The following is a 72,089-nucleotide window of genomic DNA, read 5'->3' on the forward strand; positions in this document are numbered from 1 at the left end:
ACTTTTATTTTGAAATTAAAAAAAACCAAAACATTATTTGTAAAGCACTTTAAAACAACCGCAGTGGACCAAAGTGCTGTACAGAATAATAGATACAAGACATAAAAGCTCACACGAGGCAATAAAATACATCTAAAACGGGAATAAAAATGGAATAACATTTTAAACTCATATTGCCCACCCTTACGTAACACTGACTTCTTTTTTCACTTAGTTAAACCAGTGTGGTTAAATGACCATAGAAAGTTGCACTGGACATATAATTTGAATAAAGCAGAAAAGCATGTCCTTTTTTCACTGTGATGTGTTAGTTTCCACCTGTGTTAAATGTATGTACTCGAGGATATATCTTTGTAATATATCAAAATCTCCTATTTCCAACAACTTAATCATATTTTCTTTTTTTTATTATCATATATTGTAATATATGTAACCAGAGCACTCGTGTCGCTATGAGCCCACAATGACTTTCTCTACAGCTAATAATATTATATTATACCGAGATATGAGAGTGCAAATAAGTATAAATAAATAAAGTCACAAGTATCTTTTATTACAGTATTTAATTCTCTTGTTTTCCACAGAAACAACTGTTAAAAAAAAAGGAAGATTCGAGGATGCCCTCTGGATGAAGTTGGCACTTGCCCTTTTCCCACCTCCAGTTCCGGATCAAGGTTACCAACAGCAGAGGGTGACATGGGAAGAGCTCAGCTCCCAGAATGTGTCCATTATCCTGCCGCACCAATCAAACTGTTGTGTCAGTGCGTTGCCATTGTATAGTCCTGGCTCAGGTTGCCACTGAGAATGGCTGCCGTACTGATGACTAAGTCAGTTTGGGGCTCTGAGGACAATAGTGTTGTGGAGCCTCCACAAAGCACGAGGCTAATGCTCCCCTTTCAGCTGGGCCGCTCAGCTGCTGAGTGTGCAAGGCTGCCGGGCAAATGGAGTGTGGCGCAGGGTCCAGGGGGGGCTCGGCCCTATAAAAACGCACCAGAGGGTCTCTCCCGCGACATTGATTATACTGGATCTGTCCCACCTCAGTACTGTCTGTGAGTATGCGAACACACCGCTTGAGAACAGAAAGCAATGCAATCAGGAGACAGCTCTGTGTACTGGGGTGGAGTCCGACTGCCACCAACATGCTGCTCAGAGACTCTCTGGTTGATTGGTAGACTTGTGTGCATGCAGTTTGATTTAAAGGAGGTTTGATTTGCAACGAGTAAAAAAAGAAAAAGAAAAACACGGAAGCAACTATAGGGTGAACTGGTGTTTGCTTGTGGAAACACTGTTCATTTCAAAGAGAGGGATAGTCCGAATGCTTCGATGGCTGTGTAACTGTTCATTTACAGGCTTGTTTTCTTCTTGATAGAATCTCCTGCAATATAGCAGAGACAAATCTGTGCTGTGGAGAAATGGAAAACAATGATGAATGCATGTTTTTCCACTAGTGACACATGAGGAGGGAACCCTTTGAAGAGTTAATATAGAATAACATAGTATTAACAGACAGGTGTCAGTCGTATTAACTCCTACCTTTAGCTTCTTGAGGCTTCTTGTGTTGGAAAGATAATTAAGGTACTAATTTCTGGTCTTAATATTTTTTTAACCTTCTCGTAGATAAAAGCAGCAGCCATGAACACTCAGCAGATGGAGCAGATGGGCCAGTTCAGGATCACGGTCTGGGAGGAGGAGAACTTCCAGGGAAAGCGCTGTGAGTTCATGCTGGAGTGCCAGAACATCATGGAGAGGGGATTCCACAAGATTCGCTCCATCAAGGTCGAGAATGGACCGTAAGTCGACATTTGCAGGCCGCCTTCTGAATGTCATGTTCCACTTCCCTCTCTGATCTGCCCACGTATCTATACTTTGTGTTTATTTCATCTTTGACTGTTTCTGAATTTATTCTTTTTTTTTTTTTAGGGAAAAATAATAATAATCTAACATTGGGAGTCAGATTATTATTTTATTTTAATTCATCTGCTTGATTAAAGAAAACACTACTCAAACAACAAGTCTAATCAACACAAAAAAAGACCCAAAATCATAAATTACAGCCGACAGTGATATCACATTGCCGTTTGGCAAGTGTGGTTCGCATGTGCATGTGCATGTGCATGTGCCTGCACCCAAGTGTGACCCTGTTGTGATATGAGTTTGCTGTGTGCAGCTGCTGGCTGTGAGCCCCAGTGTCTGACTGACTGATGATCAGATAAAAGGCCCTGGGTGCAGCAGCAGCAGCAGCAGCAGCAGTGGAGGGAGGAGCGGCACTATCTAATGTTTGTTTTGTGCTCACGGGGACAAAGGAAGCTGCATGTGGCTTTCACTTGTGGCCATTCTGTGGCTGTTGGACTCTATTGTTGAATGAAAATGATATATATTTTTTAGCTTTTCACTAAAAGTACTTGTGTATTTGAGTTTTATTTTTGTTTTTCCTTCTAGTATTTTTACTTAATCCTGGCACAAATAAACATGAAACCTCCTCTCATCTCTATCCACCAGTTGGGTGGGTTATGAGTACCCAGAGTTCCAGGGACAGCAGTTTATCCTGGAGAAGGGAGACTATCCTCGCTACGAGGCCTGGAGCGGAAACAGCAGCTACAGAACCGAGCACCTGCTTTCCTTCAGACCCATCAAGTGTGCTGTAAGACCCACCATCCTTCTATTAGGATAATAATAATAATAACCTTTTTTTTCCCTCATGACTCATAAAAGCTGCTCTATGGTTAGAACCATAATTGAGGCCCCCTTGAGGTTTTTGACAGCCCCTTTCCTCTGCCTCCTCTCCTGCAGAACCACAGTGACAGCAAGGTGACCCTGTACGAGTGTGAGGACTTCCAGGGACGCAAGTTTGAAATGTGCGACGACTACCCCTCCCTACAGGCCATGGGTTGGTGCAGCAAGGAGGTGCCCTCTATCAAAATCAACTCAGGAGCGTAAGCGATACACGTTTGTCTGTTTGTTTTATTAGTATGATTTATTTTAGTCTTCAAATATTCTGCAAGAAAACATTCAGTTAGTCTAAGGTGGTATATTAGAGTTCAGCAAGCGTGCATGCAACTGAAACCTCTTGAGGAAACCGGTTGCCTTGAATCCTTTTAGGTTTCTTTACTTAGACTAAATTCAACATGAGAGAATAGTCAAATACAGTTAATTAAAATAGCTCCTTTTTTTTTTTTAGAAAGGTTGACATGGTTAAATACTAGTCTTCACTCACTCGCTCCCTCATCCTCACTCACCCCTCTCTCTCTGTCTGCAGCTGGGTGGCCTACCAGTTCCCTGGTTACCGTGGCTACCAGTACATCATGGAGAGAGACAGACACCAAGGCGAGTACAGAAACTACAACGAGTACAGCACCCAGGCTCACACCAACCAGGTGCAGTCCATTCGTAGGATCCAGCAATAAGCCTCCACCCTGCCTCCTCCTGCCTGATCTGACCTAAAGAGAAAAAAAAAAACAACACATACTCATCCTGAAGCATTTTCTCCACTGGAGCCTTGGACAGACTGCTGTCACAGAACAGTATGGATGGACAAACTCTTTCTATCGCTATGTGGCTCTGCGTGTATGGATATTTAAGCACCTACTTCTACTGGCATGCCAAAGCATGTGTTTGAAATAGGAAATAAAGGCTTTTCTTCAAAACTAGACTGTTTGTCTGTATTTATTTGAATCCCCCACCACCCCCACCCACCTCAATGAACTCAATCAACCCCAGTTGCATAAAGTGTAAAGAAAGTGGCTCCAACAATTGGCTAAAACTAAACTGTTGATCGATTTGTCTCTTTGGTTTTGATGGCAAGTCGTATTGTTTGAGCCTAAGTCTCGACTAGTTCTTTGAACTATTTAGTGTCAGACTTTGCTTTTGTATTTAAGGGAAATATTTAGAGAAACATGGAGTGAGCAGATTCTGTTAGACTGTTAGGTTGTTCTTGTCAGACTGTATTCTTATTTCCAAATAAACAAGAACATGATATCACGTTTGTTTCTATTGTTTGTTCTTCATCTCACAAAATGGCTAAAAGAGTGAAGCTGTCGCAGAAGCACCATGTTGGCTTTGGCTGGTCCATTATTTGTCAGCGCACAAATATTCCGCAGCCGCAAACCATTAAAACAAAGCCAGGAACACTTTTGTTACACATTTATCTTTGATAGTTTTCTTGTGTGCTGCGGTGTCGGCACACATGCGGCTGGAGGCCAGCAGAGGTCCTCTGAGAGACGCAGCGCAATCCCATTGAACTCATTTCAGTTATTATTGATGAAAGGCAGGAAAACATGCACCGAGATCCTGAAACGTGTTTGAAGAAGCAACCTGTCAGACGACTCACTTTAAAGGCAGTAACCCAAATGCTCACAAAACAGCCTTAGCAAACATCGACCTGGACAATTCATGTCCACAGGCCTGCTGATCATGCTCTTCTTCTTTTATTTTCGTCATTAACATGTGAAAGACATTTAACTTAACTAAATTTGTCAAAGCAATAAAGACACATGGGATTAAATGTGCTACTTTTATACAGCTCACTAGCCTGCATGAAAACCGTGAATCTTAATGACGTGTTTGCAAATTGCAAGGCTGTAAATGCTGATGTTTAACTGCAACCAGTCAACACGACACCAGAAAACATCATAAAGACTTATGTCATCTATGAAAAAAAGCGGTGTCCATATCATTTTGGACCATTTCCTTCAGCAGCTCAACCTGCGTGGCACATAAGCCTTTCACATGAAGTCTAACAGCCAAGCAGTTGTTTGTTTATTCTAATGCCTTACTGTCATTATGTTTATCTTACAGCCGCATGCCGGGATCCTGGAGTGTGTTTACCTCCTGTTGGTCCAGGACGTGGGATTCCGTGTTACACACCCAGGAGCCTGCTCCGACTCACAGTCCCACACCCAAATAACCAGGATCTTTTAATAAACGTGTAACCATTGCACACACACCTTTCTCAAATATACATTCCTCTGCAGACTGATTAAAGGCTGGGGCTGCACCAGGGCTTGCAGAGGAGTGTGACTCTTCACTGGCGAAGGAAGTTGCAAGCTGGGGCTCTTTGGTCTGCAGAGCACCAAGGTAGGTTTTTAAGAAGGAATTTCAGTATGATTCTTCATGATAGCTTATTTAACCATGTTGTTTGTATTGGTTAAAACTAATTTATGTATTCTAGTAGACTTTACAAATGAAGAAATGTGTTAAAATTATGACATTTGATCATTTCCTGTTATGTAACAATAAGACAGAGGCAATTTAGGCTTTCATTTTGCTAACTTTTTCCAAGATATTTGAATAGTTAGATTTTACGCATACATGCAAGACTAACATGCTTTTAAGACTTAACACTTTAACACTAGCATTGTAATTGGTGTTGAAAACATGTATTTGTTTTGTTTTTTCTCTTTCTCTCTATGAATATCTGGACTCAATGCTCATAAATAACTGTATACCTGTATATTCATATTTATCTTTCCTGCGGCATCAATGATTTCAGTCTTGCTTTCGAGGCTTGTTTTAAGTTGCCTGCGACTTTTACTTGGACACAGGCAGCTAAAGCAAGTCTGGAACGCCAAAGACACACCTACAAAAAAAGCCCAGAGGAGTTGTTGCTATGTGAAGAATGGAAAATCCTGTTTTTAGTTCAATACTATACCTTCTTCTTCTTCTTCTTCTTCTTCTCTTTACTTCTCTTCCTCTCGGTTCATAGTGTTGCCTTATATGAGAGCAGCTAAAACGAGTATAACCTTGTACTCATTCACCTTTTGCGTCATGCAATGTGTGTCTGTGTGTGTTTGAGGTCAATCAGCTGACACGTCATAGATTAATTAACGACTGGTTTTTACTTTACTTTTCTATTCAGCCGATTTTTAATGTCCTTTTTCCACATTTTTTTTTGATTAAAATAATGTAGTGATTGCTATTTTTTTCTCCACACTTTTTTCCAAGGTTTAGAAAAGTTTACAAAATTAATTGTAGATAGAATTACAGATTATTGTTTGGGCCGTGCAGTGCTACTGTTTACTCAGAGTCTCTTTTGTCACATGCATAGAAACCAAAAGTGCATTTCCGCAGGTGTTTAGGTACCAGTGACCTTTTTTAACTACTGAACTATTGTTTTTATAAACTGAACGCCTTGTACTTCATATACTTGCTGATAAATAAAGTTGTGAGCCAAATATGTGTACAATAGCACTTCTTCCAAATGCTTATTATCATATAATATTGAGTGGTGTTACCAAAGAGAAAAAAAAACCCACAATAATCACTTATTGTGATTATTGTGAGTTGACAAGTTTTTCAAAAACAAATGAGTACTTTAGTCTTGTGTGTGTGTTGCAGCTTAGCAAGAGTATGGTTGTTCCTCTTTAATTAATTGGTGTTTTGTCACAGCAGAAGAAACCAAAGGTGCATTTCAACCGGATATAGTGCCAAGAACCTTAAGGGAGAGAAGATGTATGTTTCCATCTAAGGATTTAAGCAGTAAATGGACCTAAATAAATGTCCCTGCTCATGGTGTGGGTACCAGGAACCATCCAGGTGGAACATGCCCTGCTACATTTGTGATTGGTTGGAGCACTTTGTATTCTACTTAACCCCCCGCCTTTTTTTACTTCATGCTGAGAATGGACGCTGCAAAGATAACATTTGACGGATGATATGACATAAATGTCCAGAGCCTTCAGAGCAGCAGCAACAACAACTTTCAGAGATAGTGACAGTGACTAGAAATAAGAAGGTTTCAAAGTCAGGATATCAGGTCTGTGTCCTCCACACTGGAAAAAAAAAAGAGTGCCAGGAAAAGCAAAAAAACAAAGTGAACTCTTAAAATATAAAACAAATAAATAAAATGACAACAAAAGCAGCACAGACCGCTGCACCATGTAAATGGTATCATCACCTGGACGCTTTGTTTGGACTCAGTAATGCAACAGTGAAAGGCTCATTCATAGCGTTGAGTCAACAGATGATGTGGTGTAAGTATAAGTATAATTAGAAATGTCAATAATATCAATTGTGGCCATCTTTCTTTGCACATTAAAGGTGCAGTGCGTCAAATGTGGTGAGCGACGCATGCAGTGTCACCACCGCGTTGCAGTCATCATACGTCCATCGATACCAAAAACATCCTCAAACCATCACAGGATGCCAATCCACGCGAGATCTCTGCTCACATACATGTCTTTATTGTTTTGAAGGACTTAAAATAAAAGAACAACATTAGCATTGGCGTTTTAATTGATTATATTGCATTAAATGGACGCCCAAGCAAAGAAGGGAATTACAAACAAGTGATTTATATCATGCCTTTTTAATATGATCATTAACTACATCTATTTCCTTTCTTTCTCTTTTTTTTTTGGCATTACAGCACTTATTTGTCCAATCTGCAATTTTCAAAATAAAGGTCTTAAAAGCATATCACCACATGTGCCTGATTGATAAACATTATGCAAGAGAATTGGTGTTGACATGATATTAAAACAAAAACAATGTGATCAATGTTTGCAGCTGAATAAAAGTAGACTTGTGTTAAATGATGAAAAGTAATGCACATTAATATGTTTTATCTGGCATTAATGGGTGACATACTGTTGTTCTTATGATAATAATAATAATAATAATAATGATGCTGTACATCACATTGGCCTTTATACGCTTCATACAGTCCCATTCTTCAAAAAGAAAATAGAATTAGAGGAATAATACATGATTGGACATCAGGAGCCATGGTTTTAAAGTTACAACCTCATTACCCCTCATATTGAGGCTGTATAACCTTAAACCCACAAACAGAAGGTTGGGCTGGGATGAAATGTTCTTGTTTTCCCATGTGCACTGAGGCGTGATTTTCAAGGTAAATGTTCTTTTTCCAACATGGAATAGGTCTTTGTTGTTTGCCAAGAGGTAAAGAGGCGGAAAAGTGAGGAGGATCTGAACTGGTTTCCATGTCAAACACTTCAATTCACCATAGAAACCCAGATCTTAACGTGGAAACTTTATTAAACTGTGATGGTGGATTGATAAGGGCCGAATTTCTATCGGCCTCTTTTTATTGTGGGCACCAGGCGGGCTGACAGAGGTAAATTGCTCTTTTAATTAAAGCAATGCACCAGGGGAAATTGCTGTCTGAATATTGTCTCAGAGATGGGGGCCAGTGACAGTTGCCTGGAAACTTCAATCTGTCCCCCGCATTTATTCCAGATCACAGTTATGAGATAAACTTTAATAAAAATCGTTTCCTCCGCCGCCAACGAAATGAAATCCAACCCTTTCTGAACAAGGGAACACAATGAGGCAGGACTGCGGAGGAAACCTCATGTTCAGCATGTATCTCTCAGGTTCGTCGTTTTGTCAAGTAAAAGTCACAGAAACGGCTCGCTTTTGCGTAATTGTGGCGTTTCTGCAACTCGGTGTCGTGGAGGGACGGCGACGCTGCTGCCTCCGTGTGCTGGACGCAGCTTTTTGTTCAGCCTTTTTCAATCTGAAAGCCCCGTCTGCTCTTTTGTCGGAAATCGGAAATCCTTTTTCCTGGACGCGTTTCCTGGCTCCTCGCAGAGGAGAGACCGCACACACGACACGCGTAATGCGTTACACCGAGACTGGACCGGGACACAATTATAGGATTTTTTTAAATGATCATTATTTAATATTTAATAGATCCATTTTTTACTTTGATTTATTTTTTTATTTTTGAATCTGCACTGGTTAATAATAGGTCACAGCCACGTATAGGATATTTTACAAGAGCAGCCTTTCATTGCACGTTATACAGATTTAAAAAAAAGGTGTAAATATTTACATTATATTCACCTTCGTACCTCGACGCTGATTATTACAGTGGAATAATTCTCTTTATTCATTTTTATTTATGTTTTGAAGCATTTGTTGTATTGAAAAGAGTTAAAATAATGTCCTGCACTTAATTTTGTAATCATTTGAAAACATAATGAACTGACGATGATGATGATGATGATGGTGATGATGATGGAATTGAACCTGCTTTGATTTCAGATCCAACAGAAAATCTGTTGAAAGAAAGCAAAGGGACATCATGGGGTCCTATAAATACAGGAGTACAAAAAGGTAAGGGAAAGTCCTTTTAAGTGAATTTTATTTATATTTTGTAACATATTTTCTAACTTTTCTGTATCAGAAAAATATTAATAACGAAATATTAAAACAAGAGTTATGGTTTTATTTTGGTCATACATTTGGTATGACCAACGTCAGTGTAAAATAGGCCTTAATAATGTAATGAATCAATAATGTTTGCTATAAAGAAAAAACATCATTGATTATTAATCACGACTGAATGAAAAAACACTATATTTGCAGCCGCCTCGCGTTTGCTGGACAGATTATAAAATATAAATCCTAATTAAATATACATTTAATATTAATCTCTAATTCAATAAAACATTGAAAAATTCACGTCCATTGAAAAACCCGTAATGTTAACGCCTCGCAAACCAGTTGTAAAGCAAGCAAAATACATACAAAATGAAAAGAATATGAATGTGACAACAATATTATATTAAACAAAGATATAAGACTCATAATTGAATGCAGTTGTTTTCAATGTGATCATATAATATACTTAATTCGTAAAAAAAATGACACACGCAACAATTTTATAAATGAAAAAAGAAAGAAATATAATTTTTCTAAATGTATTATTCTCTCAATAGCAGTTTTTAAAATCGTATTTTAACACACACACACACACACACACACACACACACACACACACATATATATATATATATATATATATTGCTTTTGCTATTTTCTCATCATATCACTCATTCAGTATCATTTGTCTTCATGGTTTGCGTTTTATAAACTGTGACCGTGTTTGTCCACGCAGGCAGCGGACAGATCCAGCTGTGGCAGTTCCTGCTGGAGCTGCTCTCTGACAGCTCCAACATGTCGTGCATCGCCTGGGAAGGAACCAACGGTGAGTTCAAGCTCATCGACCCGGACGAGGTGGCCCGGCGCTGGGGGGAACGCAAGAGTAAACCCAACATGAACTACGACAAGCTGAGCCGGGCGCTGCGCTACTACTACGACAAGAACATCATGACCAAAGTCCACGGCAAGAGATACGCGTATAAGTTCGATTTCCACGGCTTGGCGCAGGTGTGCCAGCCGTCCACGACGGAACAGGCCATCTATAAGTTTCAGGGTAACTTCTCCCCGATTCCGTTCTCCGGGATTTCAAAACTGAACCTCATGGCTCCCGGCGTGGGGCCGTCGGGTTTCTCCTACTGGCCCGGATCCCCAACCACGGCTCTGTACCACAGCCACAACCTGCAGCCTCCGGGGGCCTTCGGCACCGTGTCCCCGTCCCACATCAGCTGCGTCAACAACATCAACAGCCTGAGCAACGTCAGCAGCCACTACAACTGACTCTTAACGCACTGTTTTACCCGTGGAATTGAAGCGCCGACGTGCGCCACGCACGAGAGGAGAGGTGACACACGCGGGTGGAGGAACACCGAAGGGGAAAATACGGTCCACACGCAAACCCACCCAAATTTTCTTATAAATAAATAAATAACATACAAATAACGGATGTTGCTCTTAATGTATAATTGGCCCCTGAGGCTAAAACGACACACGTGTGTGTACCTAGATAGTTTTAACCTGCGGGCCAAGCTTGGCCACCACATTTTAACTGGGAGATTATGAGTGCATTATTATTATTCTAATAATAATAATGTAGATTAAGACTGATTTACGTAATCCCAGGGGCCGCTGTATTACGTACGCTTCATCAATCGGTTAAAATTACAGCTCAGAATTCCACCTGCAAATTGCGTAAATGAATAAATAATACGGGCATTGTTTTTTCCTCAAATGAGCAAATTACAGATTATTATGTTTAATAGGTATAGTATTGGACACAACTAGTACGTTTTCACTGACCTATCAACTCTCATCCTTTGGTTCTCATCACTTCGTTCTTCCAGAGTTTTAGTTTCTGTGTTTGCTCCAATAACCAGCGATTACTGGACTACAGGCGCCATCTCGTGGTAGTTTGCACTCAATGCCTACCAGACTTTCATAAACTAGGGACAGCACTCAAGAGAGCGTAAACCTGTCAGTATATACTCTAAAATAATCCAATCATCACTTTCTTGGTTCCAACATTCCCAGAAAACATCACTCTTCTTTATGAGTTATTATTGTTGTTCTCAGGCAAAGGAAAATCATACATCACCTTAAAAGATGAGTTAACTTTGTCATAAAATAAAGCAAATTCACTTGCAATAAAATAATCAAATCAAATAAACTATTTGAGATAATAGGTAGAGGTGAAATGTGTGTGTCATATAGCTCTGACGTTTCAGAAAATGTGAATACTCTGTAAATACTGTAGGGCACATGATAAGCTCAGGCTGTTGCTTGTTTTTTGTGTGTGAGTTTGGAGTGAATTATATAGTGCATTCACTCACAAGAGATCATAAACTGACTGTACCAATGGAAAAATTAAGTAAATAAAAACATGTAAAAAAAAAATAGAGTGTTATGATCAAGCAAATGTGTCAGTCACATCTTTACATTTTGTGTTTTTACTTAACTGTATCATTCAAACCCCACAGTTTATGTTGTTAAAGTACAGTGACAGTCTGATTCCTGTTGTTCTTGAGGTGTTTTCCCAAGGTGAGTATTATTTATTTGATTTGTTATTCACGATTGTGAATAAAGTTGTTATAATGAGGGGAGGAGTTAGTGGCAAATTGACTGATGCCACAGAAATGTATGACAGTGTGTTAGCGTGGGACTCTAACACAAGCATTTACCTTATATAAATTGACCCTATGTAAAATACAAAAGCTTCCTCTCCTGACTTCATGAGAAACATTATAGTTCATCTGCAGACAAAAAAAATGTAGTAATGAGCCCACATCCATTCTGCATTCAACAGTTGTCATATGAAATTGGAATTGAAACAATCTGAACTAATAATAATGATAATAATAATAACAATACTACTACTACTATTATATAAATAATAATAATAATTCATTTTATTTATAGGCGTCTATTTATCTCAACACTCAAGGTCACCTTACAAAATCAACAGTAAAAACACTCAGCCCATCAATCAAGCAGTCACAAAAGCAGGCAATAAAACGACATAATAATACTAATGAGACTACATAAAAATACTGATAATACTAAAAAACAAGAGAAAGGTTTCAACTCAAAGGTTTAAACATATTATGGTAAATAATAATTGCTTTCAGTAATTATAACGTGGTAAGTTAGGTCTTAACGTCACATGGGGGCGCCATATCTCCACCAACACCAGACGCCCTCTTTACATAACTGTGATAGCGGAACTGCTTCTAAAATAGAACATAAAAAAAACACAACATGCAAATCGTCCATTAACCTCAAACCTCATTTCATGACAGTGAGATTACAGAGATGCGGGTCTTTTACTGTCTGGACGTGGAATGGACAGACTGTATAGTTTTGTATTTGTTATCCATATAGGTCCACATGGAGACCAAAACCTGGTCCATATGAGGTACAATCTCATGTCTATGGGAACTGGCTAAATTAAATTAAGGTATTAACTGGCGATGGTTAAGGTTAGGCATACTGTTACTCTTTGCATTTGAATATGTGTGTGTGTGTGTGTGGGTGTGTGTGAGAGAGGGGTGGGAGGGGGTTGATGGTGTTGGTCACTCATTCACAACAGTGTGCATGTGCCTTGCATTTCAATAGGTTCACTATTGACAAATGAATCTTTCTCTTTCACTCTCTCAACTACACACACACACACACACACACACACGTTTGTGCAGCATTCATAGTGAGGACACTCTTAGACACAATAGTCCATTACAAATAAATCCCAAATCTAAACCCAATTCTAACCCTAACCCTAAAACCAAGTCTTAGCTCCCAAAAAGCCCCTTTAAGGAGTGACAGGATGTGAGGAGCAGCCAAAATGACCTCACTCGCTATGGTTTATTTGTTGTTGTTTTTTAGTCCTCGCAAAGACACCGATACAAGAACACACACAAACACACACACACACAGGTCTCAATGACTTCAGAGGACATTGCATTGACTTATAGTCATTTCCTGGAGACGTTACTCTAACCTTAACCTAATCCTGACCTCAGCCTAACTTTTATGTAATGGGGTCTTGATTTTTGTCCCCATCAGGAAGACAAGTCCCCATAATGTGAACAGATTTATGTCCCCACAACATAAGGAATACCAGGTACACACACACACACACACACTCACGCACAAACAACACTTGTTCCACCATTTACAGCAAATGTGATCACGTCATTGTCGTACAGATACAAACTCTCAGGAGCCATATGTGGGTCTGCTGAGTTCATGGGGTCACGGAGGGGAAATGAGGATTTGGCTTTGAACACATGTTGACTAGAGAGAGAGAGAGAGAGAGATAGAGAGAGAGAGAGAGAAAGAGAGAGAGACTCTGTATACTTTTCACTCAGACTGAGTCAAATCCAAAACATATTATTCGACGTTGTCTTCTCCGCCTGCCGCTAATCTGCTGTGCCTATTGTTGCCAGTGTAAGCCTCACTCATCCTCTCTTCTTCTTACATAACACACTAGGTGGGTGTTTTTTTCCCCCCCACAAGCCACAGGATTAACAGTTGTGTCAAATGCAGAGCACAGGACACGGGTGGCGCTATAGAACTAAATATGAGGAGGACGTGGAGCAGAAGCAGAGAAAAATAATTCCTATTTTTCTTCTTATGTAACTCGTATGTTTCGTTATGTAACTCGTATGGGGTTCGTCTTTGTGCAACCCTGTTTTAAGGAGCTCGGCGGTGCGTTCAGGTGACGGTGGGGAGACGTTCACGTGTGTAGTGGTTGGAGAGAACTGGCACGTCAGACAGCACTGAATAAGAATGAATGAAAGAAAAAAAATGAATGGGCGACTATGATACTTTTTGGGATTTACACAGTTACCGCACACTGGCTTTTCAAAAAAAATGAATCATGTTTTCTGTGGGAAAGGGTCCCACTCTGTCTCATCAGTACACATTGTTATAATAAGGACACAGAGAGTGAGGCAGCCAGTGGGCTTGAGTGTGAAAGTGTTACAGTCGGTGGTGAGTCATTCCTCATGCAGGAGAGCGAGCGAGAGTGATAATGAAAGCTCGGCTAAATTAGACGACTACACCTACATGGTGCTGAAATAGACGCGCAAATGACAGACAGAGAGAAAGAAAGAGACGAGAGGAGATGAGAGAGAGGCACAGAAGGGTGTGAAGATGCAGTTTAACCTTTTATCACACACAGGTCTGGACATACAGTGCACGTGCACGAGAAATACATAAACAAGTCCAAGTCATGGTCCTCCGAATATCTGTAATGGAAAGAAATATGCCCCTAATGGTCAGGTAAAGGTGGTTAAATGAATATAATGCTTGTACACATTTGTATGTAGTAATAAAAAACAACAGGATTTTGTCTGTTACATAAAATGGATGAATAATCATGCAGATTCATGCAGTGTAAAATGACTCACTGGCAAATAACAATGGATTTTAAACACACCGTGAATAGAACTGTTCATAAATATGTTGTTTTTCCCAAGTAAACCTGCTTCCATTCTGAGCAACAACCAGCCTCCCACTTCAACTGGACACTGAAGTAATCTAGTTAAAGGGATTAACGGAGTGGTTATGTGGAAGGAGGACAGCAAAATAGACATAATCCCTGCAAGGTGTCGTTAGTCGAATATAGCACATAAATATTAGGTCAAGTAACAAGGGGTAGGAATTATTCTTTATTTGCAATTGGAATTCCTCTACCTGCCAATATCAATATCTCACTGACATGTTGCTACATTATTAGCCGTGTTTAGCCCACAATTCAAAGTTCACTTGGCTATCTATTTTGTGACTTCTGACTGCTAAAAATGTAGTACAAAATGAATCATGACTTTGACTCAACAATGAAAAAAACCTGCATTTTTTTAAAGCCTGAATATGTAACCTATAAACACAGGATGTCCATATAAGGAATTGTGTATTATTCTCCTGGCAAATTACCATGGGTGCTCCTGCAGCACAGATCCGTGCAGCGTGCATGAGCACTAAGGGTTAAACTATGTACACTCTGCATACCTTGGTTGTAACAAGTGGTTACTGTTGCCTTTCTATAACCTCAAACCAGCCTGTCCATTCTCCTCCAAGTAGAAAATCCCAGTTTCTGAAATACTTCGCAACATCCTTCCATATTCTATAGCACTTTATCCTCCACATGAGGGTTGCGGTGACAGCTGACAGAGCTGACAGAGAGCAAAAGGCAGGGTACACGCTGGAAAGATCGCCAGTCCATCACAGGGCCACATAGACACAAACAACCATCCACTCTCACACTCACGCCTACGGTCAATTTAGAGTGTCCAATCCCCCAATCTGCATGTTTTTGGACTGTGGGAGGAAACTGGCAGCAACATTCACAGCACCCAAATCAAGTCACTTAACTCCCCTTTCTTCCCCAGTTTGAACTCCAGCAGCTCATCTTGACCGTGAATAAATTCTGCCACACGACTGGCGGATTAGATATTCCTGACCTGTGACCTGGTGACCTGTAATCACAACATGATGGTCTGGTTGTTAGTTGGTTTCTGTAACCTGAGTGTTTATAGGTCAACTTTAATGGCAGGATCCAGCAGCAACATTATGTAACAGACTCCCAGTGCAGTGTTACCAGTCCTCTCTTCATTATTAAGATTCAACCCAGGTTTCCTGAATATCTGTCTGCCAGCCTGCTTTCTGCATTCTTGTCGACTGTGTCTCTATAGTAACGGGAAGATAAGTGAATGAGAGCTGGACAAGCTGTGTGTGGCTGAGTGTGGGCTGAAACACAGCAGAAAACACACATTAACACGAAAGACGTGCACACGGTGTTTGTGAAAATTCTCCCTCGTGTTCAAGTTTCTTGATGTCAAGTCAATCACTGAATGTCACACAAAAGTACACATATCCATCTGTCTAATCAGAAAACACAGAAATTATTTATTTATTATTTTCTTTCTATCTATCTATCTATCTATCTATCTATCTATCTATCTATCTATCTATCTATCTATCTACCTATCTATCTATCTATCTGTCTGTCTGTCTGTCTAGCTATCTATCTATCTATCTATCTATCTATCTATCTATCACCCAAAATGATTGTACATAACATATCGCAAATATCAAATCAGTATAAAAGAAAAGTAGTCGCTCTCCAACCATCCGTGTCCTCATTTGTCTTGTTGTGCTTTATTTCTCTCTCTTTCTCTCTCTATCTCTCTCTCTCTCCGTATTCACTTCTCAAACTGTTCCTCTTCTGTTCCCTGTCTTTCCTATTTTTTTGTTTAATTTTACCAAATTGTGTCCACTTCCCTTTATTTTAGCTCTCTAAATAGATGTATGTCCCTCTTAGACCACAACACACACACACACGCAGAGCTGGAGAGAGAGCGAGAGAGAGAGAGAGACAGAGATTCACAGACAATTCTGAGACTGCAGCAGATTCTAGCCAATCACATGAAGGAACCGTCCAGCCCATGTGGCTTATTCATAAAACCAGTAGGAAAGCCTTATCAATGCAGCGCCATCCTGTTATTCAGCAGAGCATCAACATAGCCATCCTCTGAACCAGGGTAACTTCTGAAACTTCATAATGTGTCCTTTAAGAACATAATTCAAGTGCAATGTATAATGTTGTCCATATTTCTTTAAATACAGAAAAGAAGATCAATACCTACTAAGTTTTTTTTTTCTGTGTGAGTCTGTGTTCCCATTTCAGTGTGTGGCCTCAATTAGAACACGCAGGGCACACGGTTGATACCAAAAATATCCCTTTAAATGTGTCAGCAGGCCTCACTGTCCTAAATGCACAGCACGGCTAATTCAGCCCGCAGCTTATTAGTAGTTGTTTATCTATTCGTTAAGCTCGAGTACTTTGCTTCGGTACACTTTTCCGTTCCGTTTCGCGGCAACCAAAGAAATCTCAGGAGTTTCCGTCTCATGGTAACATCATGGCAAACATATTTCTCATGGACTTATACCCACCGCACAAATGTGTCTCAAGGGCTCCCTTCAAAACGGATTAGTGGGCGGATAAGGAGCTGTTGGTAATTATTGAGCGGGTCTGAATGGTTGGTACAAACACATTAAGTGACATGAGGTAGTGTTTGATTATTAAAACAATACAAAAGAGACTCGGCGTTCTACATAAGTTTGGATTTATTTCATCATCGTCACCATAAACAATCACTACATTGGCCTTTGATAAACATCTGGAGAGCATGAATGCAACTGTGGTGCAATGCCACACACAACACAATCATCTTAACATTATTTTCCATAGAGAAAAAAAGAAAAAGAAAACAAATGAACTGTACAAAAGAGCTATAATTCACAGATGATCGTCCTAATGATAGCTACTGCAGATTTAATGGCAAACACTCCTGCACCTGAAAGAAAACATTGATACATGGCCAAACAGGTTTAGACCAATGTGCAAAACATCAAAGGTTTGTTCACAGCTGTGCAAAAAATAGCAGCGTTTATATTCCACTGTCCAAACAACAAGTTTACAACACAACATCACAAATGATCACTCAGAAATGACCATAATACTGAATACTAACTGTCATCATGTTTGGTTTCAGAGTCTGAGTCGAATCATGTTTAGCTTACAGGAACCCCCCCCCACCCATGACACACTTGTCACTTGTGTCAGTGAGTTCACATTCATTATTTACATTCCGTCCCGAAACTGATGATGGATTAAATCCAGCAAACAGGTTCTCGCACAGCGCACATTTACAGAATTGGGATCGGTCCACTGAAGCTCAGTTTTTGTAATGCTCTACAGAACATCATGTGCAGCCACCTTCAAAGCAGGCAAAGGACAAACAATAACGAGCAAATTCAACGTGAGATACTTATATGTAAACCATACATAGTCTGAGGCCAAGGACATTTCATAGTTGGCACGCATGAGATTAAAAACAATCACTTAAAAAAAAGAAAGAAAAGAATATATATATATTCTGTTCAATGACCTTTGCAACATTTTTCAAAGCAAATACACAGAGGCCTCTTGTTGGTAACGGTGCTGTATGGCCACCTACGGTCACATTTAGTGCTGTTTATCACATTCTATTGGGGGAAGGGATTGACTCATTTTTTTTACATTTCTGCTCATCCTGTACCAGGTAGTATCAGATTTGTAGGCAAAAGCGAGCTACTTTCGTTCAGAATCGTGTCTCTCTCTATGGAGACTTTTCATTGTCACACATGTAGGGGGGTCTAATTAAAAATACACAACATAGCCAGGGTGTTGTTTCTGCTGGAGGGACCTTGATATAGTCACGCAGAGGGTTTGCAAGTAAAACCACAGAGAAAATATCTACAATGATACAAGCAGTGTGTGTGTGTGTGTGTTTTGTCCCCTTGACGAATCATGCATGTGATATTTGCTGCATGTGTATCAGCTGACTTTTAAAAAAGAAAGAAAGAAAAAAGTCATGTATACTTCATCTGCAGGGGGTTCGAGTCTCGTCCTCTGAAGCCACGTTGCCGCTGTGTTGTGGAAAAAAATGACCCAAATAGCAGAAGGGGAGGGGAGGGGAGGGGAGGGGGCGGGGGAGACAGGGCTGCACAGGTCAGCACCTCGGACAGCGCCGCCTCTCCACACTCCTCACCAACACGGATCTATTCTGGTCGTGCGTGGAACCTGTGCCTCACTGCGACATCCACTCATCAAACCAGAAAGTGGGCTAATCGTGAATGAAACGGGGGGACGACGACGATGTCAATCATACAGAGGACAAGGCAAGGGGCAGTGTGTATTGGCATGCATTTGATGAAATCTCCTACATTGTAACCTAAACTGATGTTGATCATGAGATTATCAGCCCACACATGAGAACCCTTCTACACTGGCCCGTTCTTTCAAAACCACCTTCACGGTGGTTTTTTGCAAATCATTTACGTTTTGGTTTTTTTTCCCCTGAAGAAAAAAAAAAATCACCAATCAGTTGTTCGTTTCCATGTCAACGATCCAGGTTTGTCTCGGTGGTGTCTCGTTGGTTTTTAAGGTCCTGGAAGACCTGGGTGAAAAAGTGCGGGTCCGCATTGAGCTGCAGCATTTTGGCACTCATCTTGTTGATGATCCGGAGCGACGTCTCCCAGAAAACGTCCTTGTTCGACTCGTTCATGAACGGCTTGAGTGGGTAGGAGATCTCGTTGCCCATGTAGGAGTAGGCGAGGTAGAGGCAAGTCTGAAATGTTCCCTGCAGCTCGGCCGGGCTGTCCACGCTGTCCGCTATCGTGTCCTCGCACAACAGGTACACGAACACCACGTTGGCCGGCGTGATGAAACCCTGGTCCTGCCAGCCCTGCAGCAAAAGAGTCCGGTCTATGTTCCGGAACCAGAGGATCACCTCCCCGCAGTTTAACTCTTTCAGTTTGTAACACCTGCGGCACATGAAGTCCCCCAGACAGCGCAGCAGCTCTCCCGTCGAAGCCTGGATGACTATCCTCCGCGGTGACAGCAGAGACAGGCTGCTCGGCTGCTTCTGCACCGAGGAGAGCCTTCCGTTTTGGGCGACAGCCTCATTTCTTTGCGTGGGTACCGTGGGCACCGGGACTGGGATGGGCGCTTTGGGTTTTTTCTCCTCGTTTTGGTGCGTTTTCCTGATGTTCTCGCTGTTGAGCTGCGCCACCTGGCTGGACGGCAGTTCACGGATGGTCGGCGGGTTCGGCGTCACCTTCTTGGCATTCTTCTTGGCCGAATTGGCCACCAGCTTCTTCCAGGACAGCGAGACGAACATCGAGTGCCGCTTGAGACTCTTGTCGTTTTTGAGTCCATCCCTCGCGACCTCGGCGTCCATTATAGACGCCTTCTTTGTCGCAGGAGATATAGAGAGTACGGTTCCCATGTCTGCAGAGGAGAGAGTGTGTGGATGCTGCGGCAACTTCAGCGCAGGATCTTCTTCTGCTGGGTGAGAGGAGGTGGAGAACAGTCACGACAACGATTGAAACTCCATTTACGCGTTCATTTAGTCCGTGTGATCGCTCCTTGGCGGTGATGCGCGAGGCTGGAGACGGTTTTCAAGGTGAAGTTGTCTTCCCACAGATGCTCTGTGTCTGTCTGTCAGCGCCTCGGGGGACGTCCGCTGCGACACAATCCTCCGACTGCAGACTAAACCGAGATTAGTCGCGCTGCGTAATTCTGGGGTTCAAACGAACCAGCAAGTGCAGCGCGCGACTGACAGCCGACCCAGCCAATGAAAACGCCAATCAATGATCCAATCATCAGGGGCGTTTTTTTAAAGGGCTGCGTTTCCATGAATGCCTTTTTATAGGTAACACGCAGAGGAGTTTAAAAACAAAAGGCGCGACAGATCTTCCTTCCTTCCTTCCTTTTATAGAAAGAGGATTATGACCTTCTGACCTTTTTTCTTAGAATTAAGGCTGTTTTATTTGTTTTATTTTTTAATATGTGCCCCTAATCATCTTCCATGCTTTCATTACTTTAGATTTCATTTATTATGTCAGCCATTCAGTGTTGTAATGTAAGTACAAACACTTAAGTACAACATTCATGTATCTGTACTTTGTTATTTGTATTTCTAGCAAATTTTCCACTACATTTCCTCTTAATATCTTTGTTACTCGTTATTACCAAATACAATCAGAAGAAGATTTGGCCTGTAAAGAGCCAGTAATTCAACCCACAACCTTCCAGCTGAAAAACAACTTGCCCTATCACTGGGCTACCATGGCTTTACCAGTTCTCCTCATTTTATATAAGAAAATTACTTTTGACACTTAAATACAGTAAATGTCAAAACTTTTACTTATTATACAAAAGGGACTTCAACTTCTACCAAAGTAATTTTCTGATAAGATACTTGTACATTTACTCAAGTGTCACCATTTAGGTACTTTATACAAGACTGTTCTCATTTTAATTATTTATTGTATAATATGTTTTTTTTTACAGTTGTCATTTTTTTACCTGTTTACCAGTTTTGTCAAATATTCACAGTTACAGAATCCAACACAGTCGTCCTATACCTCAGACCCATAAGCTGAAAACTGCTGATTGGCCCTGATAGTCACTGGTAAACATTTGCAGACTGCTTTTGTTTATGTGTGTGATTTGCTGGAATGGGCACAGCTGTCATTATTATTAGTGCACAAAGAGGCACAACCTCTTGTTGAATCACCATATCATATTTTGGATTTTTTTTAACTAGCAAAGTAAACTGATTACAAAATGCTCAAAAACCATATGAGCAATTCATTTTTCCTTCCTTTATTTCCTATAAAAATGTTACGCCATATACTATTTCTAGAATTTAATAAAAGCGGGAAAGGTTTTTTTTTGCAAGGTAGGTTCAGGAAGATAAAATACCTATTTTAATTGAACTACTTGTCTATTACGGAATACCGTTCCTGGCTGGACATTAAATGAGAAAGTATTGAACACATCACTATATTTACCTCCTCACTGCAGGGATTCCATTGTGTCTGCACTCTCGTGTAGAAAGCTGCAGTGTCCAGCATGTCATCCAATTACCTGGGACAGAACTGGCACCGCCCTTTCACTCAGTTACGTGACCATGAGTCTTATCTCTCCGCTTGAAATGGAAACACTTAGTCTCCAAATAGCACAGTCAGTGGCCTCAAGAGTAATTATGAGGTAGCCTAAGAATGTACAGTAAACACACACACAAATCAGGGAGCTCTTCACTAACATTTATAGCATTTGATATCGCAGCCCTTGATTGATTTATAATCCAATCACCCAAATCAAGTACATGTCTGCAAATTCAGCACAACTGACGCCAGTTATTGACCATTTTATTGCCTAAAACGCTGTATTTGAATGTGGATATTGCAATATTTCACAGCATATATGTCAAAATAATGTAAAATCAAATGTTGTGCTTTCATCATCATCTTCATTACTGTTAACCGACCAGCACATCAGCACAATCTAGTCATCATCTCTATACCATCAGTTAACTGTGTGATGCACCTGCTGAAACATTTCAACCAAACAACCGTGCTGAGATGAAAGACTGAGGTAAAAAAGTGTTTTTCACAGTTTCACGTAGGACACAATAATGGCGTTCACACCTGTCCCATTTCACACAAGCTCTTTTGATCACAGCAACGTTTGATCCAACTCAATTACAAATTGGGTGGTGGTAAAAAAAAGAGGGGAAAAAAAAGAGAAATCTCTTTCATCATGAATCAAACAAACATGCAATAGGAAGTAGCAGGTGAATAATCCGTGCCTAATCTGTGCACATTGAAATAAAGCCACAAAGGGAAAAGACAGGAGAGATTCATGTCATAACAAAAACGAAATAACAAACTGATGATGTACAAACATTATAAGTTTATGATGCAAACTCATGGAGGACATTCAGATGTTGGTCTGTCAATTTCCTAGGGTGACATCGCCTCCTGGTGGTGCTGTAGGTGCAACAACCAGAATGTCTTCTGCAGCACGACACACACACACACGCACACACTCGTGCATAACACCAGTTTTGACCCCAAATTGACTGAAAAATAATTGATTTTATATCTTCTTCAGCACTTTTGAATCATATAGTTTGTGCTGTGTAGTTTTGTCAAATATGTCTTTGTGAAATATGTCTTATTAGACAGTTGTTGAGGTTATTGCTTCACCATTATTGTCAGCCCCAATATACTATAAATTATTATTATCATACTAATGAAGCATAGTATTATTGATAATTATAATCATACATACTTTAAAGAAGCTTTGATGATAACAGATTAAATTAAATCTTAATTTACCCTCTGCAAATATACTGATATACTACAACTCCATACAGGATTGGATCCTCAAAACCTCCTGTGGAGTAGGGAGATGGGAGGACAACATGATTCAATATTTTACACCTGGATTGCAGTACCTGTTTTAAACTCTAGTGGCATATCTTACAAATAGCTCCTTTAAAGTTCCCACAGTGCAACAGAAAAATCATAGTGTGAATCAATTCATTTAATTAAAAGATAAACTAGTACCCAAGCAGTTCTGAATGGATTCGAGCTCAAGGGTCTTTCTCAATGTCTTGCGAGACATTGATGAGGAATTGTATATGGAATTGTATCATGTATATGTACATATATATAAATATTTTATTGTAACATTTTTTTTTATTATAGCAGGTCTTAGTAGAGCTTGTTAGGTATTGTTTTTCATACCTGATGTGTATTATTGTGAAGGGTATACCGGAAGTGGCGTGGTTGTTATTGACGGGAAAAAGAGTTATTGTTTGACATGTAAAAGTAATAAAAAGTGAGACGCTGTTGGCGTCAACACCGTTCATTCGTGTCCTTCGATTATTTATCTACGTTCCCAGTATAGACGCCATTATTATTTTTTACTTTTAAGTAATAGTTCAGTTTAATCAACATTTCGATCCACACTCCATACCAGATGGTGGCGGTAATGCACCAAATCGTTGTTTGCCAACCGCCATAAAGAAGAAGAAGCACACAGAGGAGACTGATTGATCGGTGACGCCACACACCTGCTCGTCTTTACGCAGGTGTTTTTCAGTCAGCTGATGACCGCTGATTGCTTCCTCCTCCTCTTCTTATTTAATCTCCTCCAACCAACAGTTCCGTGATGTTACTTTGAAAAGCTGCACGAGCCGTGGAACAAAAAAAAAAAAAGAGACACGAACAAAGTGTCGCTGCTTAACTACTGAAACTGTTCCGGGAGGAGGGAAGTTATGGCGGTAAGGCACAAATCGCCCTAAAACCTCAAAAAAGAACGAGGAAACTTTAAAGAAAAGAAGAGGAAAAAAAGAAACTACCGCGACGTGACGTCAGACGCCGAAAAGGTGGCCGCGTGCATTAGCTTCTGTCCAAAAACAGCAGCAAGGCGCTCCAGGATGGCGTGTTCGACCAGGTCCAGATTGGTGGCCCGTCCAGAATGGTGAGTAACTTTTGTCAAGTTATCTTAATTATCTTAAATTGCCTTACCTCAATATTCAAGCTGTGCCTCATCGTCAGCCAGTTATCTGAATTGGCAGCTGTTTTTTTCTGGTTACAGTAGTTAAATAATTGGTTTAAATGGGGCTGCAACTAATCTCTATTTTCATTAACCTGTGATTTATGTTCATGTGTGGTTCATAAAATGTTAAATGTTGTCAACTGTTTGTAAATTCACTAATAGTCTTAAATTATTTGGTTTAAATTATTGCTTAAATTAAGGGAGTAGGTTTGATTTTGAGATTGGTGGGGACTGGGGACACAAAAGTGCTCCAAGGCAGCATTCCTGAAAGCTGACTTTTTTAGCAATTAAGATTAGCAATCTTAATTTCAGATGTTAATTTCAGATGTTATAGGTTAAAGGAACTAATGAAAGACAATAGTTGTAACTAATGAAGAAAAAGAAAAGGGTAAAGTAGAGAAGACTTCTCATCTTTACTCTTTAGTGCAGGGCTGTAGTTCAACTGTCAATTAACATAGCCTACTGTCCATCAACAGCTCTCCCTGCTACTCTCTCCAGGTGAATCAGTTTCCTTAGGAATAAACCACAATATAAGTTTGACAATTGTATACATGTAGCAACTACTGTAAACGCATACACACTAGTAATACATGATGAGGCCTCTCATGAACACCAGATTTGATATAAAGCTCTGATTTTATAGCCACATAGGTGAAGCATTGCTATTCAGATCATCATCACACCAACATTTCCAGCCTCTCTTCAACTTCTCCTCCTATCTCCTCCAGCCTCTCTTCCATCATCTGCTCCAGCCTCTCCTTATTCATCTGCTCCAGCCTCTCCTTATACATCTGCTCCAGCCTCTCCTTCTTCATCTTACACAAATATGTTGATGTATGACATATGAACCGATGCATTAGGGATACAATGATCATAGAGCTTGATGGTACAGTTATTGCCTGAGTAAATTATAAAATCACATGATCATCTAGAATGTGAGGTTGTATTGTATTTCCACCACAGTTTCCTCATTTGTGTTCTTAAATTGTTGCCCACTTCTACATTAATACATGAAAAATTAAATATTCTCTTTTATTTAATATCTGTATTGTTGAGCCTCTACATATACACCCTTGAAGTAACTTATCCTTTGACTCCTAAAGAAGTCTCTTATGTCCAGTTTTCTTTTCTTTGACATCCTTCAAATCCTATACGGCACACACGCAGGCACACACGCACGCAGACAGACACAAACACAAATGTAAATGACACCAACGATTAATCGATGAATCGATTATTAATCGATTACTAAATTAATCGACAACTATTTTGATAATTGATTAATCGGTTTGAAGCTTTTTTCATGATTAAAACAAGATTTTCGATTGATTAAGCTTCTTAAATGTGAATATCTTCTGAATTTATTTGCTCTGGATAACAAAGAAATCATTAAAAGTTAATCTTTTTGGTTTGTGGACAAAACAAGACATTTGAGAACATCATCATTTCCAGGTTTGACAAACACCGATCAACATTTTTTAAGGTTTTCTGATATTTTTATGGACCAAACGATTAATGGAGAAAATAATCGACAGATTTATCGATTATGAAAATAATCGTTAGTTGCAGCTCTATTGACAACTTACACTCGCAGTTGCAGATAACATGCACTGCTTCTCGTCCGGTCCAACTAGCAGGTTGCATGTAGCTTTTACAAGCAGAAGGAGGGACAGCGGGGACAACCAATCACCTGTAAGGTCGCGAGAAACCGGCAGCCGATCAGGGAGTGATATTTAGGTTAGAGGCGGGACCTCTAGCAGAGACCAACATTTAACCCTTTGTGTGCCATTATCATTGACTAATGACAGCGGTTGTATTGATAGTGACTGAATATTGGTAGGGACGTGTCCCTAGCGTCCCTACCCAATTCTAAGGCCCTTGGCTTAAATAGAGCAAAGAAATGAGGGAATACTCACATTTAACAAAATGATTAAATAAAACCCTCAAACACTTAAACCAATCCATTATCAAAATAGACAAAACAATATGGCTGCTGTGCTATGTTAACTCATGGTCATTACTATTGAGTTTTTAACTGGAAAGATGTATTGTTTTTTTTTATGTTAAATGTTTAAAAACAGATACAGGGTTATGCATGTCTTTTATAATTCTAAACTTTTAATGTAGTCATTAAAAGACAAACTTTTGTTTTCTTTAAATATGATTTATTTATTGAGTTTTCAACAAAAAGAACAAACACAAACCCTTTATAAACATCTGAGTGAGTAAGATACCAAAACTTTTGTTTTTTAAAGGAACAACCTGCTTCCTGCTCACGGAGACCTGGTCGGACCCGCCATATACAAAAGCCTGAGGCTGTCAAAAAAAGGTGAGTGACACCTTTAGAGATAATTTACTACATTATTGAAAATGTTATGGCTAATTTTCATAATGTATAAGTGTATAATATAAGTTGTTTGTGTTTTTAAAGAGTGTGGCTGTATGAGGTACTGACATTTCTATACTTAAAGGGCATTCCTCAAATCTTAATCAACTTTATTCTACATTACTTGTGATTCATTTCTTTGTTTCACTGTTAGAGTAAAATTTGTACTGGCAGCAATGTTTTCACTCAAAGTGAGTCTTTATACCTCAGGCTGGGTGAACTATGTCTGTACTGTAATTAGAAAATTGTCAAGGCTGGAGACTGGACTCAAACATTTTTTTGTTTGTTCCCCCCCAGATTGATCTTCCTGAAGATGTCAAATAGTAGGTGTCATGATTTAATTCTGGGTGGCCGCTGTGTCCCCACTCTTTCTTGGCCGCTGTGCCTACATCTATCTGTCCACGTTATTTCTATTCTCCTGCTTTCCATCTGTCAAATAGCTGAGGGTTGTACATGGAGCATTTGCCACAGGTTGGTTTTGTATGTTCCTGTCCACTTTATTGGGTGGTCTGAAATCTGGTTCTTGTTGGTTAAAAATATAGTGATGTTGGAGGACGAGATCTTAAATGAGGTTTAAATGGATGTTTGTGGACAGTTAAAGCTACATGGTAGGAATAAAATTAATGTTGTGCCTTGTACACTCTGTCACAAGGCTTAGACTTCTTGGGCACTGTGCCCTTTTGTTTTTCTCTTTTCCATTGTGGCCATTAATCTACCGATAGCCGTAGAACGTTAAAATAGATCTGCAGATCTACAGTACCTGGCTTTGGATGGCAGCCGTGCCATTGCCTTTGTATTGCCATACATCCCTTAATGCAAGTAGGCCATTATCGCTAACTGTGCCCGTGCCTTCATGACCTACTTGTGTTATTGTATGTCTGGCCTTGCGCGTATAGCAATTTTACATAGGCAAACATGGGTGCCTTCCGCGTCCATGCACAGTAAGTGAACTAACCTGTACTTTTCTTTTAGCATCAATCAAGAGGAGCACCGACATCACTGCATGTCCATCTTAATTAGATTGCGTTTTAGTTTCGGTAAAATTGTTAAGTGCAGTTTTTCTTTCTTGCTTGGCCGCTGTGCCATTACTATACCTGCTCTGACCTGAATCTTGATTCTTCATTTCTGATCTGTTTTTCCTACTAAGTTTTCCTGGTTGTGTGTGGTGTGTGTGGTGTGGGTGTGTGGGGTGTGTGTGTGTGTGATGACTGACTTGGACTGACGTTAATCTGACCTTTGAACCAAGACTAACACTCCAATTGACTTTACAGCACCAGAAAGGTGAACAAAATTTGTGCTGCAAGACCGGCAACATGCACACCAATCAGACAACAAATAAATTAAAATTCTTTCAAAAACATGTTTACCTTTCAGGTAAGTATTAAAGGCCTTTGCCACATGATCTTTATGGTTAAATCGTGTCCACTCAATTTATAAGTTAATTTGCATCTAAACATTTACAATGCCTGACACAATGGCATTACAATAATATAATTTTTTTGTTTTGCCTTACTGAGTGCAAAGGCCTTTATTTACACACTGACGCATGCCAAGACTGCCGTCATGGCATGTGTGTCTCTCTCTCTCTCTCTCTGTGTGTGTGTCTGGTATCCATCTGTCGGATTTAGTCACTTGTTTAGTCTCGACTTAAATGGATGATTTTAAAGTTGATTAGTGTTGAGGCGTCTGATTTCTGCAGGAAATTCTGGTACCTTATTTTGAAATGGCTTTAATTTAAAAATGTAATTTTGGTCTTGATTCTCAGTTATAGTTGCAACTTGGACTGTTGACAAACTTGGAAGCTGATGAATCATGTAGTAAATGCATCAAAGTTTACTGTAGCTTCTCTAAAGTTCTTTGCTATAAAAATTTAGTAATTGATTATGATGAGCTAGAACAGGTCTTCCCTTATTCTCAACTGGTAATTGCTTTGATAAGATAACTGGTTCCTGATTTGATTATGAAGCTAAACGTTTGATTTATATGCAAGTGTAGTCACATTAGATTGCAGGTGTTATTCAGCCCATGGATAACGTTATGACATACACTAAATCTGGCATTTGTTGGTACACTTGATATCATTTAAGTCTTAAACTTTACGCACTGCCATCAGCATTTGAAGTCGCTAACTGAAATCAAATTCAATATTAATGCTGACTTGTCTCACTCTGCCAAGTTTATTTCCCTCTAAAGGAGTTGAACCTTTTTGTGTTCATAGTCTTTTTGCACGTCATGTTGGGAGGCCTCCCAGCAGGGGATTTTCATCTTCCTCTGCAAAACTGTGTTACTCGCCTTAGGGATGCAGGGCTATCCTGCATAGTTTCTTCCAAAAATTAGATTGTAGGTTGCAGGATTAGAGCGCGTTTCTTTTCTTTAGGAGGACACGAAACCCGGCAGAGAGACAACTTGGATTATTTAAGTGAAAGTTGTGCCAAATGTTCAAACTTTTTATCTTTCGATACGATGACTTGAAATAAAACTTTTATTCTGTGGGCTGAATTCAGACAGAAATCAGACAGAATTTGGCTTAATGTTAAATATTGTTGTGCAAGTACTCTTGTAGCAGGAGTGAGCAGCTGCAGCTTTTTAATTTATTTTTCGTTATTTGATTTGTTTCTTGGATTGACTTGGTTTCTGGAGCTTTGTGGTTAACAGTGATCATGTAAACGTGTAAACACAAGTGGTCATTTGCCTCTTATTTGCGAAGCTGGCAGCTGGTTTGAAATGATAGGACTTTATGGCTTGCCCAAAGTGGGATTTGTGGTAGAGCATAGGGTTAACACCTCACCATACACTAGCTATTTCAGCGATCAAGGGTCTGTCAATTTTGGCATCTTGTAGAGTCATTAGGAAGATGCTTAATCCCAATGTCTTGGTTGGTTGCATGAGAAACTGCTATCTCTTAGATGTGTTGGCGAAATTCCTCCTCTGATTTTTGTAGACTTGCCCTAAAATTTCTCTCCGCTTTAACTCTTGTTGAGCTATGCATTAAATGAATCCTCCAACTTGTCTCCATATCAAATCTTTTTCTCCCTGCAGCCTTCCACCACCCACTGCTGCTGTTGTATCTGCTAAAGGTAGCCGTATCCTGATTCACTGCGTCTTCATGTGTTGGGTGAGAAGTGTCATCAGAGTACTAACAATGTAAACACCTTTTAAATGCTTGATCTGATTTACCCAAATGGTTCATCAGTTTTGGACAGAAAATCATTGAATTTGACATTCTTGGGGTCAGTAACCTGACCTCTAAATGTTTGGGAAACCATGCAAAAGATCGCAAGCTCTCTGCATGACCCAACAGCATCGATGTTTGAGTTATTTAATTGCTCATTTTTTAAATCAGTCAAGATTTTATGAGCTGGGTCTTCTTCACACAACAGAGAACAAGGTAAATTGAGTCGACTTGTAACATGGTAAGGCTTTTCGTCCTTCCCCTTCTTCTCTGTGTGTGAGGAAATCTGGCCACGGATCCTGACTGAGTGGCATACCATGGCTGTGCAGTTTCCGAAATCAGACAAGGATCCATCTGATTTTGTGACTCGGCCTGTCATGATATGCATGTATCTTCCTCCGAAACAAAGTATTGGAATGGACAGGTTTGTAGTGTAAATCACATCACATCACTTGTAGATGGTGAAGCATTTGTTTAAATTGGAGTCAAGCATTTTCAGGTGTCTGCTTTGTCAATACTCTGGTGCCATGTCTTGCTAAACACACGAGAAGCTCTGAATTGTGTAACTGCTGCCTCTTGCAGATGTTGGAACAGCAATGGCTGTTGATAGGCGACAGGGAGAGAAAATGAGATCTGAGGACAGGAAAGTGGAATTGATGTCATGCTTAGCAAAATGAGGGTTTCAGCAGAGGACCTTTTTGTAGCGAGGCTACAGAATCAGAAGGAACGTTTGTTTGGGCAACTGAGAGATTTACAGTTTTTCATGCAGCTAACCAAGATATTAGCATCATCCCAAATGGCTGGCAAAGATGTTTGTAACTGTCAGTGTAGCACAGGAAAGGCAGGTATGGGTTAGGGAGGGCATCCATTGGTGAGCTCTGACTGGATGTGAGGACCTGTCACACTTGACCTGGTGAGCTACCTGAAGATTTGTCATTTGTTTACTTCTTTTTTTTTTTTTCCTTGTGACTTATCAAATTCTTCCTTGTTTTAAGAGATGAAGGCTGCAGCACATTCCTGGATCAGAGGACTCCATGTTGGACACCAAGACCTGGAGAAGTCCCGTCCTGGATGGCCGCGGTGATGACCTAGCCCAAGATGAACTGACCCTTCTACGACGAGGACTTCGCCCAAGATGAACTGACCTTTTCTACGGGATGTCTTCAGGTACGTTCTTTCAGATGGTACTCAATTTGTTTAATCCATATTTACTTAATACTAAAGTGTGCTGACTCTTATTTATTTTATTTTTTTTGTTAGATGTTGGACCTTGCCAAACTGTACACATGCCTCAATGGCTGCTACGTCACTCTGCCCAACAGGACATGGTCACCGAGATTTTTTTTTATATGGACTTTAACCCCACCTGTCCTCACTGACCCACAACCACACATGACAAAACACTGTACATGTGATGCATCACCACACTGCAAAATACAGACACTGCTACTTTCAGCCTGCTTCAGCCTGTAAAAGATCGCAAACCCTCTGCATGACCCAACAGCATCGACGTTTGAGTTATTTAATTGCTCAATTTTTAAATCAGTCAAGATTTTATGAGCTGGGTCTTCTTCACACAACAGAGAACAAGGTAAATTGAGTCGACTCGTAACATGGTAAGGCATTTCGTCCTTCCCCTTCTTCTCTGTGTGTGTGAGGAAATCTGGCCATGGATCCTGACTGAGTGGCATACCATGGCTGTGCAGTTTCCAAAATCAGACAAGGATCCATCTGATTTTGTGACTCGGCCTGTCATGATATGCATGTATTTTCCTCCGAAACAGTAGTGTTTGTAGTGTAAATCACATCACTTGTAGATGGTGTACAGACACTGCTACTTTCAGCCTGTAATTGTATTTATTGCCTTCTTTAAATCAAGTAAAACTTTTGTTCTTAACTTTATGGTTGACTTGTATTTTTTCAGTGATTCTGTGATGAGTGTTATTTTGACAAGTTAGTGCTTTGAACTTAAAGATGTGGAATTCTTTTAAAATGAATTGCACTGATCTGTTACTGTAGACTTGGTTGTGTTCGGTTGATCTTAGCCAGACAACTCAAACCCTATATGGATTTGTACAAGGTTTTAAAGGGAATATAATAAATTGGACTCTAAAGCAGGGAATGCTACAGTGGATGGTGATGCTGCTACTTGCCCCCATCTCACAACTTCCTTACTTCTAGCCACTAACACTAAATATGGCTAATGCATAAAAATATGTCACTGAACATACAGACTACATTGCTTTAAAATGCCTTATAACTACAGATGTATTTTTACTATTTTATTTCATCTGGCTTTTCATTTTATCTTTAAATTCTGTCTACCATTTTTTGCCAAAAGGTTTTATTTTTCTACTATGGAAAGCACTTTGGAGAGTTTTAAAAAGTTCTATTCAAATAGTTATTTGAACAGTGTTGCAGCACCTAACACCAGCAGCAATATGAGCAGCCACACATGCAATGCTAATATTTCTGACCATCTCATCCTCAGGTAGGTGATGTGATGAATCAGTCAGATAATGCTCCACACATTAATGCAGGAAAATATTAAACAGTTATATAAATCACCAAAGTGTGAGGCACAGATGTACAAGATGTTTCCCAAAGTAAAGATCAGACTTTGAACAACGGAGCGGTAGACAAAGAAGTCAGTGGCTTGTTGCAAGCTGCAAACACTGGTGACCCAAGATGGAGAGAGGAGATGACTCTAACAGTCTCAGCATCCAGTGCATCATGAATTCGACAGGAAAAATAGATGACTGACATTTTGGTTGTGTGATGATGCATTTTTGGAGAAAGGGGGCTGATTTATTTATTTTTATTTTTTTCTAATCAATTCACAGGTCAACTATTTTGTTTCGATTCCTTGGACCAGAAAATGTTGAAAAATGAAAAATGTTGATCATTGTTTCTCAAACCTGGAAATTATTTTCTCAAATGTCTTGTTTTGTCCACAAAATGAATTGATTTTAATGATTTGTATTATACGGAACAAAGAAATTTAAAAACTAGTACTGCAAGCGGTTCTGAACGGGATGGAGCTCAAGGGCTCGCGAGTCTCTGTGTGCCAACCATAGACTTTATGGACATGTTCAGATAGGACTCATCAAACTGAGTGACTGCACCAAGTTTGAAGGTGATCACACCAAAGCTCTAGGACAAGTTTGTTCAAATACCATTGGTGCGAAATGGCCAAAATCGCCCAAAATTGTGTATCATCTTCTGTCCATGTACGTGAAACACAAGAGAAAGTCACCTAATGAAAGCTGATTTTCATTTTCATAGGCCCCGCCCACTTCCACATTGCTATTGGACTCTGGGATGAGCAAACTCCATGCAGAAAGGCCCTGTTCCGATCAAGATACCGGGTCTTCCTGCTGCAAAAGAGTGCTAAGTGAATGGTTGTTTGTCTCTATGTGCTGGGATTTTAGCACCTGTGCCCCCTGGCCCTCATACAGTGATAGAAGATGGATGGATAGACAATATTTTAGTGACCAAATTTGACCATAAAAATTCTTCTTCAGATTCTGTTCTTGAATTTCAGGATTTGTCAGCCCTCCGGAAAGACAGCGATGTGTTTTCTTGCAGTCTGAAGCAGTCAGTGTGTGAATTGTGAAGTAAACAAGTAACAAGTTAACCAGCGGAGGGCAGTCACATCCAGTCGTCTGCAGATCCTCCCAGGCAGTGAGGATATATTGGTCATGAAGGACTTTGTGGTGACACTTCCTGTCAGCACCCCGTCCTCTCCACCTCATCCCAACCATTTCATTTGTTGTGTTATAACTGTGGAAGGACATATCAAGATGACAGAGGAGCGGTGGAACTGAAGGTTTGTGAGTCCACTGACAAACTTTAGCTTTAGTGACAGAATTCACCTGTCAACTCATTGAATGTCTGTCAGCAGGGAGACAGAGTATGGTGGCCAGAGCCCACAGCCCTGATAGTAGAAAGATGCTACAGTGCTTTAAAATGACCCTTTAAATGTTAACACACACACACATGCACACACAAACGCATAAACCTCTGTATCAACTTCACTGTAGAGGCAAATATCCAGGTCATGAGATAAAAATAAACAGCAGTGAATGTTCTTTGGCTTGGGCAAATTAAACATCTTAATAATTTGTAAAGATTAGAAATACATTTTTTTCCATGTGTCTTTATCTTTTAGAGCATTCAGAGGACCCACCCCCGACCTCTCTGTTGTGCAGATCAAGGGATCAGGTGTCCTGTCTTATCGAAGACGTGTCTGTCAAAGCTGGTGGGAGGGATTAGTGCGGCTGGCACAGACAGGTGAGAGGGAGGCAGGTGGGATAATTCAAACACACACACACACACACAGAGAAACAGGTGGGTCACTGTGAATGTCACAGTCTTATAAAAGGGCTGCCTTTCCACCTTTTGTCTGCAGCTGCAGGGTCATGGAGTTGCTGGTATTAGTGCACACACACACACACACACAGGTTAGGGTTATAAATCACAGTAACTCCAACCTTTGTTGATGTTTTATTGTACCACAGGTGGCTTACGTTAACTTTGTCCATTAAAAAATGATTATGACCGCTTGCTTTACAGCAGTATTTGACAACGTAAACCTCGGTGGACATCCTGCTCAGGCACATGTAAACATGCACCGACACACAAAAAGAAGCATATGGTGTTAAACAACCCCTACTGCCGCTTCCTCCATTGAATTATGCAACAAAGGACCAAAACGAGTGATCAAAACAAGGCTATAAAATCTGCACAAATTCAATCAAACACGGCCAGGTGATCAAAGGCCAACATCTCTTTCTCACACAAGCACTGCAGTTACTGGTGGGTGTATGCAAATATAAATCCAGCCCGCAGTCCTTTTTCTGTGCTGTTGTGGCTCATTGCTATAATTAAACAAGGGGTGATAAGCGTTCAAGGGCTTTGATGTTCTTATCTGGGGCTGCCAAATGTCGGATGGGGACATGCACAAAAAGAAAGCTCAGTTCCTCGAGCACAGTGCAATCCTTAACTTTCTTTTTTGTTCCCCTTTTTTTAATTTATTTGATCCATATACTAGCTTCAGTAAAGTATTGGAGGAATTAGACAAGTAATAAATGAATAAAACAATTGATAGTTTGTTTGTGCAGATGCTGCAAGATTATGAGAGAACGCTGCATGGGAGATTAGGCGACAATATTCATGGTATCCACCAGGCTGCGCCCTTGTCCACTTGTTGAGATTTATTTTGTTCAAAGAACAGATATGTGTTTATATACATTTGCCCTTAAGTGTGTGCATTTATGGTGTTTATCCTCGATGCACAATCCCCGGCAGACAGAGCCCATATCACACATAACCACACAGTCCCATCCACATTGAAATTAGACAGAGAGAATGTTTATTTTAAACATTTACTTTTTTGCTTTGTTTGCTCACTATTGCAGCGTTTTTAGACATATATCTGTTATTTTTTTATTGATTTTTTTTTAAAGTTTTATATTTTATTATTAATTATTGTTTCATTAAGTCTAACTTGCTTGTTTGTCTTTGACCTTAACATTGTATTACTGCTGTACATTTTCCCTGAATTTATAATAATTATATTTATTTTACACATGCTAAGTCTAGGCCTTATAAATATACCTCTCCTCTTCTCTTTGTTCTTCCAGAATAAACCCTTTCTAACTTCCTCTTCTTATGCCCTCCCCTGTCTGGAAGACCCTGTAACAAAATGAAGTAAAGATAACAACAGATGTTTGAACGTATTTGGCATAGTACATATAGTACTTATAGTACATATATATATATATATGTACAGTATGTGTGTGTGTGTATGCCAACTTTACTGACAGGTTGTCTATTCTGATCAGTGATATCTTTTCATTATTGAAGGTAAATTAGACATGAGCAAAAGATGAGACTCTCTTTCTCTCTCCTCCTGAATTCCCCCTCAGATGAATGGTTGCGTATTGATGTTGAGGTTCACACGCAGGTTCAAATCCAATCTGTTTCTCAGTTGGAAATGACAAGAGCACTGTTTACACAGTAGGGAGATTCCTGCTCCATAGGAACGGAGTGAATAGGCTTTGATGCTCAACAGGAGCTACTGAAAAAGAGCAGGAGGAAGAGAGAGAGAGAAAGGGGAGGGAGGGAGGGAAAGAGAGCAAGAGAGAGTATGGCTGGAAATAAGTGGAGATTAAAGTGATGATGACTTGGAGTAACCTCAGATTGCTCTTTTTTTGGAAGGATCACAAAATATGGGTAACAGATGTTTTGTGTTTTTGACTGTGGGCTTATCGTTGCCCACAGGGCAGAGCCACTGTGATCTGGCCTGGTTTCTGTGTGAATTTAATGTGATTGAAAGTGGATATTTTACACTAAAAGTATTGATGTAAATGTCATTGTCTTACATGATACTAAAAACATAAAACAAGTGTACCCAGGTTTGATTCAAATCCCCGAGAACCATTTGCTCTTCATTGCTAGCTATAAAACACAGACGGGGGAATTATTCTCAATATCCAATGCAGCTGCAACAAAACACAACAAGATTCAAAGCAAACGGACCATTGCGGCTCTGCTCTCGCCTCGGGCTGTTGTATTTTCCCTGAGCCAAAGATTGGTTGTTCAGCCAAAGCTGCTGGCCAGTTGGCAAATGCATTTCAATCAACTGGTGGCTATCTAATTTCCCTTCCCTCCCACATCCTCCTCCACATCATTTCTCCCCATCCCTCAAACTGCATGTACATAAAAACACTAAAAAAGTGGTAGATACAGTAAACCCTTAAATGGAAATTAGACTGGAAGACTTTTTATTAAAAGTCTCATCCATTTTTCTCCTCTTGAAACGATGGTGTGCAACCGGACATGACAGGGATCAGATGAGGGAGTGATGGCGCACAACAGAAAGCACACATGCATCAATAAAAGTTGTGATATCCTGGGGCTTTAAAGTGATTTCTATCGATGAATGAACTCTGTGAGACCAAGTCTTTGGAGAAAAGGAGGCGGTGAGTAAAATACGTCCTCAGGGCATCTAGAACATGTCTCCATGAGTCGTGACCAGGACCAGACACACGATCCAGAATTTCTTTAAAGGACCCTGTACCCCACAGCTGTCCAGGAAATACTCACATTAATGTATAAGGTTTGAAGGGAGACTGTATAAGCGCTGCCTCACTCAATTCGAGGCCAAATCTTAAAATTAAGAATCTGTAAATGTAAGTAAGTTTCATTTATTGATGCCGTTCTCATCCTTAAGTACATTTCTCATTTCGGAGTTCAATATTCAAGAGGATCTATGGGTTTTTGAGCATTCCTCTTCTCTTCTTTGACAACGCCATTGTTACTTTTATGATTTTGGCTAATATCCTGTTTGTTGCAACCGTTCGTACACCCCACCCCCAACCACCCCCCCTCCTCATCCCTACATTGCTGCACGAAAACATTTATTTATGGACAAACAGCCTCACCTCATGAGAAAACCACTCCTTTCGAGAAGTTCTGGCCCGTGAGTGGATGAAGTGTTTCCAATATTTTACTGTCAGACACTTGAGACTGAGAGAACCATGTACCAATCAAATAATCTAGATTAGTCATAGCTGTTGGAATACTATGGCGCTAGCACAACTACGTAACGTTTGAGAGAATGTAATGGGCTTCAACCTGGGAAAGCAGAGAAATAAACAAGCTCTTGAAGAGGTGTTGAGTACTTTTGATTCTTACATGCATACAAACATATGTCAAGTGTAGAAAAGTGTGCAACATTCATATTTGTGATATTAATGTAATTGGAGTGCGGCTAAGTGCATTATGGGAAGTCCCCTGGCAGTTAAGGCCTCTAGAACATTGTTAGGGGATTGTTTAAGGCAAGCCTGAGCCAGCCCTAACTACAAGTTTTTTTATCAAACAGGAGAGTGTAAAGCCTACTCTTTGACGTGGGGAGGGCGTGTAACTCCCAGAACCAAGATGGATCCGTAAAGTGGGAGCGTGGTAACTGAAGGGTCAAATAGTTTCCAGTGATTATCGAACCGGATCGTTTGCTTGAATTACTTATCCCTGCAGGCTATGTCATGTTTGAATTTAATATCACGTCTGGATTAATCACAGAAACCTGCAGGTCATTATGGCACGACGAGGCACCGCGTTTAGCCAACTGATAATAACTTTAATTGACATTATGGTTTCCCGGCAATATTGCTGAAGACCAACATGTACACGATGAAGATAACCGGCCCAAGCATCCATGGAGGATTCATTTGGGAGAATTTTATCATCAAAAGTTAGAAGAGCCATATGCCTGTCCAACAGTGATGAAAAGAAACCAAGGATTATTTTTTATTTTTGTCTATTTCTGCTGAGTAATAGACTGCTCTGACATTAGAGTGTCTTTCTTTAAGTTTATTGCAAGGCTGAGCAAGACTCTTCCAGTTTGATAGACATTTTTGTGATATATGGGGGCTTGGGTTAAACCAGTGTCTCCCAATCCTGGACCCCTGTGCTGCATGTGATTCAAATAGTAAGCTCGTCATCAAGCTCCGCAAATGCCTGACAACAACCCTCTCATTTGAATCAGGTGCACTGGAGCAGCATCTATAACCTGCAGAACAGAGGTCACCGAGGACCAGGATTGGGAAACACTGGGTGAAACCGTGGAACTTTTTTTCTTTGTCTTTCTTTGTAATTATCTTTGTCATGGCCATTATCATGGTCCCGTATTATCTGAGTTTGTGAAATGGTGTCATGATTATATCAATGTTGTTGTAGCCTAGGAACTTAAGAACATAACAAAGTTAACTGGGCGGAGACAGAGCAGCAAACAGTCCGTTAATAACAGACAGAGATGAGACAAAATGCTACCTGCGGCATGTCAGCACAATTTTCATTTCAAGTATCACTTAATCAAGTTTGAATTCTACTTTGGGAGACACGTCAATTATCCCCCCCTAAAAAAAAGGTTGCTTCTCTGTCCACAAAGATCCCTGTATGTTAGATATTACTCCTGAGTTACCCAACAACAGAGGGCAGCATTGTACCTTTATGCTCCCCTCTCCTTTTCTCCGGCTCTTAAAGCATGGACACATGACATCAACCCCTGCATTCTCCCCCCATAAATTACCAGAGTCCTCACCCAGGGGTAAGAAGTCATCCAAGAAAAGCAAACCAAAGCAACCAAAAGGCTCTATTACGGGAATGTGGGTTTGTTACACCCACAGTGATCTGTACCATCTCTTCAGCAGGTGCTGAAAATATGTGGACAGTTTTCATTAGCTTGATTGTACAGTTTTGCGATGCAGCATGTTTGTATTTGCTGTCACCACATAAATGAGGCAGGAAGAGGTGACTATTAAGCTCCTGACTTGGGCCACGTATACATCCTTTTTGAGGTTTTTAATTTCCTGCCCGCTCCCACGAGTCTAAATAAAACATATAGCGGTAATATTCACATTATTTTATCAGAAGAATCCACCTCGTACAAAACCAAAGCTGGGAATCCTTTCACATTTGATTTGCTGTTTTTGTGCAGTAGCATCACACATCGCACACCAGGCAACAACACGGCCCAGTGTAGCAGACAGATCACACGGCTACTGCTAATGTGGATCTTGTTATTGCAAGAGCAGCCAGAGGAGCATTTTAGCCCTACAGTGGGCCTCCCTCGCTGGGCTGCTATCGTCCCACATCAGCTCTGGACTCCTTGATGTGGTTTGGGAGGACAAGATGGGACCGAGCAGGGCCCAAAGTGATCAGTCGCGCAGTAACATCTGAAACCCATTTCCCCACAATTAAAGAGAGAGAGAAACTATCAGGACCAAACATCGGCCTGTTTCCATGGCATCAAGTCAAACATGTGTGTGTGTGTGTGTGTGTGTGTGTGTGTTTGTCTGTGTATGTGAGATGTACCTCCCAACCACAATCACTCACAGACACACACACACACACATACATGCACACTTCTTTCCCATCCTAAACAGTGACGGAGCATTTCCAAATGTGTTCACTGCTTTCCACTGAAAAGGGAGGGACCTCAAGAGTGACATAAATATAAAGTAATAATGACGTGACAAATAATTAATGAGAGAGGCATATAAACTTTCTTTCACACACCTGAGCTGTGAGCGTCACATGAAAAGTCTCGGCACCACAGTCTTGGTCGGGACACAGGTTGCAAAACTCCCACCATGTCAGTTTCTGATAGACGTTACCGGCAACCAGGCACCTATACAGTATTTGATGATACCAGGTGTCAATCACACTGGTGTCCACCCATTCATGTCATGCTTTATTATCTATTTTCCTCTTTGGACATAAGAGTAAAGAATTGACATCATAAATGAGGAAAAACTGAAATCGCCATTAAAACTGGGAATTGAGACCATTATCTCCGCCTTTGTTACTTATGGCCCTAAACTTTGGAACACACTACCCTTAGATACCAGAAAAGCCAGCTCACTAGATATTTAGAAGATATCTAGTGAGCTTATCTCACTAAAAACTTATCTTTTTACTCTAGCCTTCAACTTGCTCCTTTTTATTCCACCCTGTGTTGTTTTTTATTTGCATTTTTAGTTGATTTTAAGGTTAAACAGGTTTTTAACCTCTTGACTCTAGCCTCTTCCTGTTTTATTTCACCCTGTGTTGAATTTTACTGTTTTATTTGCGTCTTTTGATTTATTTCAAAATGAAAACAAAGTTCACTTTTTTTTTTTACTTTTTTCTGTTGTATTTGCATATCTTTTCTTTTTAAATTTTATTTTCCTTTTATTGTGAAGCACTTTGAGCTGCAATCCTTGCATGAAAGGTGCTATACAAATAAGGTTTATTATTATTATGGTTATTATTATTGTTATTATTATAAAAATGTTTACTGACTGTATAAAAAGGTTATTTTTATCAGCAGTGGAGTTGCCCCTTGCTGGCGAACTGCTACTTCCGTCCTACTTCCTGGGCTTCACTTTTCAAACCAAAAGATTCCGTCCATTTCTATCTTTATAGTCTGTGGTTGGGACCTACAATTTTCTTTTGGGTTACCAAATACAATTTTCCCCTTGCTTTTTTCCCCCTAACAATTATTAAATAGCACAAGTTCCAATTCATTTATGAAACATTTGTCCCTTACTTTACAAATGTCTGGCTCATATTACGCACAGACTTGCTCTTGTCATTTAAATTGTAAAATGGGCTGCAGTAGTTTGCTATCTCTAAAGAGTGGGTCCCCATGAAATGTCTCATGCTTGAGTGTGTCCGAGAGCGGGCTGTGCGTGTTGAGTTGCTCCATTTGAATGCTCATTGGACATCAAACACAATAAAACGGAGAGTGGAATAGAGCTGATTGCTATCTCCAAATGTAATCAAACCAGTTCGACTCAATAAAGCACACACACACACACATCTCTATCCTTTAAAGGACTCCACGTTGACTATCATTTATTTGGACAGCCTAACCAAAGCCATATCCCTAACCTTAACCATAACCAGTGAATACCCTAACCTAAACCTAACCACAACTTGAACCCTAAACATAATCAGAAATTAGGTTCTGCCTTATTGGGGCCAGATTTGCATGTCCATGAGGACTATACTGGTCCTGACAAGGTCAGAGTTTATGCCAGAAAAGGACCCAGAGAGGTAACAGATACAAGCACACACACACAGGCAGAGAAAAGGCCACGCTCTTCCCCCTCTTTCTCTGTGCCTCCCTCTTGATTCAGATCATTGGTCATGATGTGCTCGCCATGTCCTTGGCCCAGGATGTACGGCACAGTCGCCGAATGCTGCTCTTTACTGTGGTATCGGTGGTCGGCCATTTTACAAACATCCTCCAAGCGAACCTGTCAGTGAAGTTCCTATTCAGCTGAGCCAAGAACTGCAGCTTCCCATGACCCTCAGCTTTCATGGGCTAGGTTGACCTACGTTGAACCCAAAGATGACCTTTTGGAGCAGCTCAAGGTTTTTGATCAGTTTGTCTGTTATGAATGAGGCATGAATATGATAATATCAGGCCATGTTAAAAGCTACTTATCATGCTCTTTGGGTTTTTTAGGCTTAGGTTGCCTCGTGCTCTCTCTGATCATTTTTGGCTCAGTGACTTTCCATAATGACCTCGGTTCTCTGTGAGTGTGTATGTGAATACGTAGGGTGAACACGGCGATGGAGGCACAGAAGCATATAAAAGCTGATGTGTGACACACAGAAACGGAGATAATCTTTGGGATAACTTAATCTTCATCAGTGAAGAGCAGATGATATCTGACATCTAGTCGGGAGCAAATGCAATTTTGTGGTCAGAGAAAAGCTTATTTTTAGTTAAGGGACTTTATATCTTGGATGTTGGTTGACTTCAAACATGGTCAGACTTGAGTTTGCAAGTTTGCAACAATCGATCTTTCTGTGTGGATTGTGAGTTTGTTTGTGCTCAATCCGGGGACAAGTGTGTTGTTGACTCTCACAAAGTGATAAACTGCTTGAGACAATAATCTGTTACAGCAGCAAACTAACCAAACAAAATATGAAGAGGTTAAGAGGTCAAACGAGGAAGCCCGGCAGAGAAGAAAGTGAGGACTGAGACACAGAGATAAAGTCTGAGGCAGACAAATCAGCGCTACAGTTGAGGAAGCATAGACAATTTAAAGCGCAATGAGATAAAACCTTGAGAGACAAGAGACTGACAGAAGCGGAGCCAAATCGTCGTGTGATTCTTTCGCTAAGGCAAGCATGTTGTAAATATCCAGGAGTGAACGGTACTTTCACTGGCCTTTCTCTGGGAACACTATCACAGGGAGAGGCGTTCCTTGACCCTTCACCTTTTATAACTTGGCAACAACTATCATCTCCCATTGCCTTGCTCAAGAGATGAGGGGAGCAGACAAACATCCAAGTCATGACATCCATTTGTGGCTGTGTGGGGAAAATCAAAGCTCTAGAAAGAGCAAATCCTAAAAGCTAATCTGTTACAGGTTCGGATGATGAGGTTTATTTGAACTGTCGTTTAAATACCGATCTGCCATTTTAGGCATGATTAGTCTATAACTGGGGGAGCTGCATGAAGGATTCAGTAACACATCCATGTGATTACATTTGAGCAAACACATATGCACACAAACACAAACTCTCCAAACTTTGGATATTGATTATTAGAGAGTTTACTGAACATACTGTAGATGTGCAAATTATCCTCTTGTTATTTGACTTTGCTAAGCACAAAGACTGTATAGACGAGGAGAATTCCAACCTTCAGAGATAACAAAATTATTCAACCTTTAGGGACACAATCTTACTTTGTTGGAGGAACTGGAAAGTTTCACTCAAGTAGAAGATGTAATTCGCTCATTAGTTCTCTGACTGAATGTTTGAGAAAAGGGTCAAACATCTGCTACCAGGCATATATGTGTTTTCAACTCAGATAAATCATTCCCAGGTGAGAACGCCACCAAAGGCAACCAATAAATTACACACAAGCATTTTGCGGCCTGTGCTGACAAATATCAGTCAAATTGTTGGGTCGTTTTTGTTTTTAGGCTCACAAAACTAAAACTAATGCGATGTGTTAGACCAGGGGTGTCAAACTCATTTTTGTTCAGGGGCCACATACAGCACAATTTGATCTCAAGGGGGCCGGACCAGTAAAAATAGTAAAATAATAGCATAATAACCTATGAACAACAAGAACCCCTTTGTTTTTCTCCTTTGTTTTACATTTACTCAAGGATAATTTTACAAAACATGAAATTTCTTGAGAAATATAAGTGCAATTTCAACAATATCATGCCTAAATTTACTATTTACCCAGCACACTGGATCTATAAAGGCACAAACATTTAGTCACGGGTATCTGGAGCGTTTGACATTACGTTTAGATTAGTGTGAAATTTAACAAATTCGTCCTGTGGGCCGATTGGACCCTCTGGCGGGCCGGTTCTGGCCCCCGTGCCATATGTTTGACACCCCTGTGTTAGACTGTCTTGTATCAGGTGTGCAGTTTCAGGTTGGGTGTAATTGCGAGCACAGAATTGAACAGCTATAACAGCTACTTCCTGTAATCATGCTAGCAAACCTAGCATGATAGAAGTTAAGGTAGTAAGATTGTTTCACATTATGATCTTATATTATATTATGTACATATTTGAATGTTTTTTGTTCGCTTACAAAATTCAAGTTAGGATATGAATCAGTTTGTCAAAGCTATAGATTAACTTTCATTGTGCGTGACGTTCCACCTTTGGTTTTGAATGCAGGGGAACAGATTTACCTGGCCAAGGCCAGAGCAGGGAACATGGAGTACAAGATGGAGCAGTATGGAGAGAGAGAGAGAGCGAGAGAGTGAGAGAACGGGTGAGAGAAGATCCTCTGAGGGCAGCAGCTCTGGTTTCAGCCAACCACTGATGTTGACTGGCAGCCATGTCAAAAGCTGAGAAGTCAAACGATGCTGATTCTCAAGTTCATCTTTAGGGCACGTCAAAGCAAAGCTTATTACATGTGATTTTGGAGGGCCAGGAATGTGCAAACACACACACACACACACACACACACACACAGATAAATGTTCAATCATGCACAATCGCAAGTGTGACAAGCACAGACACACAAACACAAATTGTACTTTGTCATAACAGCTCCACTGCCAGTGTAATAAGCAGGGAAATATCTCAGATTCATCCACTCTCACTGCCGAGTGGATTAAATATAATTATTACCGCTAAAACGTCTTCATGTGGAGATTTTGTTCGTGACACAGATTTAAAATGTCAGACTGAGACCTTTGTTAGGACACATGGCTCATATCACTGATCATAACACAGGAAGGACAGTCTCATGTTCTCATTTTTGTGTGCACGTGAAGTTTTTATGACTATTTCACTGTACATACTGTATGTCTGAATCGTTGTAATCCCAGAATGGTTGATTCTTTTTTCTGTGAGATGATGATTTTCTTAAACAGCTAAATGATATAACCCATCTGCTTTACACGCTATGTTGAAAATGTCTATAATCAGTCTTCAATGAATCCACGTCACATATTCAACATTGATCAGAACTGTTCAGGCCCAAAGCACATTTAAGACAAATTTAATGACTAATTCTGCCTTTTTCAAAATGTGCTCGGCTATCCCTACTTCATCTAAACACAGTGATTTAGTTGGCTTATTAAATTAGTGATCTATATACTATACTTTCATAATACAAAAAATCCCCTACAAATGCAGTTTTCTTTCAGTTGCTAACAAACATTAGTCAAAACGTCATACAGTCTGCGAAACAGAAATGTATGTGGAGCAAACACCACCTGCAGAACACTACACTTTGGCTCAAAACATTCAAAACAGTGACGATACAATGAAATAATAATAATTCGAGTGAAGTTTGCAGCTTAAAAAAACAACCCAGGTGACCTGTGTTTGGCCTCATTAGCAGGCAGATGAAAGAGGACAGGTTGGTAGAGAGAAAAAAGAGAAGAGAGAAGAGGAAGGGAAGGAAGACATTGATCTGCGGTCTTACGAGATAAGGGCCACAATTATTGATTTTTTTATGTGGTGAATCAGGGTTTCTTTTTGCTTTTGTACAAGCCCATCATCGGCCCCCTGCGATACAGAGTGGCTAATATACAAAATACAATAATTTCTCACACTCACTGAAGTGCAAAAACCTTATTTGATAATAAAATACTGATTTATAAGAAAATAATATGAAAGATTATATGTATTTTGTTGCTCAGTGTGCTCAGAGCAACAGTGTTTGCTGATGTTGTGGATGAATAATGTTATTTCTGAGGCATGTACGATGTGTTTTGCTGGTGACAAAGGTTTTATCAGGTGAACTGTTAATTTCAGTGTTGGTACTGCAGACTCTGTGAATAGTTTTGAAAGCGTAGCTTCAGTATTGACCAATGCTGGTTAGCAATTGAAAAAAACAACAACAACCGGTAATTTGCTCTAATATCCCATAAAGCACAAATTGATTTTTTGACATAGGAAATGCCATGTGTCTGTCAGAGAGAGAGCTAAGCTAAGCGCTCAATTATCGCTCATCAAAAAAATCACCTGCAAAACAAGACAACAATCATTTTTGGCACTTTTGACAGCCACTTGTTTTTGAAATGTTGCTGAGAGTTATGAAATGTTAGGAGCTCGCACAAATAAAGAGCTGCAGGCGTCAATCTTTGCACCGCGTCCTGCTGTTTGCAGACTGTTGCAGACATATCTACTACCAGATAATAATGGTTGCACAACAAATGATGGAAACAGGCCAGTTATTTTACGGATTATTGATAGAGATTTCAGTCTGAAAGGACTGTCTGGTCACGGAAAGGTAACCAAAATAAAAAAACTGTTTGGTTTGTGACCGTAGAGATCTGTGGCTTGTATCATTAAGCCGTTGCAACCAGTTTAAACAAGTGTCACCAAATCTAATGGACTGAAACATAGAAAATCTGTCTACCAGACATAAGGGGGAAATTTTACTTAATTGAGTTACTTAATTTTTTTTTAACTTATTTACCCATTCTTCCTCTGTTTCTCCAGGACAACACGGACTCAGGGTGAACATGATCCTGGCTTGGAGAGCTGTACACCTCATTTATGAGGAGAGGAGGTAGCCTCTGCTACTATACATAAACATAATCACTATTTTATTATGGAATAATGGTGATAATAAGCGTCCAAGCTTTTATTTCAAAGCATACATTCAGTGATACACACTCCAAAAGGCTCTAGAATAGTGTTCAGTGCGCCTTCACAACAATTAAGACCACTTTTTAACAGTGTCACTTGTTGGTGTTTTAATTCAAATCTATCAACCATGTCAGTCTCTTTGCTCGGTGAGAGGTCAATCATTTATCCTGGAACAAGAGACCCATGTCCGGGCATGTCTCGACTTATCTCTATCCTGACCACTGAGGTGTAATGCTGCACTTTGACCTGTAGAGGGAGCAGTGGCCTATGCTCTTACACTGTCTTACCCCTATGTGACAGTGCCACAGCTGGCTGCAACACCTGCTCTCCAGATGTTGTCTTCCGCCAGAGAGGAAAATGAGCTTGACTTTCAAACGACGGCGCTTTTTTTTTCTTCTTTTCTTTCAATAAGCATCTCTCTCTGTCTCTCTTTCTCTTTTGAAAGTGGCCTGACAAATACAGCCTTCTTTGTGAACTGTCCTCACCGCTCTCTTCTCACCTCTGACTTTTGCTTTCTCTCAGCTCTTCCTTTCCACTGATTGTTTACACAATAACTTTATAGCACTCCAAGCAAAGGTGAAGCAAAGTGTGCAAGCGACACGCTCATTACGCCAACCTCTCCGCTATGCCTTCTCTGCATGCTCAATATAGGCCCCTTTACAAAAACAGCATTGATGAAGTATTTATTCGCAATGCTTGTTTTATTGACTTCAGCACCTCTGCAGCCGCATAATTAGCACATTTTTCTTTGGGGAAGAAAAGAAGGAGGGAAATGCCACACACACAAAATGCTTCACATGAGTCACATAATGATTCAGAGAGAAAATTAGTCATTAAACCTGAACAATGGATACAATCTTACATGATTTTCTCTGGAAGGCAAAATGTAACTGACTTTCAACAGTCAGCAGTGAAGTGTGCTGTGATTCCAGGCTGCTGGAGTGCAAATCCTTTGTCCTTGCTTCAATTATCCTTTGTGTATTTGTAGTACATTTGCATGCATATCTATGGCCTTGCCTTTACCAGTCCTGCAACCTTGTCAATGAAAAGAGACTGAGACACAAGAGTTTTTCCTTTTATACATCCTCTTATTTGCAAGTCCTGGAAACTGTAAACACAGTGTCACTCAGATGTCCCCACATTCTTAGATATTAAACCCAAATAAAGGAGTGCAAGTTTATATTGATATTTTTCTCTTATTTACACTGCCACAAAATGGCACACACATAAAGGAAAGCAGAAATGGCAAAAGGGTAAGGCCAGGTCTTTAATATTTAGGAGAGGGAAGCCACAGGGAGGGTGTTTCCCCTCTGGCCCAGGGGCCGCTGCTGTGGTGACCGCTGCCTGCCTGCCGGGGCCGCCTGTTAGCAACGATGTTTGATCCCGAGAGCCTGAGATCTCTGGAAAAGCTGAACTCCATTTGCCTGGGTTGGTTGACTTCTGGAAGCAGAACAGTCAAGTCAGCAGTGGATTGGCCCAGATTCTGCGCAGCTGCTTGGAGAGTGAACGCCGCGAGAACCGCTCGCGGAACCGCTTGCGGAACCACCACAGCACCGCATGGAGAACCTCGACATGTGTCATGGCCACAATTTACAGAGTTGTGTGTTGTGAAACAGATATACGATAGCACGACACTTAACAAAGTTATTTTGGAAATTGTATATATGTCCTACCAACTATGAGCTTGGTTCAGGAGATGTGGAGTTTCTTATTAAAACATCCTATTGGCTTTTGTTCACAGGCAGTTGCAACAATGCCAGCTTATTTCTTGCGTACTGCACCATTGTACCTCACAAACAACACATAAACCTTTTATACCGAGTGTATGCATATGCACAGTATTGCCCTGGGCTAAAATGTGAACTGAAATGTGCATTGCATTAGGACACTCAGGGTTGTTGTTGCTGCTTTACACCACCACGGATGACTAATACTCCTCAGGATTATTCAGTCCCACCGGCTTGTGGGAATGCAGCAGTTTTGTGATTTGCATGTGCATTAAATATATACATTTATGAGAATTGTAAGTGCTGCATGTGGGTGTGTGTTTGCAAATGTTTACACACTTTAAATGGCTAGTTCAGGTTGTTTGGAGTGTGATTGTGTGTCTCACTACACCTCACAGGAGTCCTTAATTCACTGTTACACTTCATTAGTAAGTTCAAATATGTTACCCTTTGACTTCAGTGTTTGACATCAGCACACAAACAAACTCATTATCTCCATGGACTTTGGTGCAGGAGAGTGAGTAGTGTATAAAATTCTTAACCCTTTAACACTGAGAGTATCGCAGACTACATTTTCGTGCAAGTGCACTTTGCATGACTGCAATAACGCGGCGGTTTGTGCTATCGGAAAAATTCCGACGGTTTCTGAAATGCTGAAAGCATATGTGGTTATTACGGTAATTTCACTCAAATCAGCATCTTTGTCACCAGAGAGGAGAGAGTTGGAAAAAACGCCTGTACATAGTTTCCCTTTGTTGGCCTGTTTTTGGACATTGAGACAAAAACTCAAACAGATGTCATTTTAAATATGTTTTATACTGTTCAAATTTCAATTTTACCACACACAATGTAGTGTTCTTTTTTTGTTTTTCTTCATTTTAAATTGTTAATACACCATTTTAATATGCAGTCAATTGTAAATAACTGCCAGACATTGAAAGTTATTCTGATAAAATGGGCAATGCTTAGTGACAGGACATTTTCTGGCCCTTTTATGATTAAAATGAGCAAAAAAAAGTCCAGACAGATATTTTGAGGCTTAGGTGTTAAAGGGTTAAGTCATAGACCTAAGAAGGTGTAGATTGTATTAGGTGAGCCCTTTGTTAACTTGCTAAAATTCAGTTTTTCCTTCTGTCCCTACTGGCAGCGAGTGAGAGCGAGTGTCTGCTCACACACAGGTCCATAAACACGTCATGGAGCACTATCTCAACAAAGTCGTTTTTGATAATGTGTCAAAACTTCATACAACAAATAAAAAATATGAACTATCCCTTTAAAGAAACATAGGAGGTCGGTCTGATAATACAGACATGGGATATTAAACGTAACTGTGCTAAACAATAGAAGAGTACAACACAGTATGAAAATGACATTGAAACAGAAATCAAATCAGACATTAAAGTGTCAATTCCGGCTTATAGGATCCAAACAAGCTGCTGCAGAGCATATGTCACTTATTAAAAACAACAACAACAAGAAAACATTCTCATGGAAAACACACAAGGAAAAAATCCACACGCAAACAAACAGCGAAAGAAAGATATTCCCACAATGATTGATAGTGATGGCGGTGTACCATTTGGGGTTAGCGAGCCAGCTGTTTCTAGTATCTGGTGCAAATATTCCCAAGCCATAGTCATGATACACAAATACATAATGATCAGTATGGTCACATCAGCCCATCAAGAGTCCTACTGTACACACACACACACACACACACACACACACACAGTTCCCATACGGTCTTGGTAATAGAGCCTCTTCTTCCTCATGTGTTGGAGTAGTGCAGGGTCAACCACATCAGGGTGTTTTGCCCCACCCTGCACACACACACACACACAGCATCCAACACCCAGACAAACACAACAAACACACCAACACGCACTTGCCTAAGACAACCCCTTTGTTATACAAGTGCAACCTGAAAGATCACAACTAAAGTGAACAGACCAGCCTCAGAGGTTCACTTCTGAACTGTGTATATGTAAATACACACACACACACACACACACACACACACCACATAAAAACACACATACACAACCAGATGTGTGCTCGCCCTGACCATAGACATATGGAACCACGCAGGGGTTTAAACCAATAATGTTTTTCCAGCGGAAGAAATATTTCTCGTTGAAACTGGTTGATGTTATTGTGGTTTTGGGTTGGTTTTTTAGAAAAGTTTGAATATCTAAAAAAATGCCATGGGAATGGAATGCAACTAGTATTTGAATCACCACCAAAGGCATGCATTAAATACCAATTGTGAGTGCTCGGTGAATGTTGTTTTGTGCTCATATGTCGCAGCTGTTGCCGGGTTCACTTTACTGACTCAGTGATTCAGGTTCTACTTTTTTTGTTAACGTCCCACTGTGAGTTTCCAGCTTTGTATTCATATTTCTTGCAAATGTATCGTGTTCATCCATCACTGTCTCCTGACCCAATATTAAATACCTCAACAATTCCTGTACATGTGCTTTAAATGTTGCTTTGGCATCTATCTTATTAAAAATTCAATATTTGTGTCATCATTTGAACCCTTTAAATACGAGCGTATCGCGTTAGGGCAAGTGCTCTTTGCATTACCGTAATTACGGTAATTACAAATACAGTGTTTTAAAAAACAAACAAACTCTGAAATCAAATTCCATTTTTTGTTTTTCTTGACTTTAAAATACGCTCTTTCAACACGCAGTAAATTGTGGGAAAATGGGCAAAAGCACTTACTCAAAGCACTTACTCTGGTCCTTTTATGGGTATACAATAAGCCAAAAAGGCCTCAAGGACATTTTGAGGCTTAGGTGTTAAAGGGCTAATGTTACCTGGTAAAAGCAATATTTCCTATATATAACAATTTTCCATAAAAATCTTCCACTATTTCATGCCAATTAAAACTTCAAAAAAAACAACAATGACTCATAGCAGGGCACAGCAGTTAAATGTAAGGCTATCTCGTTTAGCTCCCGCAGATGTTTGAAGCACCTGAGAACTCTGAGGTTTTGTCGCCCGCCTCAGATTCCCAGGTCTTGAACCCGTTTTATGAAGAGTGATGGTGACCCTGTCGGACCCCATGGTCGACCTCCCGGGGGTCATACCTATTAGAGTGGTTATAAACTCTTTCTGGTATTCTTTTCTGTCTGTAATTAAAGCAATAAATTACCTGCTGGTGGTGACAGGGTGTTAATGGTGGCTTTGCATGACTAACAACATGCAGGTGCTGCCTTTGGGCAGATGTCACTGCATGTCTTATTGACTGTTGTCTGTCTTACATACAGTATAAGTGTAAACATGTTGTAGCTTATTTATCATATACAAAAAATGCCAGCTTTGTATTCCTATTTCATCAAAAACAATCACAACAATTTCTGTATTTTCTCCAAAAAATAGAATTTGAATTTAAACAATGACATTTCGGCTTTAAAACACAACTCCTATCGTGTATAGTGGTTTAAATGCACAGTATTATCTAATCCATAAACCAGCCGGACGTTCTCCAGTAACGTAGCCGGGCTACACTGAGGGCAGCTAAATGTAAAGCCAGTGTGGAGCAAAGTTACCCTTGACTTAATGGAAATATTGACCAAGCTGTCAACGTCTCACCCGTCGGTCTGGACCTCTCGTCCGCTCAATAAACCATTCCCATGATGCAATATGCTTTCAGGCAGAGCCATGACTACAATTTCACCAGTGTCTCTGTCTTGTATGGTTGCTATGGCCATGATTTTAACTGTAACCAACCTTTACCCAGATTTACGACTAAAAACAATCATGAGAACCAGTGACTGCACATTTCACAGACATTCAGCTATGTTCCAGAGCAAGTCCAAAATAACTGTTGTAAATTACAATAGGACTGGCTCAGAATTGATATGGTTCACTTCAGTTATGAGATGTTATGATTCACTCAGTCCTATAATGTCAAAATAAGCTGTGTGTGAATAATATGGTTATATTACCCTGACATGACAGGATTAAACTGTATGTCTACATTAAGACGCCCATTTCGACCTTTTCAGTGCCTGGCAAATCTCCATTTAGGTAATCAAAACGAAAAATAAAAATGGATAAAAGTGCCATTATGAAATCGTTGGTGGTAAGTGTAACTTCACTCCCAGGAAAGTTGTAAGAAAATGTAAACACTCGTGAAACTTTTATTCTTATCTTTCCTTTTTGGTATTGTTTCCTCATATTTCATTTGTGAAGGATAAAACTATTTCTTTTAAAACTCCAGTGCAGAACCTTTATCGCCCCCTTTTGGACTTCTGGGGAATCGCCAAATCAGTGCAAGTGTCTACTTTTCTCTGCCCTGCCCCTCCCCACGCCCTCACTCATACAGAGAAAGAGAAATAGTGCCGTCCTTGAAGTTTGATTCTATATTTATTTGTAGCAGTGGAACATTTTATGGACACATCTTGGTGTGTTCAGTCACAGTGCTTTACTCGCGCTGTGTGCTTCTTTCACCTTGCCTGCTCAGGCATGTGTCACTATGTGTGCAGTGTGGGAAGTGTTTTGTTTGGATATCTGTGGTGAGAGACAATGAGAGAATTGTGTGGAACGAATAGGCTTCACCAGCATTGTGTGAACTAATTTGAAAATGGTCTGAATGTAGCATAAAATATTTTATGTATATATATATATATATATATATATATATATATATATATATGTTGAAACTTCAAACTTTTGTGCATTGAACAGATGTTTTCTGGTAGTTCTGATGAGAACTTTTAATATTATTATATTGAAACTTCATTGGTCCAAATTCAACAGTGAGTATAAAGACACATGGTTGATATCACTCATGGGGACGCCTTGATGTAGGATCATGGATTCATTGTGTTTCACAACAAGATGATGAAAGTGCTGCTGGATTATGATCGTTATCTCAGTCAGGGGTTCTGAGCCAATTTGTCAGCTCTGCTTGAAGCTTTTAAAATTAAAAAGTTCCAAAAAAAGACTTAAAAGAGATCCTCCCCGTCATCACCATCATCTGGATACAGTTGTGTCGTTACAACCAACTCCTGTGTGTGTGAATGAAAGGATGTTACTGTAAATACCCTGGTGATAAGAACTTTTATTTTCTCAGTCCAGTCTCTGCTCGACTGCCTCCCTCTCTCTCTCTCTCTCTCTTTCCTCTGCATCCAATCTCAGTTGCCACACAAGACGCTTGTGACGACAGGAAATAATGGAACTCCCGAGAGGCAAGTGGGACCTAATTTGACATTTGACCTCACTTTGTGACTGGCTCACGCACGGTGACTCAACGCAGATGCACACAAACGTTTACCGTAACTTGAAGCTCTACTTCCCATAACATTTTCAATTAAAGGAGACAGCTTACGACTGTGTATATTTGCGCAATCTGTTGAAAGTCGCAGAGCAGCAGCTGGAGTTTTACTGGAAAGACTAATGGAAATCACCTGGTTTCAAATATCTATATGTCAAGAAAACACAGCATGAGCTTTCCTTCCAAGTGCAGCTTTCTGTAAAGAGTTTACAGAGTCTCTTGACAAGAATGCCTGTAATTTATCCCTGCAGTGAAAACAGTGAGACTGTGTTATCTATTTTCTTTTCTTTTCCCAGATTAGTAATCTCAGAAGAGAAAATGACTCTGCATAACTATAGAGATTCCCTCGTTTTCCCTGAACATGTTATGACTGTGCGTTTCAAGTGTTGACTTTCTGCAAATGTGTGTATCTATGAAAGTGGGCGCACATGTGTTTGTGGCTCGCTCCACAGATGATGATTTTCTTGATTGTCACGGGTGACAGCTACTCATTCACCTGATATAGGAGTCAACCCCACCCTATTATTTAGGTGCACCAGATAGCCTTCCCCCTCAGTGAGGGTGTGCACTAACCTCTTCATCTAATGACTCCCATGTTATTACTTTGTCTGCCACGAGAATCAAAGGCTTCATCCCACATGCAGAGCAATTTATGGTCACTTCGGACATCTTAACAGGCGGAGATTTATACTACGGACACGGTGTACGGCAGTAACTGTTAAGTCCGTCAGTTGTGTAAATAAAACAGATGTTTCCAAAGTGACAATTTGTTTTTCACACAGTTTCCAAATTTTTTCTGTTTTTTTCTCAAATTTTTCTGACCTATATTTGGGAGACACATCTCATTGTGGGACTGAGGCTTTATTGAGCTTATTGAATCATAGAGAACATGTGGTGACCCACCAGACACGGGCCTGTGACTCATTTTGGATCTTGGATAGTGGTTTGAGAACCAGTGGGGTTGCTGGATGTTCTTTATCTTTACATTTACGGAACGTTTTCATTTAAATGTGCATAACATGCACATTTAAATGTGCAGTGTGACAGAAGTTGTGATATTTAATAGTGAGAATGCAGATTGTATCAAAAAGAAGAAGACTACTTCACTTAAATCTCCCTTTACGTCAGTGAAATACAGTGTCCTTTGCATTTGAGAAAGGATGTCATTCTTGTTTGTTTGTGTGGAAAGCTCTTGCTGGTCTGTGTGTTACAGCTGTGGTGGAAACATCTGTAAATCAAAGCCTTATAGTACATATAAAAGGCTTATTCTATTCCCCGACCCCCCATTGCCTGATGGCGATGGCTCCAGGCCCCTCGACCCTCACGTGGGGGATAAAGCGGTAGACAATGAGTGAGTGACCTTCAAACGTTTCATCGGCAGTTCACGTTAACGATCCGGCGTTGACTATATGAATGTAAACGACTCATAGTTTCACATTTGTAAATGACACATTTGTGCACACAAGCTAAACAATATTCCTGCTGACAACTGTAAAAGATTTCTCCTCCAGCTCGCCCTCCCTTCCCCTCCCAGTAGCTCCTACTGCTACTAATTAACCACATCCTGAACCCTGTGTGTGTGCTTGCTCGTGCATGATCACTTCTGTGGTGACAGGATGATGAGTTTGATCTCACCATCAACTCCCATGAGCAGAAACAGCTGGCCATGGTGCACCAAGTGTGTGTGTGTGTATTGTGCTGTATACATGTTCCACTTGTCCCACAGCGGAGGTCTTTATTGGGGAAATTTGGGGCATGATCATCCCATTCACCTAACACAAGGTCATGTTTTTGACTGCTGGAGCAGCAGATGTGAAGTCAGGTTGCGCGTCAGGCAAGAGAAGACTCAAGACTTCAACAAGACTCAAGGTCCCCTTACAATGGCATAATGTGCGTTATCGCTGTTAATACCAATTGTGGTTTGCTGTACACACATGTATTTGTTGTCGGGTAGAGGGAGCATGTCAGCTGTCAGAGTAAAATCATATTTACACAGAGACCACAGCATAGTTTTGATGGGGCTTTGTTTCAATTCCCATTTTGATCCAAGTGGATAATGATTAACGTCGTTGTAGAAGAAAATCCATGCCATAAAAGTCCTGTACATAATGTCATAATGGCACAATTACGCATACCGTGCCCTTCGCCTGTACTGTATAGTTTTACTGGTGTGATATCAGATGAAAACACAGCATTTTATCTTATATTTTAAGCCTGTACACTGTTTACTTTTTTAAGCATTACTATGTGTATATCGGTAATACAATCTTGGCAATTGTTGGCTTGTTTGTCATGATAGTACATACCAAGACTGACCAAACGTCTCGATGAGAGATAAGCACACGTATTTGCTCGATGACGTGGACACGGTTATTCTTGTATCTCACTCACTTTCTCTTTTCATAGACATTGTCATAGCTGTGGTTTCTATGCTGGCTCTACTATAACACCAAAATAAATATTTGTATACAATCATAATGATTAGTGGGTTGTTATTTAGGGTTATCAAAGTGTTGGTTTTGAGAAAGACTGGACACCATGTCAAAGGATGGCAACCAATTACCAAAAACAGGCTTCATTTTTCTTTCCCACTCTCAAGGCTGACCATGTGATGCCCTATTAGCTTCCTGCACCAATGAAAATGGAATTGAATTATTTTCACAACATGGCGTATTTGTCTTGAAATATTTGTGTATTTGTGAAGGGCCATTACGCACTGTATTTATCAGACAACTGAAGGAAATAGAGCACATTTCATGGCTGTATTTTAACTGAGAAGAAGAAGAATGCAGTGCAGTACTACTACCAACCAGTAAGTTGTTCTCACAATTCAAGCATAATGAGAAGGCTTCCTTTTGTTGCCAGTGCCAACCCATGGAGATGCAGGCCATATGACAGATATTACTCTGCTTTCTTTATATAGACCGAACCCAGCATAGCCCTGCCCAAAACTTTCCTCCCGGCCCCAAACCTGAGAAGCAGGCAGAGTGACACACACAGAGAGAGTCTGAGAGAAAGAGAGAAATACAGTCTTTCAGAAGATGCAGTTATTGATTTGATAATTAAAATGTGTATATTTGCTTAAGATGGTGACTGGGAATATGTGTGAAGGAGAGATCAGAGAGAGAGAGGAATACATATTGAGTGGACTGGATCTGAGCTCTATAGAGAAGGAAACCACAGAAAAACCCTCTGTGGCCAAAGCATCCATCATCCTCATGTTACTGCAATGGGAAGAGATTGCTGACCTCACCAGCAGATGTGTAGCCTGCAAGCTGGGCTGGGCCGGCCTAGGTTGGGCAGAGAAAAGTTGGACCACTGAATCTACTTGGATATTCCCATCCAAGTTCTCGCTCTGGTCATTTTGTTAGTGTGCTTGTGCTTTAAACAGAGTGGTTGTTGTGCTAGTAGTATCACCACACTTTTGATTTAATGGTCATTTTGTCTGTAGCTGTAAAACTGGTGGTCAGTGTGAGGTTATGCGCATTTTATCTAGCTGAGGACAAGACCCATATACCCTTAAAATTAAATCTGATTGTATTTACGTTGTTCCTTGATTGCATTTCCTATATAAGCAAATTTAAATCAATGTATTTCCTGCAATAGACACATTTGGTAACTATTTTATAGCGTGTATAATTATAGTATAACGTTTACTACAATTAAATACTTTTATGTTATTGAAAGATTTTGTAAATCTAAATACTTAATGCTGTTTTTATGAGTAAAAGAATGATTGAGACTGACATGAAGCACAACACTGGGCAAGTTGACTTATTCAGTATTAAACCAAAACCATCGTCTTATTCTAACCTGAACCATGTGTTTTAGTAGCCTATACCCAACCGCGTGTGGGACCAACTTTCCGAAATGACTAATTCTCATCAAGATAATTTAGATAGGAGGGCGTTGAGGGAGAAAGTTACTTCCACGTAACCAAACCGATTAAACAAAAAACAGAGCCACATATCCTCCTCTTCACCACCTATGGAAAAGTTTACATCCAACAATTAAACTATAAAACTGTCAAAATGTAAAGGCATGTCTACACAGGAGGTGTCTGGCGTATTTCTGTCATTGTTTGATAAAACAGGTACGCTTTCAAGCTAGTTTCACTACTTCTTTAGCCCCCGGTTTTACCACATATTTATGTGAGTCACCTGGGAGCCTTTACCTCCCGTTAGTTCCTCTCCATCCTCTTGATCTCACCACTTTCTCTATCTCTCTTTCTTTACTGGAAAGTCCCCTCCGTTTTGCAGTAGCACCGGGAGTTGCAGCAGCAGCAGCAGCAGTGTTTGGGTCACACTGGTGAGGGGAAGGCACGCCACTGGCAGCTGGCCTACCACATGAGAGGACTCTGGTGTTTGTATGTGTGTACGTGAATGTATGTGTGTGCTTGCATGTGTGTTGAGTGCATGCATGTGTGTACAATAATAAGAGCCCTGCTGCCTGTCAGCCACAAGGCAGCAGCTGCTTAGGCCCACAGATTAGAGGCTTGCACTGCACTGGATGCCCCTAGTGAGTAGTTACATGGATGGATGGATGAATGGAGATCCAGTCTTCAAAATTTAGAAGGGTTTATTGGCAGAAAAATGAATATCTTATACATACATTTGTGTATTGAAAATTATCACAAAATGTTTTGGTTTTCATATAAAGTAGGCCTTTCATATGCACACATGCCGTGCTTTACAAAGGCCACCATCATGCATCGCAATTTGTCTATATTCTATTTTGATTTTTGGGGCCAAATGGCCACCATAGTTTCCTGGTGAGCTTGGGAAAAAGGGAAGGGGAGCAGAGGAGTCTTCTTTTTGTTACAAGCTGCAGTCTCACCATTAGATGTCGATAATTCTGACACAACAAAGAGGTGTCACATCTAAGGATTGTGTACAGTACCTCAAGTTTCTTTAAGTGTCATTGTAGTTCTATCAACAAGACGCCATTACTCGATAGAACATCGCTCCTAGAAAACAAGCTCATACTCAATTTCAGCCAGGCTATAAAAACAAGCCATATGTATCACGTAATACATTTTAAGCTGTTACCCTCACAAGCCCCGTTCTTTCACCTACTTGTAAATATAATGCACACGTTTACTGTTATGAGAAAGTTTTGTAACACAAGATATCTGCTGTAGGTGCAGGATGGATGAATGGATGGATGAGAATGGACATCCACTAAGGATGACAAAGACACCATCAGACAAAGGTATTCTCGTTAACTTCATGCTGCCATCATCAGGGTCTCAGCTTTCCACCCAAACATGTAACACAGTGTACTCTCACATAATAGAATGTGTGCCAAATCACCCTGCAGAACCTTAGCAACAGACTTCCTTTATATAAAGTACATACCAGTGTGATTGTTTTGAAGAACGTTTGATTCCCCCAGGCCAAAATTCCGTGTAGGGTCTAATTAAAATCCACCATCAAGTGCAATTTTTCAACATTATATTAATAATCCCAGACAGCTGGAAGAGTCTCAACAAGTGTAAGTTGGTCTAATTTGCATGTTGCTCCTGTTACCAAATCACGACAATGTCTTTGGAGAGGATTCATGTCTCATTTGTCTCATTTGAGCTTTTCTACAAAATTAAATCTTGCTGTCCATCAGTTGTTTGCCTTGTAAAACTCCTGTTTCAAACATAGCAGCTCAAGATGGTGACCTTCGTAAAGCAAGGTTCTTTAAAATGCTTATGCTAAGGCTACAAAAAATGATAGACCTTTACAAACATATTTATGAGTAATACAGTCAATTTCTTACAATAAACCCTCCTAATTGTTTCACACTGGACCTGTAAAGGCCCTGGTATGCTCGAATGAGACGTGTCCGAGGGAGCTGTAGCACCGCGAGTGTACCAGGGTCTTAAGTTGCTCACTTGTCACAGTGTTCCGTCCAACACCTGTTACAAGTCACTGACCCATCAAAATCACTTTGATTGGGTCATTATTTTAAGGTAAACAAAAAGTAAACATTCAATTATTTGTGATTTGGGATATGGTGGATTGCATCCGAATACATCCATCAGCTGGTCCTCTGCACAAACTAGCCTATTCATTTTATTACCAGCAACAATGAGGACCTCCATAAAGGACTAGGTGTTGGCAGTTTATTCTAACGGCATATGCACTCTAGTTTTAGGGTGGAATTCCCCCTTAGGGAGGCGCCGTCAGTCATATGACAGTGAGGTATCTCACTTGATCCTCTGTTGTGGTTTCTGTAGGTGAGATGAAGGCTATCACTGAGGCAGGCACTCTCTTAAATGCTCTCCCTTTGTGTCTGATCCACCTGACGTCTTTGTTCCCCTGCACTGCGGCACACGCATGCAGCACATGAATGGGAATAGACAAAGATCAATGAATGAATGCAAGTACCCGCGGACACGCATGCACACATGTTTGTCGAGCCCTGTAAGAGTATACTCTCAATGTCACAACCCCAATAAAAGCGGAGCCGTCCAGATGTATCATTGTCTCTGGCAGATCACGTAAGAATGATTTAGTATTTTGAATTGTCTTTCACACACACGTCATCCTGCCAGAAGGTGTGATCATGTCAGTGGTGTCAGCAGTGATGAGACCAGCAGTGGCTGCCTCATACAAAGAGGAATGTTGTTCTAGAGACATCTGGTGCAGTTACGGATGCAGCCCGGTCAAATGGGCTATTATGTCATCATGTTCAGGTGCCGGTGATGAAGGAAGAGAGTGTTTCATCCAATTTGTTGAACACTCAACACACAATGACATAAACTGCCGCACTCTCTTTGACGCACAGCACAAGCAAACAATAGCACAGGTGTAATTTTACTTGTGAATGAATCAGGGGCCACTCTCTGGAAAGAATGGTGAGTGTGAACAATTGAATTGTGCTGTAAGATGTGCAATGAAGTGTGTGAATGAGAGAAACTTCGCATGCAATGATCACAACAACAATTTATGAACTTGAACTTATGTCAGACATATCTATATTGTTGTGCTTTTGGAGGAGGAGCCAAAGCCTAATTTTCCCTGTGATTGAGTGTTTTTTGTCTCATTTCCAATCATCATAAATTACTCATGTATGATTACTGGTGCCATACAATAGACATGTATCTTTATCATAATGCTAAAAAAATGGAACTACTATGTCAACACGTGATTATTCTATTAGTTCTCAATAATTAGTTTTTACATACATATTTATTCATTAGTGTGTGTTTTTCATTCTTCTCACTCACAGTAGTCGCTGACATTTTTATATTACATGTCGTTTAGCAGACGCTTTTATCCAAAGCGACTTACAATGGAATTGAGTACAATCAGGTAGGGTTGGAGTCGAACTTGTGACCATTGCGACCATGATGTCTTTCACACGCAGGATACCGGTCTTAACCACTGAGCCACTCCACCCCATTAGAGGAGCAACCTTTTCACTCATTCTTAATTAACTCGTGTTGAACTGTAACTGCTGAAATCTGTTTACATAATCCAACCATCATGGTTTAAGTGGTCATACAAAGTAAATCACGCTTGTAAACAAAGAACCAAGGTCAATCACTTATCACTTTGTACTTATTACCATTGTCAATAAACTAAATTCATACCAATTTTACTTTATTATTGCCTTGTGTCTAAACCTGTCCATACAATCTGCATTAGTTATTATTATATCTCTTTTTGTAGGCATTTAAACTCACTGGTTTCTTGAGATGGGTGTCCATGTTTGTGTGGAAATCGGTCAACTTCATAAGGGCTTTGCATTTGTGAATTTCTGCCTATTTGTGACTTTGTGTATCGTACACATGGGACTTTTTCTAATTTTCCGTATGAGTGCGCACATGCACCTATATATATACAAGTGCGATCACACGCACAAGCACGGTCACACACCCGCCCTCAGCACGGGACAGGTCTGAACACTGTGGCAGCAGTGAAGCCTTGGCACTCCCCTTCTGACATGTTCAAATCTGTCCTCATCACTGATTTTCCGTTTAATCTGCACTGGATCATGTCCGTCACATCAAAAGGAGATGGGAGGGTGGCAGAAAGACAAATGAGGCATTCTGTGTGTTCCTTCTATATTACCACTGGTTGGTTACTAATACGAGATTGACAAAGTACTTCTAAGTTAAAGTGGAAGAGAGGAGAGCGGCACCCGGTTGATGTGGTGGTGATGGGGCGGCGGACAGTGCAGAGGACATGTAACAAGAGCTGCGAGCACCATTCACACCTGTATGAAACAGAAGGTGAAAGTGTTGGGCCGCATTCCGTTCACTCTTCCCTTAAGTTAAACACACAAGGAATGCACTGTGTGCTAAAACAGTAAGAAACTGTGACAGAGCACTGGTGCTTTTCAAAGGTAGAGGGCCACATGCATGCACAGTACACTGCAGACTTCACATGGCTACAAATGTGGCTTCTAAAATGGTCAAAGGATTCACTTGTGACATCTTCTCCTTTCTGTGTTTCTTTGTCACAGAAGATGTGTGTGTGTGTGTGTGAGCCACAAGACAGAAATGCTCAATAAGTCAAACAAGGCCAGGTCCATCCATCCTTTTTCTGGCACATGTGCCCACGTTCAGCCACATTCTGCAGACAGCGTTGCCCTGCGGCATCATAACAGGGAGAAAGGAGGAATGGACAGGTTGGAAGAATGCCAGGAATGAAGGTTGAGCTCAGCCTTGCAGGTCTGTGCAGCGACAGTGTGCACAGTGAACTCTTGAGAGAGGTTTAAGAAATGGCCCCGGGACACGTCTTTGCCTCTGCGTCTGTATCTGTATCAAGGATTTGCTTCTGATCAAACAACATCTAATCAACTTATCACTCATTCTCTGAGACTGAACCTGGCCAATGTTAACCATATAAACCACAAGGCAAGTTGGCATATAGGGTTGAGCGATAATATGATCTATATACGGCTGTATCTAAAATTAGCCATTGTATCAATCTGCTGGAGCTTTATACACAGTAATATTGAATACCAAGCCTGGCTCTTTAAGAAGGTTATCCTTGTGGATAGGAAATGAAGTTTGGTAGAAAGTTGTTGTTAGCTGCAGCTGCAGAGATGTGGTTACATGTGTGCATTTAAGTCACTCATCCCCGTTGTGTACAGTTAGTCACAGAGCAGCTGAGTTGCTGCTTGGCCTGTTTGATGTAACCACTCATGAGATGAGCTCATGTAGCACCAGTGATGTGAAACGTGAGTCCACACCTTCCTCGGCCCTCCGAGGATACCTCAGAGGATGCAAGCGTGATAATATCATTTTGGCTGAGACAAAGACAGAGTTAGGCTGACGTGCTGTGACTGAAGTGTGTGTGTGTGTGTGTGTGTGGGGGGGGATGGGGGTCAACAAGCAGGTGCTGTGGCCATGGTTCAGATATTTAAAGGAAGACACTCAGCGAAGGAGGGAGATGAGGAACACAGGATGACTCAGGGCCAGAGAAACCTTCGTTGTCATCATTGAGAGCAAGCAGGAGTTGTCAGTAGGTTGAATAAATATACAAATAAATGGAATTTATGAATGGTTCATGGAGTTTATGTCCCACTACCTGTTCTCCTGTCAGTCGTCAGAGTTCAGTAAGTCAACAAACGTTGGCAAACTTTTAAACCCGATCTTTGAAATATCCTTTATCATATATTTTCATGATAAAATGTTACAATGCTGAACTGGAAACATGTGATCAGAATGTGATCAGAATGAAGACAAGGAGGGAAACTCACAAATTTCTTTCAAGTAAAGGCTGTCGTAGTCTGCAGCTCAAACCACTACTTTGGTAATGACCATGATTGTGGCAAAGGCCCCTAATTATGATCAAGAGTTTGAATAACTGACATTTCTCGGCAGTGTTAAATCTCTGAATGGCTGCATGACAATGTTTTTGGTCAGTTGATTTGACTTTCCTGAACAATACCAATGCAAACTGATCACATTTAAGAGTGATATTGATCATGTAGCCTATGTGATAGATAATAGATGAACTCACCAAATCAACCTGTGCAACAACATGGGTCAAAAGAGATTATCTTAAAGCTACAAATAAGGAATTACTCACAAATGAAATCGGTTGGCTCACCACTAGGTTGTTAGATCTGCCTGTAGAACCACACACACCCTCCGTCTGAGGATTAGTCTGGTTCAAGACCGTGGGTTAAAGTCTCTCATGGGTCACTGGAAGTAAAGATGAAGGTGGGAGGTGGAGAGAAGAAGGGACATAAAACAACCCTCAGAAGAGCTTAAGATTAAAGGGACCACTGCTTGTCCCTCGTTGTGTTATTAATGCCAAAATTACTAATTATACTGTCTCAGATGTTTTTTAAGTCTTGGTTGATGATGCAGCAATTTAACTTGTTTGGGCCAGATAAGTGATCAAAGCAGAACACCCGCCTGGGCCGTCGTGGGGAAGGTTGAAGTCCTTGTAACTATGGGAAAAGAGAGAGAGAGAGACTGTGGTATGAAGCAAGGTAAAGAGAGAGACTGTGGTTGGAAGCGAGGTAAAAACTATACACATTTCTGTTAAGCATGACTGCATGTGAAGTCAATTCCCAATCCTTTAAAGTATTATTAGAAACATAGTTCATGTTTCTAAAATGACCTGAAAATCTAATTTGCACCCATAAATCATGCTAACTATGCACCTGTCACCTTCACTGGGAATTTGTGATTTGTCCAAGCAACTCTTCCAGAACGGCAAACGAAGCATCATCCAAATTAATTACAGAAACAACTGTGGTTAGCTTAGGGCACCACAAGAATTCTACCTATGACACAGAATGTCGGCTACAACAAAGCTACCAGACCTTTTGAACGCTGCGCTGTGTCTGTCTGGTCCATCCCAATATCTCAAGAATATCTTGAGGCAATCCTTTCAAATTTGGTGCAACCGTTCAGTTGAATTGACAGTTGACATAGGGCGAAAGGCGGGGGAACAGGTCGCCAGTCCATCACAGGGTCACATCGAGACAAGCAACCATCCACTCTCACATTCACACCTATGGACAATTTGGCCTAATCCCCAAATCAAGCAAGTTTTTGGAATGTGGGAGTAAACTGGGGAACCCCACACAAGAGGGGAACATGCAAACTTGTTCTGACCAGGTTGTGAATCCGGGTCTTCTTGCTTCAAAAGGTGCTCACCTGATGTCTGTGGTCAAATGTCAAGGTCACGGAGACCTCGGAAATCGAATTTCTTGACATTGTGAATGAAAGTTCAGGAGAGAGTCCTTTGACATTTAGCAAAAAATGACCACAGGACTTGTGGATTCCGTTTGTGTGGCCCAAGGTGAAGTTCAACGTGGCCTCAAAAAACTTACCTGTTACACATTAAAATCCTTCAAAGCTTTGGGTAAAAATCTGTATGGACTGAAACTTGTCAGCAAAGACATGACCACTGGGCATTCATCCTTGTTGTTGTCAATCACTGTCCTTCTTCACCTGCGTTTCTTACTCCGAAGAATGCTATCATCTTCCTTGTTTTGGCTACAGAATGGGAAAGGCATTTCCTCCGTGCTGTAAATTGAGGCGTCATTTTCCTGCGATGGAGACACTGTCGTGAAAGCAAGCAAACGTGGACCAATAGAAGCCCGTATGGTGTTGTTTTCCTTTCACCATTACACTGCGCGTTACCAAACGCTACCAGAACAGGGGTGACCCTGTCTATCTTCAAGAAGTTCTTGAAAACCCAACTCTTCCAAGAGCAGCTTCCATCCTAGCACTTACCCTCCCCCCTCCCCTGCATCTCCCTCTGCACTTGGATCCACCTTGGCACTCTCATCCTCTATCAGTCCACTCTTCCTATCTAGTGGAGTTCTTTCCAAGACTACTTCTATTTTGCTGATTCCTCTTTTGTAAGTCGCTTTGGATAAAAGCGTCTGCTAAATGCTTAAATGTATAATACAATGTTTACTGTAAATACAAACTGATGGCAATGACCCATCCACTAATTAACAATTGAATGGACCTAACAATTTCCATGGATTTCTAAAATCCAGTACATGCAGGTCAGTGGGTGGAAAAGGGCAAGGCAGTTGTAGAGAATGTGTGACAGATGAGGAAAGAATGTAAAGATAAACGGCACATTAAGTGCATTCCTTTATTTTGGGGCCAATAATGAAGATATCATCCACCCAAAAATGTGTCCTTGACTTAAAGTGAGGTCCGGTCTTTGAGATTAACGGTGTAGTTCAGTGATGAAATGGGTTTGTTTGTTTAGCACTCAAACTGGAAAATTTAAAAACTGCTCGGTTCAAAGTTTACAAAAAATTTGCTGACCAGCAACTCTAAAGTTAGCACATCTTATGATGGTTTTAGAAACACTCTGTTCGTTGTCATTTTTAGATGTAGACTAAACATATTTTTGGTTATTCGGTAGTACTTTTATCTTAACAGTTTCAACATGCAGAAAATCCTTTTTTATATTTGAAATAGAAAAAAGATTTTTTTACTTAGTTTTTTTGCTTTTTAGCATTCCTTTAATCCTTAGTCTCCTGAACTTTTAATTTATTTTACACTCTTTTTAACAAATTGTTGATGATGGTAATCTCTAGTAATTTTTTTTTACAATTATTTATGTTATGTTATTTTCTCACCTTAAATCTGCTTTTGTGTATGAAAAGTGCTCTATAAATAAAACCTTGCTTTGCCACTAGTTTAATCTCTACAGAAACTGAAGTGCAAAAGTGACATTTATTAAAATAATTGTGTGCTGGACAGGTTGGGGATTGTCTAGCAAATACACATATAATAGTTTATTCAAAGTATTATTAATTGATGAATTTTTATTTCTGATGTAACTGCATCATCCTTAAAATTGCAAAATAGTCCAAAATATTGTAACTACATTTGGTAAAATGAACATACAACGTACAACAGTAATACATCTGTCTGTTTTTGAGCAGCATAACTCAAAAGGTTATGATTTTGCTTGAATGAATGTAGGACACCACATAAAAAAGTACTTTTCTGTAGTTTAAATCCTGCTCTGGTAGACTTAATACACTATTTATATCCCCTTTAACAATGCAATACCACTCAATGTGTTAAATGCTATCAGGCTTATATCGCAAGTGATTATGCTTGATTTGATTTGATGGACAGTTGGAAGCTTTGCAATGAACCTTCATGAGCTAAGTTGATTAATTCGAAGCCATGCAATCCTTTAAATAGGCTTTCACCCATATGTCTGTACTTTTTTCCTGCTGATTCATAAAATCTGTCCTAATTCACAGCTCACAATTGGCCAAGGAAGGCCCAAATACCTACCAGCTGTCTTCCACTTGGCGGAGCTTAAAGTGCAACCATTCCTCTGGTAAATCAGTAGAACTTTCTCTTGGAGAAGACCAAAGGAGTTAGACCTCTTCCATATATAGCCCCTCTAATGAGGACATGTTTGACCCTCGCTGATCAATATTTTAGGAAATTGCTCCTCGTGTCACTTCCTATGTCCCGGGATGAAAATGACATGATTGCAGTGTGTCTGAGAGAGAGAGAGCGAGAGAGAGAGAGGGAGAGGGAGAGAGTGAACCGTCAGCAGGCCCACAGCACAGTTCTCTCTCCACCATCTCATTCCATGTCAGACTTGAAGAAAGTGGAACTCAAACCAGTGAACCAAGTGTCAGCTTAGGTCGAATGGAACATGTTGCAAATGGTGTTAAAAGCATGTACTTGTCGGCCTCTGCTCTCAATAATGAATGTGTGGGGGCCCACAAAAAAAATGATCCCTGTTTCCCTCTTTGATCCTTCCCTGGTGGAAGAGGTCATGAATTAGTAACACGGATCAAACTGCTGTGTTAGCGCAGATCAAGTATTTGTAAAGAAGCTGAAAGGACTTCATACAAGAACAAGAGAGGTCCTATGAGATAATGTGGATGTGCCTCGGATGTTCCCTGTTCCTGTCACATAAAATTTTCATTTGGAATAGAGCAATTCTACAAGATATAAGAGCAATGCATTATTTATCTAAAGGCAAGACCTATCTTTAGGTCAGAAATGTCTTGAATAAGTTTTTAAAAGCTGTCTGAAAAAAAAAAAAAAAAGAAAACACAAGGAGCATGCAGGCGGCAGTCCTCAATCTTCTGGAGAATGTACTTTAATTTAATTTGAAGCCAGCGAACAAATCAGTCAACAACAAATCATTTGTACTGATATAGCCTTAGACGGTTGGACTTCTAATTGGATTTAACAATTCACTGTGTGTGGTCTCCTCTGATCTAGACACAAGTAGTTTAGAAGTAATGCTTCCAAACATTCACTGTGCAGTCATGGCTCGGGTCATGAGCTGTCTATTTCTTGTTGCAGGAGCCATGCAAAACGGGGGGGGGAGGGGGGAAAGGTGATTATTGGAAGTATTGGGTTACAAACATGGTGATGATAACTGCAAACACCTTTCTTCAATATTATTTTTCACCAAAGTTTACTTGTAGGGACTGGTTCATACATTTGTTCTTTTCAATCCACCCTTGAGGGAAAAGTCAGAGAGTTCCTCGTCGAGCTTGTAGCAGCGAGCTGCCTGTCCGTTTCGTTACCTCTGCTTCTCTTTCTGTCTGCGGCATCGCTTCTCAAATTTGACCATTTCTTAACAAACCTACTTCTCATCTTTTTGCTTTGGGCTGCATATTGTGGTTAAGCCAGCGGGAACGATAGTTGTTGGTATATTCTGTACAGGTCCGTCTCTGGGTGCTCTGGGATATTTCTCTGCTGGTCTGAGCGAGGTGTTGTACAGACGTAGCCTCCACTAATAACATGTAATTGATCAAATTAGATATGAAACAGTTGTTGAAAATCTATAGCAAATGAGGGCACAATGATAAACAGGAAGTCTCCCTCTGACAGTGGTCCTGGGAACCCACTGCCCTGCATGTTTTAGATTTTGCTCTGCTCCAGCACACCTGATTCAAATAAATGGCTTGTTAACAGGCTTCCGCAGAGCTTGCTGATGAGCGGACTATTTGAATCAGGTGTGTTGGCGCGGGGAAACATCTAAATATGTTTACTGGTCATTTTGACCTGATTTGTAGATTTTAGATTTTAGATTTGTAGATTCCTCTCTTTTGTTTTGGATGATAACAGTACTACGCGTGACACTGGTTCATTTTTCTAGTGCTTAAAACACATAATACATGACGTCATTTTCAACATACAGTTAAGGTATTGGGTAATTTCGTGCACTCTGTACACTTAGAAACATGTTACTTCTTGTGACTCGTATGCACAGTGACTGTCCATTGAGAAACCATTAGAGCTTGTTTATAACAAGTTCATGCAGAGGGATCGTAACATTCTAAGTCATATTTATCAGTATAATGTTTTTTCTTTTTCAGGTCATATCTGAACTTCACCTTGGGACCTGCTCTCTATCAAAATAACAACCACTGTTCAAATAAGCCTAACACACAAGCCCAGGCCTGACAGTCACTGGCAAGAGCTTTTCCTCGTGAAGATTAATGTTTCTGTACTTTCTTTCTTTCTCTTTCTCTCTATCTCTCTTTTTTGTTTTTGTTTTTGTAGTAATCTAATATTAAACAAGTGTTTGTCATGGTCATTATACATCTATATCACGGGCTCTGAACACATTGTATGATCATTTGACATTTGTTTCTTTACACGTGAGGAGAGATTTTGACTCATTCACTCATATCCACTTCTTTGTCTCTCTGCAATAAAACAGATCGGCTGAACTTTGATTTGGCAGCGGCTCAATTTCACTGGTGGAGGATGTTGGCAGGGATGTCTGAGCAAGAGCTACTCAACCTTGACTTAAAGTTCATTGTCAAATTATACATACAATCACCGGCTGTCACCTCAATCCGTGTGCCTACAAAAGAAAAGCAGTGCACATGCTCACATGCACTTCACACACATGCTGTTGTCGCCACCAGTTTCCCACACATGCACTATTTATGTGTGTTGAGAGGGAGATGAAGAGAGTGTTCACTTGGCGCTGTGCATGTTTAACTCGACATGAGAGAAGTTGCAGTGGAAAAAGCCATGTTCCCCTCTCTGAATGTTATTTTGGATAAGAATAGAACGGCAAAACTCTGAAATAGCACCTTTTTTACTGCACATCTGTTTACTTTGAATCTTTTGGATTCTTACACTTGACTTGGTGACTTCATAACTTCCCTCAGGGTGCAGAATACATAAGTGAGTCAGGACACTCAACCTGATTTCTCTTTGCACGCAAGCAGCAACTGGTAAGGGAGTATTATGAATGGTATTATTGGGTCCGGCTATGTCTGAAGGTTATGAAAAAAAAAGTCAATGCACAATCAGATGTAATGACTTTAATAACTGCAGTTATATATAATACACATATTTCAACAGTGGCTCTTATTTTGAGGTTTTCCAATTAGTGTTGTGAAATAAAATCACCAGCCACTCCTTTACCCCAATTAAGTGTCCAGTCTGGTCTTCTGCATGCTGTAGTCCATCTGTTTCAAGGTTCAACATGTTGTGTGTTTAGACTTGGTCTTCTGCATACCTTGGTTGTAATGAGTGGTTATTAGAGTTACTGTTGCCTTTCTGTCATCCTGGACCAGTCTGGTCAATCTCCTGTGACATCTGGCATCAACAAGGCGTTTTTAACCAGAGAACTGCCGCTCACTGGATCATTTCATTTTTGCAGACCATTCTCTGTAAAATGCTGGTTTCTGGTGCTCGGTTTGAACTTCAGTGCTGTAGGTCATCTTGACCTTGTTGCCATGTGATTGGCTCATTAGATATATGTGTTAATGGATAATTAAACACATTATACCAGTGTTTGTGTAGCCAAACTTGCTTTAAAATACCTTTTAAAGACCTTCACATCTTCAAATGTTCATATCTTTTTTCCTGGATGAATGCCATACACACATGGAAAACAAAAGTATCTATACATTTTTTTTTTTGAATGATTGAATTACAAATTTGGTGCAAACTGAATGTTTATGTGATTTGCTATGGTTCCAGAGCAGTTTTCTAAACTTTGGATATCCAGAGAATCTCATTACAAACTGAGGCTAAGGTGTTTCAAAGATTTATTAGTCATTAGTCATTAGTCAGGTCAGGGCAAAATTGTCAGGCCAAGTTTTTCAAACTTTGAAGAGCACTTGCCCAAGAAGGAGTGCAACTCGTAAGAGGGAGTCATGTCGGGAGACAGGTGAGGCACAGAGGAGGTGCGTGAGGTGACTTGTGCAAGTTGCTCGTCAAAAATCTGTCATTTTTCAATTATAACTCATGACATGCAGACATGACACACAGATTTGCAGTCTGACTTACACCGTGGATATCATTATCTCTCATGTCAAACGTCCATAAATCTACCGAAAGCTTATCGTGAGAATTATCACAATTATGAAGCGAACGCTTTGCATCAAATTAATTCAATTATTGTCGTCTCTATCGTGCACTCCGGATAAAAACCCTGCAAAAAGCTAATTCAGCCAACATTTAAAGAAATAGGGATTAAAGAAATGAGGCTCAAGTTGAAACACAGTTTACATTCTTGGCAACTTTTCACTTGTTTTTAAACATCCCCCAAAGCACTATGGGATCTGTTTTCCAAAAACCCTGGAACTTAGATTGGCAGTTGTCTTGTCGATAAATTATCGCTCTGATTTGTTGGAGGGCTGTTCTACAACTGTTAATGATCTAGAATGAAATGAGGGGTCAATGACCTCTAAAGTACCATAACTATAAATATACCAACAGTTAAAGTGTTCTCGCCAACTGTGTTGAAACTTTCCATGTATTTTTGATCACATGCAAACATCATAATCATGTTAATAAGTATTTTATGGCTGTCAGTGATAAACTTTTTGTCAGATAAAAAACATTAAATAGTTGCACAGTTTGACAGCTGTCACTGAGCTAGAATGTCCAGACTACATCCACATTATGCTGGGTTTCTTTGTTTAAGAAGGCATAAATTCTGCTCCGGGTATAAGTGAGCCCAAGCAAGACACTGAATAATGGTGGTGATAAATCTTTGCAGCAGTGTGAGGCAGCATTGGTGTTGCAAGAAATGGACGAGTTAGGAGTGTAACTTGACTGCCTTGGTGTGAGAGAGGCTGTGATTAGAACATGAATAATAGATTGTGGTCAGCAGATTACAGCTGGGGTTTAAGACGAGACAACAAACGTTAACAAAAATGTTTCCAAACGGCCTATCTTGCAAAGTTAAACAGAAAAAAGATCCTGTATCATTCACTCAAAGGTACGTCGAGTCCTTGTATGTACATGCTACAGTCTATATGTCGTCTCCTTCTACTTCCAGGTAAAGGCCGGGGAAAAGTACAGTGCGACTAAGCATATTCGTAAGTAGTAATCGGACTATGAATTATCCATTATCCAGGTATGTTAGTCCGACTAAGACTAGCTCTGTTTTAGTCAGACTAATGTGTTTACATGACATTTAAAAAAATGTATTATTTTAAGTTCAACTAAAATTGGACTTTTAACATGCGTGTAAACACACTGATTGTTTTCCACTTTATCCTCCATATGAGGGTCGTGGGGGCCTCCGGAGACAATCCCACCTGACATAGGGCAAAAGGCAGAGTACATCCTGGATAGTCCATCGCAGTGCAAACATTCACTCATAAATGAACACCTATGGTCCATTTAAAGTGTTAGAGAGAGGAACCAGAGAAAAACAATGCACACTTGGGGAGAACATGGGATCCAAACCGGGATGTGAACCAGAAACTGTCTTTTCTGTAAATGCTCCACAGTGAGACAAAAAAATCCTGTATCCATTCCCCTTTGCTTCACGCTTGGATTCCCCGGACTTCCACAACATTTCATGCAAATCAGTTCCATAGTTTCTGAGTAAA

At 40.3% G+C, this 72,089-nt stretch overlaps 3 protein-coding genes across 4 annotated transcripts; 2 read left to right on the forward strand and 1 right to left on the reverse strand.

Moving 5' to 3' along the window:
* Window positions 1-967: 967 nt before the first annotated feature.
* On the forward strand, window positions 968-3,647 carry cryba2b (crystallin, beta A2b). Its single transcript, XM_044048574.1, has 5 exons — window positions 968-1,049; window positions 1,618-1,790; window positions 2,500-2,641; window positions 2,791-2,933; window positions 3,257-3,647. The coding sequence occupies exons 2-5, from the start codon at window positions 1,633-1,635 to the stop codon at window positions 3,402-3,404; spliced, it is 591 nt and encodes a 196-aa protein (XP_043904509.1). The 5' UTR covers window positions 968-1,049; window positions 1,618-1,632; the 3' UTR covers window positions 3,405-3,647.
* A 1,345-nt stretch (window positions 3,648-4,992) lies between these two features.
* fev (FEV transcription factor, ETS family member) lies at window positions 4,993-11,517 on the forward strand. 2 transcript variants are annotated; one of them, XM_044020065.1, is made up of 3 exons: window positions 4,993-5,073; window positions 9,007-9,078; window positions 9,863-11,517. In XM_044020065.1, exon 3 carries the CDS (start codon window positions 9,922-9,924, stop codon window positions 10,402-10,404), a length of 483 nt encoding a protein of 160 aa, XP_043876000.1. In that variant the 5' UTR covers window positions 4,993-5,073; window positions 9,007-9,078; window positions 9,863-9,921; the 3' UTR covers window positions 10,405-11,517. The 2 variants fall into 2 exon arrangements, with proteins under 2 accessions (XP_043876000.1, XP_043875999.1); XM_044020064.1 differs by lacking the exon at window positions 4,993-5,073 and adding an exon at window positions 6,804-8,333.
* Window positions 11,518-18,855: 7,338 nt separating this feature from the next.
* On the reverse strand, window positions 18,856-20,213 carry cdk5r2b (cyclin-dependent kinase 5, regulatory subunit 2b (p39)). The gene has a single exon (XM_044048953.1). The coding sequence runs from the start codon at window positions 19,953-19,955 to the stop codon at window positions 19,068-19,070; it is 888 nt and encodes a 295-aa protein (XP_043904888.1). The 5' UTR covers window positions 19,956-20,213; the 3' UTR covers window positions 18,856-19,067.
* Window positions 20,214-72,089: the final 51,876 nt, after the last annotated feature.

The sequence above is a fragment of the Solea senegalensis genome, linkage group LG2, assembly GCF_019176455.1.
Source record: "Solea senegalensis isolate Sse05_10M linkage group LG2, IFAPA_SoseM_1, whole genome shotgun sequence".
Lineage (NCBI taxonomy): Eukaryota > Metazoa > Chordata > Actinopteri > Pleuronectiformes > Soleidae > Solea > Solea senegalensis.

Excerpts from the sequence above, each read along its gene's own strand:
- fev (XM_044020064.1), top strand. The coding sequence starts at position 8,285 with ATGAGGCAGGACTGCGGAGGAAACCTCATGTTCAGCATGTATCTCTCA. Across the intron at positions 8,334-9,006 it reads GTTCAGCATGTATCTCTCAG|ATCCAACAGAAAATCTGTTG; the intron begins GTTCGTCGTTTT and ends CTTTGATTTCAG. Across the intron at positions 9,079-9,862 it reads AAATACAGGAGTACAAAAAG|GCAGCGGACAGATCCAGCTG; the intron begins GTAAGGGAAAGT and ends TTGTCCACGCAG.
- cryba2b (XM_044048574.1), top strand. The coding sequence starts at position 1,633 with ATGAACACTCAGCAGATGGAGCAGATGGGCCAGTTCAGGATCACGGTC. Across the intron at positions 1,791-2,499 it reads ATCAAGGTCGAGAATGGACC|TTGGGTGGGTTATGAGTACC; the intron begins GTAAGTCGACAT and ends TCTATCCACCAG. Across the intron at positions 2,642-2,790 it reads TCAGACCCATCAAGTGTGCT|AACCACAGTGACAGCAAGGT; the intron begins GTAAGACCCACC and ends CCTCTCCTGCAG.
- cdk5r2b (XM_044048953.1), bottom strand. The coding sequence starts at position 19,955 with ATGGGAACCGTACTCTCTATATCTCCTGCGACAAAGAAGGCGTCTATA.